The sequence below is a fragment of the Lepidochelys kempii genome, chromosome 10, assembly GCF_965140265.1.
Source record: "Lepidochelys kempii isolate rLepKem1 chromosome 10, rLepKem1.hap2, whole genome shotgun sequence".
NCBI lineage: Eukaryota > Metazoa > Chordata > Testudines > Cheloniidae > Lepidochelys > Lepidochelys kempii.
Window position 1 is genome coordinate 62,623,492 of NC_133265.1, and position 72,089 is coordinate 62,695,580.

A 72,089-nucleotide genomic window follows, 5' to 3' on the forward strand; every position below is an offset into this window, starting at 1 on the left:
AAAGTGTTGCCTATTTGACATGCAATTACAAAAGGGCTAGATGCCTAGCGCCTAACAATTTGTAAAACAATGGCCTCATTTGTGCCATGTTGAGGGTACATCATGCCAGAACTGCAGGTAGGACTAGCTTTCAGGCTGCATACTCTAGTCAATCTAGCCAATTTTGCTGTCTCATGCATGTGGGGCAGACCTGGCTTAATTTCTTCCCTGTGCCTTGTGGCATATTGTGCACCTCAGGGAGAACAGGATAGACACCTCTGGTGATAGGGCAGGACATGAGGGGCCCCTTCCTTCCCCACCACGTGACCTATTTATGTATGTGGAACAGGAGGGCATAATCTGATCCTGTATAAGCAGGGCTCCAAGCAGTGGCCAAAAGAGAAAGGGTACCTTGAAAATTTGCTGGTACTCTTGGAACATTACACACATAACCATGCTGTTTTGCCGCTGTATGCTGCCAATGAAAGCAGTAATGCTTATTTATAAATTAAAGATCTTCACCCACAATAACTGAATTTTCATCAATTGGATTATAGAAGTTACTGCTCACCTGCCTCCAAACATTATAGTCTCAGTACATCACATCTGTGACCTTCATACATTTAATATTACAGGATACTGCTACAGTAGGAGTTCCAGGAATATACCACCTAGGACTTGTTTCCACTACCAAGTTAAGTTTTGTTTTGTATGTGGGCAACACTCAAGTCATCACAGGCTGAGTGTGCAACAGAAACCATTTAAAACTGGGGGCAGGCACACGGGCCACAATATAAATGGTGACATCTACCTAAGTTACAATGCAGCAGGTAATTCTCATTGTACAAGTAGTGAAACAAGAGTCATTTTTTGCTGGCCATGTTTTATTTGTCTTTCTTTAAAGAGGGGAGCCAATAATACAGTATCCCAAAAAAACAAAAACAAAACAAAAAAGAAGGTAAAACAAATTTCCAGAAGACCGAGATGCTACATGCTACATTTAACCTAATTTTATTCATGCTTGTTTTGGGGGTGGGAATTATTCAGTAAAAACATACAGTAAAAGCAAAATGTCTCACCATATATAACTTTTAACCTACAATAATAATGTACCTTAATTATTTCCATGCAGACAACTAACATTACAAAATTTTTTTTAAAATGAACACAATTAAGACTTCTAGGAGCATTTTATGATAAAGCAATTCCTAATTTTTGTAGAGAGATCAAGCACCCCCACATTACAAATTCCTATACACAGTGAGTGCTTTACGTGAAATGAAAACTTTAAAAAAAAAAAATGTATTGGACAGCCTCAGAATAAGCCAATGTTATTATATATTCAGCTATGTAGGCAATAAACCATAGTGCTAAACAAAAACCTTATCTGCCAAGTAACTTCAAAAATTAAGTTGACGTTCTGTAATTACAGAAAACATATTTATTTGTTAAAATAAATAAGTGCCACATATTAACACTTCACTATAAAGAATGCATACCAGAACATTTATAAATATTGAATGATTTTTCAGGAAAAATAGCTACTATAATAATGCTGGCTAAAGAGAAGTGCATATGAGAAGCACTATGGGTGGTTAATGTTTTGCCACATACTGCTGTTACCTTGAGGTAGATAACACATGCGTACCAAATTCTGCATTCATTTTCAGTTGCTGCTGGTATCATGTGTCTAAGAAATGTATACAGTATGAAAAACTAATACACGAATGAAAAAATGTTTCAGGGAAAAAATAGATATTTTCATGCAATTATGTACAGTCTCACTGTGTAAATTTCAAGGCAAGATTCTTTTTTCTGCAAAACATGGACAACTGTTTTACTGACAGAATGTTTTTACTTGGTTTAGTGCATTTTTTTGTTTCCTCCTACATTTTGCATTATTCTGCTCTATTCTTTAATTTTGTGTGCAAACGACATGCCAGTTTAAAAACAAAAAACTAACTCATGTATAGAAAGTAATTCTGGGATTGTAAAAATGATGGTAAACAGAACGCTAATGAAATCCATACCAAAATTACACCATCTGATTCAAGTAAAAAAATTACTTACACTAGTAATAAAAAAAAAGACAAACATCTCATGAAGAATACAAAAAAATGTCTGCTGAGTGTTTTAGTTTAGATGTTTCAGAATGCTGCTGTATGTCTTATGGGGAATTTGGGGAGATGATTTCATAGCAGAAGGTGTTAATGTGGCCTGAATTGATTTAAGTGGTGAACCAACAGGACTGTGAAACTGAGGGATACCTATAGCCTCTAACTGCTTGTTAAAGAGAAACTCCCCACTGTTACTAAGAAAGCTCTCTTCTCTTTCCTTCTCCCCAAGCTTTCCATCTTCTACTGGCTCAGTTTCTAGCATTTCTGTATCTTCTTTCTTACTAAAGAACTTGTCCAAATAACTGGTGTAAGTATTTTCTTTCTCAATTTGTTCATCCTTCCTGACTTCACAACAAAACTGGTCTATGAGGAAGCACTCCTCCCCTCCACTTACAAACTGGCTATCCCAAGAAGTTTGGTACAGAGCTTCCAACTGTGCCAAGTTGGCCATTCCTTTTTCCTGTTTCTCTCTGCTTACTGACTTTGATATTAAGGCTTTCAATTCCAGTTGGGACACTGAGCTATTCAAGTCATTTAATTTATCAACATCAGTAGACTCATGTTGTAAACTAAGTTGAATGGTTCCTGCTATAAATGAATCAAAGTCAAACCCTTGATTCTTCTCCCTTTCTTTTTCAACAAGCTGCTGTGATGCTTCCTCAAGAGCTATCTGAGCTTTCACCAATCCATTCCTTTCACATTTTGACTTGCCTTTCTTATCAGACTTCTCTTTACTCTGCTCCTTCCAGTTAGAAAGATCTATAATAAGCTTGGGCTCATAGTAATGGTTAACTTCACTATCTCGCCAAACTAAGTTATCTAGGTATGAAGATGACCTCATTTTGTAATTACAAGTGTGGCTACATTCCAGATCACAGTACTTGTTTTCATGGTGATCAGGATATTGCCAGCAAGGCTCAGTAGAGAAGTGCGTGTCAAAAGCAGGATCCTCCAGATACTTTTCACGATCTCCATCCAAATATTTGCGAGGATCTACTTGCACTTCTTCCTCATCAGTGACATCAGAAAGAGCCCTTGGATCACGCTGAACTTCATCAGCTTCAAAGTTATTATGAATAGGCCAGTCATGATCTGAAAACTGACTTTCATGGTATCTGTAATCATTAATTTCCTAGAGTTAGTGAATGAAAATAAACCTTCTTGATTACAAATTATCCCAGACAAAATGAGCAAGGGCTAGGAATACCGCTAGACCATTTACAATTCAACATATGCAAGTTATTTTCTTAACTGAACTGGGCTGTATCTGTATTTTAGATTTTTAAATGCATCCTGAATATGGTAATTTATACATGCATGTCTTTAATCATTTTAAATACCAGAATATAAATCACTAAAATATGAGATTTAACCCAAATTAAGAATCCCCCCCCACCCCCAAAATATTCTTCTATCAGAAATGCTATTTTAAGTAAAGATATTTTTAAATATGACGATTGCAATTCTATGCCTTTACTAGTGTATTTACTGAATGCAGAATATGGAAAATCTGCATTCCTGACCAATTTGTCTTATTGAAGAAAGTTAAAAAAAAATTAATCTTAAAAGCCTAGCAGACTGAAAAATAGACATACATCACCATATCCAAGTCAGTCTTTGTTGTGCTTTGTATTGCAGTGGACAATTATAAAGCGCATAAAGACTAATTACAGAGACAAGCTGTGGGAAAATTCTTATCCTCAAGTTAATTTAGAAAAATCAATTAAAATGCAATTGGGGTTCCTGGGAAGGTGAAGTGGGAAGGAGGAGGAAAAAACTTCTCACCATGGGAATACTTATCCCTGCTTTCTGCAGAGTTCTACTGCTCTTTAAGTGATATGTTCATAGCATCTCAAATATAGCCTCTTACTTTAGATTTAAGGAAGATGTCATGATTCAGAAGCACAAGACAATTCATTAATATCTAAACATCATTTGGAATAAATTTACCTTTCCCAATTATAAATATGGCTATGACTTTCATCCATGAGCAGAATATCATCAACCTCATCTTCAATGTGAAAAGGATGACTTGAAATGGGCTCATCCGTTGGAAAGGAGTAAATGCTCATATAAGGATGGGACAAAGCTTCTTCTGCTGTCAATCGATCCATGGGACTAAATGTCAAAATTTGCTCCAGGAAGTCCAGTGCTGTAGAGAGTAAAACCACAACAGTGATCAGTAATTAGAAGCTGAAAATCTTTATTCCTGAAACAATTACACTTGGGGATTATAAACCCAGTGCTTTATTTTACATGTGTAGGTCTATGTCAAAGACTGCTGAAAACATTGAGACTTAAAGGTACAGAATGATTTTAAGACAAAAGCAACCAGGTGATAAAATCAATCTGGACAAAAATCCATACTGTAACCTAAATCCCCTCAAGGGCTGCACAGGCAGGGAGAGGCACCTCTCCCCCAGCTCCAGTACAGGTCCAGAGCTGCTGTGGCCAGGGAGAGGCATCTCTCGCCTGGCCCCCGCCCCGGAGCTGCCACAGCTGGGGAGAGACGCCTCTCCCTCGGCCTGCTGCTGCAAGAGAGGGCGGGGGAAGTCTGTCCTCTCTCCCCACCGCAGCCCCAGGACAGCCTGCACCCCAACCTCATCATCCCGAGCCCCACCACAGAGCTCACATCCCCAGCACCCCACCTGAGCCATCTCCTGTACCCCAAACCCCTCATCCCCAGACCCACCCAGAGCCCACACCCCCACCGAGAGCCCTCACCCCCCCCCACTCCAACCCTCTGCCCCAGCCCTGAGACCCCTCCCACACGCCAAACCCCTTGGTCCCACCCCCACCACACATCACCTCCATATTGGTGCACATAAAATTCATTCCGCACATAGATGTAAAAAATTAGAGGGAACATTGACTAACTATACATCTGGAAAGGCAGAATACAGCAGTAAATGGTGATTTTAAAAAGAGAATTTCTTATTAGTTGTAAGTTAGTCGAGTTAGCATGGTCTAAACCAAGTTAGCAAGTGCCACTGACCTACTCAGGAATGGTCAAAAAAAGATTCAAAATGTTTTGTTCAAGCAGGAATACTTGAACCAAAAATTTTCAATTTTGACAAAATAGTGCCTCAAATGTTTTCAGAACAATTACTGTATACTCCTGAACCAATTACATCATTCACATGCCTTTAGAAGACTAACATCTCAATAACCCTCTCCCCACCTCTGCATTATTTGAATTGTCACAGAGATGCCCCCTTTCTTCGGCTCCCTGCAAAGAAAGCCATGTAACATTTCTCTAGGACTGACTAAGTGATACAAGATTCTCCATTTCTCACAAGGACTGGAAACAACTGCCTCCATAAAGTTCCTATTCTGGAGAATGACCAAGAGTCAAACATGTGACATCATATATAGTATCAATCCTGCCATCCACGAAAACATGCTTAGTACATAACCAAGTTGGTGCCAAAAACATTCACTGTAAAGTTGTCTGCTATGATTTTTAAAATTTTTAATTTACAGGGACTAAAATTAGATTTTTTTCAGAATCACTTACCTTCAGGACTGATGCCTGGAAGCAGCTGTGTTAAAGGTTTGTGCGGCTCAGTCATATCATTTCTAATGTAAACTGGGATTACACTGAGAAGCTCCTGACGGTCCTCCTCATGCACAACAGGAATTGACTCTAAAATCAGCTGCATCTGTTCAAGTTCATGTGCACCTAAATGTTAAGCAGACAAGACAAAAAGTCAGTTATGTTCCAAACAACTTTCTTTAATTTCTGACAAACACATGAGCTCAAAAGTAGTTTAGTACACTTAGAAGGAATTAGTGTAGTATGGCTAGATGTTAGCATATTATGCCTTACAGGGTCTTAAATTTCTGTACATCGAACTCCAAGAATAGGTCTCACCACTTGTCTTTTGGCTAATATCCTGCCCCCTCCAGCTGTTCCATTTTGCTTACTCAATAGTTCATTCAATATCTGGAGCACTTTAGGTTCCATGCTCCTCTAGAACAGTGACAATTCATCTCACTTTTATTTACTTTAACGTAATTCACAGACCCATCAATTGATCCCTTTGCAGTACAATTCAGATCTGAAATCTTGCAGTAATGTCAGGAATACTATTACAACATATCAATATCAGTTGATTAAAAAAAAGTGTTCCACGTAAAATTTGTACGAATATTGTATTTTATTTTTGAAGTGCAGTATTAACATTTAAAATACTTAATGAAGTGTACTTATGCATATTAAAAAGGCAACCATGCAACACTTCCTTTAAGAAGACTATTCAAAAACCAAGACTATAAATATGGGACAGCAGGCATAAAGAGATGCATTAAACACAAAACACTTACTAAATTAGAAGGGAGCTTTTCCATTGATCAGCTGGCCATGACTGTGAGGACGATGACAATAAGCCCCTAGCAGGAACCATTCAGTGGTGGGGTGGCCTCCCTGCGGCCAGGCCCAGGGACTCATCCTCCTCACGGTCCTGGCCAGGATCTCTGCTCTGCTCTGCCCTGCCAGGACTGACTGTAGCTTCCCTCCTGCCCCTTGCACCTTCATAGTTTGGGTCAGGTGTCAGCAACACCCTGGCTGTGCAGGGAGCCTTCTGTTGTCATGGGAGTGGGCAAGCAGGTCCTAGCAGGACAGATCAGACACTCCCACCCAGGACTGCAAGACCCATGCTGTAAGGGAGGCTGCCCCATTGCTGAATGGCTCCTATGCAGGACAGCCCCCACACACTCCCAGCTGATGAGCGAGCGAGCAGATCTGCAGAGGACACCCTGCACTGATGCAGTGCCGTTGACACCTGATCCCTTTAGGCACAAGACTGCTGACCAGGACTGCAAGGAGGAGGAGAACCCCAACAGGAACCAATCAGCAGCAGGGTGGCCTCCCCTGCTGCAAGGGACTCATCCTAATAATCCCAGTCGGGGACCTCTGTTCTCCCATGAAAGGGCCGCAGCTTTCCCTGCACCTTGCCCCTTCAGGAATTGGGTGTCACTGGCTCTGCAGCAGTGCAGGGTGCTCCCTGCAGCTTTGCTGTGATGGCCTCACTCGTCAACCAGGAGTGTGGCAACGGGAGCTGACCCCAACCAGGAACTGTTCAACAGTGGGGTGGCCTGCCCTGTGGTTGCAGACTTGTCCTCCTCCTTGCAATCTTGGCTAGGGGTCTTGCTGCACTGAAGTGGGATGACTGCAGCAGCCACCCTGCATGTTGTGCCATGATGTCGAGGGTCCCTTGACCATGCAGGGAGCTAGTCCCACTGTCAGTGCTGGGAGGGAGCCCATTGCAGCCCCACTGTTAGAACTGGTCGTAACTGCTGCAGCCTCACCGAGCTGTGGTTACCACAGCAACATCTTCACAAAATGACTCTTGGGCATGATAAGTTCCCATGGTAACAAGGCAGCTTCCTGAAGCACAGTTACCTAAACCAAAATTTGAGCCCCACCCATATTTACGGTTTCTGGCATTGCATTTCACTATAGAGATTGGGGGGAGGGGGAGACTGAAGTGACAGATTTATTTAAATCAAATCACAAGCACTTCTTGTGGAGTTGCGTTAGCTTATTTAAATATATACATGCTTAACTGTCCTTAAATTTGTATATATACAAAAAACGTAGCTTTTGGAAATTAGTTTCTGAATTCTTCGGTTAGGCTGTACTTCACTTGCCTGGGCTGACGAGTAGCAGCTGCTTTAGTTTCTCTCTCTCAGTCTATTTAAGAATCTGCTTAAGAAAATTTAAAATATCTTCTCTTTTCTCATTCAAGATGAACTACTTATTGTTTAAATATTTGCTTGGAAATGTGAATGTGTAACTGCTATTAAAAATATATTACTTCTGTATTTTATACTACTCTTAAAATGCCTTCTAAAAATTCCTTTATAGTTATAATCAACTTTTTTCCCCAAGCCCCAAGTATTCTGAGGTCTACTATTTCCTCTTTCATTGAAGTTGCATTCCAATAAGCAGGATTCTGAGGATAACTTGAAAGCACAGACAGGCAACGAACATTATAAACCTCAAAAGAACAGTGTTCCAATCAGAAAAGTCAATTAATATATGTCTTGATATTAACATGTTAAATACCTCTCTTTTCCCCTCCTCCCACATATCTAAAGACATTAAAAGTTTACCTCTCTCTTATTCAGGAAGCTAAGATGATACTAAATTAGCTTCCCGAGCAAGGATTTAGTAGGAGTTTTTTCTAGTTGCTTCTTTACCTGATATCGCATGTAAACAGACATGCTGAACTTGGGATTTTCCCTATGAGGGCTGAATCACAACTTAAAAGTCTGGATGATGGATAATTAATGTTTCCAGATATACAGGCTTACAACTCTACCTTCTGTGATTTACTCAATTTTTTTTAAACTGACACCACACATGAAGAAAGGATGTACAAGTATCCTACTTGGTGGCAAAACAAGAGACACTCAAATATGCATTTGTATAGCCTGTGGCCACAGGATGCATTAGATACAAGAATCCTACACCTGCTGACAAAACTGCATAGAGTTAGAAAGAAAAGTCTTTACCAAGCAATTAGGGCCAGATTTTCAAGCTCAGCTGCTTCCCCTTCAGACACCTAAATGAAGTGACCAAACTGTCAAAAGTGCTCAGCTGCCAACAATTTTCCGTTGAGAACAATTAGCTCTCAAAAATGTGGCCCCAATTGTGGGTACTAAGCACTTTTGGAAGTTCGTCTTGTAGTGGTTTTAGTTTGGACATTTCTGTATTAGAGAGAGAAAAACTGCATAAGCCCTCACAGCACAAGCAATTTCATAAGATGTACTTTGCAATACTATACAGCACACACTCTTTCCAGCTACAGTGACATTTTGCCATTAGAAGTCATTGGCTTTTCTAGGAAACCACCTTTTAGCAGAGCACAAACAGACAACAGCATTAAGCTCTCCTTAATGCACCGAACTCTGTACATCACCAACATAAGTGCATCCTATATTTTTTTGTTATACCTAGCAAACGTGAAAGAGCTCTGCAAGTACTTCTGTCAAACTCCTATTAAATATGAGCTTCAAAGCATCCTCACGAAGCAAGTCTCCTTATACAACTATCCACACATATCCTTGTCAACAGCCCAGCCTAACTCACTTTCCCTGTAAGATACATTGCTGCAGCTACCATGCCTTTAACACACAAAATTAAGCTGTACTGTAGCATTTAAGAGAGAGAGATTAAAGCTTGGCTGCTTTGTAAGTACTTTTTTTAGCCCACTCTTTTCACATAATAAAATAAACGTCTGGATTAATACTCAATCTTGATATTTAAAATCAAATCAGGCCAAGATAAAGAACAAGTCTCAGTCTATGGGCGTAGCAGAGAATGTAATAGTGAATCTGTCTGTAATGGGAGGGCATGATCTCCAACCCATGTCTAGAGGGCAAAACAGAAGTGAGCAGCTGGAAAACCCCTCTATGAAGGGTAGAGCAGATTGAGCTTGCCAGTCCATAGTGAGATCCTGGAGGAGGAAAGCATGATACAAAAGCCAAAATGCAAGACACTGTCATCTAGCCAAGAGGAGTGGGGAAGAGGTAGGGTGTTCTGAAGCGAAGTAGAGTCGTTTGGCCCATATGCGATGGTCAGTACGTAGAATGTGGATGGAGGCAAGAAGTGGTTTGCGGCCCATAGGGAAGATGTAAATAAGTTAAGGTGGACAGATAAAGTGAAGTGGAGGCCGTTTATAATCCATAGGTGGTAAGTGTTTTGAGGCCAGGTTAAGGCGGAAATTGAAACTACAAATATAGATGGTTTGTCCTTTCATTTTTCAAGAAAAATTGAACAAACAAGATGTAAAATTAAGCTACCATTATGAAAGACATCAAGACAATACACGGCTTTATGCTTTTATTTATGTAATAATTCTGACATAGGAAAGGGCAAGAGCATAATCCTAGGATCAATGTATATTAAAAATGTAATCTAAATGCTAGTGATGTAACATTGCTACTAAAGTATTTTTAGATTACATTTTTAATATAAGGAGATTCTATGTTTGTGCTATATTAGAACTGAATCAATGCACCCATAGCACCAAATTTCAGGACTTTTTGTTACTGACTAGCATTCTTTCCATCAGAGCCATCTAACATTTCTTTCAATCAATCATTCTCAATAAGCTAGCAGCACATTATATTTCTATTTTTAGAGTATTAAACATTTTGATACTAAGAGACACTTCAGTACTCTTCAGTACTAAAAGACACTTCTCAGTGCTCACTGGAAGATTTCATACATCTACTAATTCCAGGACAAACTTCTGGAGAGAGGCAGATCTCTATGTACCTTCAAGTTCCTAGTGATTTTCAAAGATAGGGTACCCAATCAACGGCATTTTAAAGGGCAAAATGCTCTCATCTTAACTTTTATATTGATGCCTGAAGTTAGGAATTTCCTTGCAGCGATTTTTTTTTTTTTTTTAAGTGTATGGAAACAGTGTCGTCACACTCCCAACTCAAAGAACTGAATGGATTTTGCTTCTACTGTTGTGAGACCTGTATTTCATTCATTGTACATGTGTTAGTTATACCGGCAGAAGTTAGTGTAGTTCTCAGGGAAAGTAAAAGTTTACATCCCATGTGATTGAAAACATTAATGGAGGTTACAAATTTTGCTGGGACAACCACAAACTCATAAAGGGACATATCCTACCCTAAACAATGTCCTTTCTGCACCAACGGAGCACCAGAAGTGGGCTATAAATAAGGTTACGTTTTAGTCACGGGTATTATTAGTATAAGTCATGGACAGTAAACAAACATTCACAGCCCATGACCTGTCCATGACTTTTACTACATACCCTTGACTAAAACTTGGGGTGGGGGCAGCTTCGGGGGGCCATACCAGGGGGCACCACAGGTGCTGTGAAGGGGGGACCGTGCGCGCCCGCCACGTGTGCTGGGGCGGGGGGGGAGGGGAGGCGGCGGCCAGTGGCACCACTGGTGCTCGGGGGAAAGGGAGGCAGAAAGAGGGTTGGCGAGGCTGGGGCAGGCTCTCTTCCCCACTCCTGAGCTCCACGTGCTGCCTCCGCTCCGCTCCGCGCCCCAGTTCTGCAGCTCCCATCGGCTAGGAGCTGCGGGGGTGGTGCCTCCCGGCAGAGGCAGCCCGTGGAGCTAGGAGGAGCTGAGAGAGGGGCGTTCCTCTCACCTTTCTGGGGAGCCCCCCCCCAGGTAAGCACCTCCCCACGCCCCAGCCCTGAGCTCTCCCCAAACTCCTGCTGCTGGGGAGTGGGGGGGCGAGAGCCCCAGCAGCAGCCGGTGTGCCTGGGTGAATGACAATCAGTACGCTACCAACCTGCAAAGAGGGTTTTCCCAGTCAGCATTTCAGCAAAGATGCAACCTGCAGCCCACATGTCAATGGCTTTAGTGTAGTTGTTAGGAGAAAGTAAGAGACGGGGTGATCTGTACCATTTAGTAACCAATCCCTCAGAAAGATGGCCCTAAGGAAGAAAAAAGAAAATGCAAGTAAAATTTCCTCAAGACAAAAAATTATTTTAATCCAAGCCTCCAGAGATAAGGACAATATTAGACCATTTGACCACATATATTATCCTACCTGTTACATTTAGTGTACCACACATACCAATACTGTATATTTTATAAGCACACTAAACAAGTTTAAATACTGTTTGCAATGAGCTCCAAGTTTGATCTTGAAAGGGCTATTTTACAGCAATCTTTAAAACAGTTAAGTACAATGGTGATTGTATTTAATCAATCACTTGCAACTTGATTTGCATAAATCAGTATGATATTATTTTATTAGTCAAATTAGGTATAGCTCCTAAAAGTTCCTTATTTCCAAATGTCAAGTTAATAGAGATAACAAATCCCTTCTGAAACATGAAACAACAAACAGGAAGATCACACTACTACTACTAAAGCCCAGTGAGTAGTCACGTTTGTACACTGGGGATGTACAGATATTTTAAAGGTTTCAGAGTAACAGCCGTGTTAGTCTGTATTCGCAAAAAGAAAAGGAGTACTTGTGGCACCTTAGAGACTAACCAATTTATCTGAGTAGCTCATGAAAGCTTATGCTCAAATAAATTGGTTAGTCTCTAAGGTGCCACAAGGACTCCTTTTCTTTTTGAGATATTTTAAAGTCATCTAAAGTTCCTGTAATTCTACATCTATGCGTTGCTCTTAAATCCTAAACTGTGCATTTGTTCATCTAAATACTGCTTTTACAAACACCCAGAGTTAAATTCTCTTCCTGGTTACGTGCATGCAATCTCCCCTTGGAAGCAAACAAATTATCTGAGGGCAGAACAAGCCCCCCAAAATATTAAATTTATAAGGATTTTTTAAAAAGCAGCACTCTCATCCACTGCATTTGCCAAAATTTTAAACACTGCAACCCTAGATTAATTTACTTGTAACTTGCCATGGGAGAGAGAGTTAACTAAAGTAGCAAGCTCAGAACTTTCAAAAGGCCTGATGAGACACAAAGCCATGAGAGGTGAAAATCTCAATGTTTTGGGGCTGAAGGCAAGACATTCATGGTACGCTAGCAGCCATTAATGCCTACCTATGGAGATAATGACATTTTAACTTAGGCTATGTCTACACTAGCACTTTCATCAAAATTTTTGTCACTCAGAGGTGTGAAAAAACCACCCCCCTCAATGACAAAAAAGTTTTAAGGACAATAGCGCCAGCGTGGACAGCGCTTCATCAGTGGAAGCCGCACTCCCGGAGACAAAGCTACCACCCCTTGTTGGAGGTGGCTATATTAAGTCTCTGGGAGACAGCTACACAGAGCGGCTACACAGCACAACTTACAATGGTGCAGCTGCGCTGTTGAAAGGTACGCAGTGTAGACATAGCCTTACTCTGCCAGTGTTCTTAGCCAAACAGCAAATGCTGCAACTTTGTAAAATACTGTGAGGGAAAGTTAGTTACCAATCCAGGATAGGCCTAAGAAACTTTCCACTTTCACCAACCCTGCCATCAAGCACTTATATTATAATGATGAATACTATTAAAGTATCTAGACAAAGAGAGACCATTCTAAGACGGATAGGCTATCAGGATATCACTTTTTAAAAAGTGAATCCATCTCTTCACAAACCTTATGGGAATAATGAGGATCCATGATCCGTGCAAGACCAAAGTCGCCAATCTTCAGCACCAAGTCTTCAGTATTAATGAAAAGATTAGCTGGTTTGAGATCTCTGTGCAGAACATTTGCAGAGTGAATATACTTGAGCCCACGTAGCAGCTGGTACATGAAAAGCCTGGCATGTTCTTCCAGTAAAGGGCCCTGCTCTAACAGGTTAGCCAGATCCGTCTCCATGTACTCTTGAACAATGTAAACACAGTTCAGTTCCGTGAGGGAGCCCACATCATCCGTTAACTGGCTTCCATTGGGACCAAGAATTTCAAATACTTTCACAATGTTATCATGGTCAAGTCTTCTAATAATTTTAATCTCACGTAGAGCATGTTTAACACTCTGAGGATCTGTGAGGACAATTTTCTTGACAGCCACTCTTTTATCACAGTCATTATCGACAGCAGAAAAAACTAAGCCATTTCCACCACAGCCCAGTGGTTTCAAGTCCATATACCGAGAGCCCAGATCAAAACCATGAATGTTCATGAGACTTTCAAACTTTTCTGCCATTTTGAAATTCTTCAAGTTTCTTTTTCCTCTTAAGCTACCAAGCTTCTGTAAATACGTAGACACTCTTTCACTGGTATCTGAAGGAAAGATCTTACAGAAAGGGAGAAGAAAAACTTGGCTTTGACTGCAATATGGTTTTTTGACACTCTCATTGCATTATTAGCCAACCAGGCCTGTTGTGTCCCCTTAAATTTAGAGCCGACAAACGCTATAACTCAAACTGAGCATAAGATAGAAAGATTGCAGCATTCATAGTTCAAGAAAGGTGCAGAATCTCTGCAGACATTAAAGAAAATACTCACAAGAAACTCAAACGAAATGAAATGACATACTATGCACTCAGCTCTACCATGCAACTGGGTAACATTTAACAAAAATGTGAATAAATATGCACGTAATAGACTTCTATTAACATCCTCCTCCTCACAGTGCAGATACATTCAGTGTTGGACTGGTCCTGAGCAGCGTCATTCTATGGTGCTGGTAAGCACTATGTTTTTTCTTCCTTTTCTTCCTCCTTTGTTTACAGTCTAGTTAAACAGGAAACTGGCGGATCTTGATTTACAAAAGACGCCTTCTGTTAATGATCAGGTGGCTCCAGCTCACCACAATCACAATCAAAGCTACCATCCATTTTATTCCGTGACAACCTGGAGGGGAAATTAAAAAAAAAAAAAAAAAAAAAAAAGGAGAGAGAAAGAAAATAGGTCAGCATTTCTATACAAAAAAACCCTTTTAGACTGCTTCAGACAAGTTGTAGGTCATTATTTGAGCACATCACCTGTAACCTCAAAAAAGAAAACCACCGTAATTACAGAACTAGAAATAATGCATACTTTTTATGCTCTTTGAGGATGAAGTGACATTAACCACCAACCTGCTGCCTCTGAATAACTTTCCTCTGTTGCCACTAATATATTAGATATGCAGACAAAGAGAGCTACTGGATTTGAATAACGAAGGAAGCATGGTATAAATCTTGACAATTCTCCGAGATTTCTTTCTGTTGTAGAGAGGTCAGTAGCAAGAATTTCATTATAATATTCTGCTGCTCCTCATTCAAAATGGTGAAAAAAAATCACGTTTGTATACAATTTTTATATATATGGTCTAGCCCAGGGATTCTCAAACTGTGGGTCCCCCATCCTGCGGTCGTGTAGTAATTTTTGTTGTCCAAAGTGGGTCACGGTGCAAGAAAGTTTGAGAACCACTGGTCTAAGCCTAATGTGATTTTTAAAGGAAAGTTTAAGGAAAACCAGTTCAGCCATTCTTGAGTTGAATGAGAGCCTTCGGCTTTTTATAAATAACTTATTTGAAACTTCAAACTTGGCATTCAATGAGGAATGCTTTACAAAGTTTACACAATACACATCTGGCTACAAAGCAACGATACTCAGACTGAGGCTCCCAAGCCTCAAGTCCCATCTCCCCCCCCCACCCCCCCGCTGAGCCCCAAGCACCCAAACTTCCATCCCACTGAGGCCCACCCCCCCAGCATCCAGACTCCCTGCCTATCCCTTACACCTGCATCCTGACCCCCACCCCCGCACCCAGGCCACTCCCTGACAAGCCCCAACCAGCTGCACCCCAGATCCTCATCCCACCAAGCTCCATTTCCCCTAAACCCGGACCGCCACTCCACTGAGCCCCACTTTCCCCCCTCCATCACTGAGCCCCCCAGACCCTACCTGCCGAGTCCCATCCCTCCACACCCAGACCCCTCCTGCTGAGCTCCAACCACCTTCACCTAGACCCCCCTGCAGACTCCCATTCCCCCTGCACCCAGAACCCCACAACGAGCCCCTGTGCATAGATCCCCCCCGCACCCAGACCCCTCACCAAGCCATCCACACTCAGACTGCCCCACACAGAACCCTCTCACCCCATAACTGGATCCCTCCACAAAGACCTTGCGCACTTGGTTCCTGCTGGGCTGAGCTTGCTTGCCCCACATCTGGATCGGGGGCCAGAGCTGGACTTGCGTGTGAGACACTGTCTCTCTTGCTTACTATCTTGGCACACCTAGGGTGGAGGGGCAGGGCCTCAGAGTGTTTCTGGGACATGCCTAGCCCTTGTGGTGTGTCAGGTCAGGTGCAGCCTCACTGCTGAATCTGTGCCTTGGCGTGGGGCAGGCTGCAGGGTGATCTCCCACCTCAGTGCAGCCAGTGGCCTGTGTTCCCCACTGCCATACTGGAACATCCACATTTATTGAGAAATAAAAGATGTAGAATTTTAAAATATCATGCACAGATTTAATTTATTTATTTTGTGCAGAATTCCCTCGGGAGTATCCCTTACTCGTTTGTATCATTTGCCTTTTTGGAATGTGTGATCATTGGATGATATTCATGTTTCTTGCGATCTCATAATGTATCGGATCTCTTACAGCCGTTGAAATTTCTGTTTGACATGATATTCATATATAGAGATATGGTGAACTGGAACGGGGGAGCCAGGGGCCATGGCCGTATCACTTTTTCCTGCTTTAAGGGCGAGTGAAGGGGGGGAGGGAGTGGAGAGGAGCAAGTGGTGGGCACCAGGAGCCTTGGGGAGGAAGAGGCCACAGTCCGGGGATGGTAGCCCCCCCGACTTCTATAGAGCTCCTGGAGCTTGCATAGCCCCCCAAACTAAACTCTCCCATTATGCCTTTGCCTGGCAAGCATAATGGGCCCGGTGTGGACAGCATCATTGGCAACCCAGTACTGAGCATTAAAGGCACTACAACTGCTGAACTGAATGTGTTAGAAGTAGGGCTGTCAATTAATCGCAGTTAACTCCTGTGATTAACTCAAAACAATTATTTGCAATTAATAGCACTGTTAAACAATAGAATACCAACTGAAATTTATTAAATATTTCTGGATGTTTTTCTACATTTTCATATATATTGATTTCAACTACGACACAAAATACAAAGTGTCCAGTGCTCACTTTATATTATTTTATTACAAATATTTGTACTGTAAAAAATGATAAATAGTATTTTTCAATTCACCTCATACAAGTGCTGTAGTGCAATCTCTTTATCATGGAAGTGCAACTTACAAATGTAGATTTTTTTTTGGTTACATAACTACACTCAAAAAACCACAAAACAATGTAAAACTTTACAGCCTACAAGTCCACTCAGTCCTACTTCATGTTCAGCCAATCACTAAGACAAACAAGTTTGTTTACATTTATGGAACATAATGCTGCCCGCTTCTTATTTACAATGTCGCCTGAAAGTGAGAATAGGTATTTGCATAGCACTTTTGTAGCCAGCGTTGCAAGGTATTTACGTGCCAGATATGCTAAACATTCATATGCCCCATAATGATGACACTCATTAAAAAAATGTGATAATTAAATTTCTGACTGAACTTCTTGGGGGAGAATTGTATGTCTCCTGCTCTGTTTTACCCACATTCTGCCATATATTTCATGTTATGGCAGTCTCGGATGATGACCCAGCACATGCTGTTCATTTTAAGAACACTTTCACTGCAAATTTGACAAAATGCAAAGAAGGTACCAATGTAAGATTTCTAAAGATAGCTACAGCACTCGACCCAAAGTTTAAGAATCTGAAGTGCCTTCCAAAATCTGAGAGGGATGAGGTGTGGTGCAAGCTTTCAGAAGACTTAAAAGAGCAACACTCCAATGCAGAAACTACAGACCCCGACTCACCAAAAAAGAAAATCGACCTTCTGCTGGGGTCATCCGATTCAGATGATGAAAATGAATATGCGTCAGTCCACACTGCTTTGGATCGTTATCAAGCAGAACACATTATAGGCATGGACGCATGTCCTCTGGAATGGTGGTTGAAGCATGAAGGGACATATGAATTTTTAGCGCATCTGGCGCGTAAATATCTTGTGATGCCAGCAACAACAGTGCCATGCAAACACCTGTTGTCACTTTCAGGTGACATTGTAAACAAGAAGTGGGCAGCATTAGCTCCTTCTAATGTACCCAAACTTGTTTGAGTGATTGGCTGAACAAAAAGTAGGACTGAGTGGACTTGTAGGCTCTAAAGTTTTACATTGTTTTGTTTTTGAGTGCAGTTATTTTTTTGTACATAATTCAACAAGTTCAACTTTGCACTACATTATTTGTATTAGGTGAATTGCAAAATACTATTTCTTTTGTTTTGTTTTAGTGCAAATATTTGTAATCAAAAATAATATAAACTGAGCACTATACACTTTGTATTCTGTGTGGTAACTGAAATCAATATATTTGAAAACGTAGAAAACACCCAAAAATATTTAAATAAATGATATTCTATTATCTTTTAAATTGCGTGATTAATTTTTTTAATCGCTTGACAGCCCTAGTAAGAAGGTATTTATATACTGATTCAGTTGAATTTTTTGAGGGTGGTAGGCTACTTTTTGATGACATATTGTATGGTGTCTGAGTGTAGCCTTAAAATTATTTTAGGGAGTTCTGAGGAAGCTTATTTGAGCAACCTTAACCATAAGCAGATTAAGTGTTTTTTAGGGGCTCATTATAAATTGAATGGAATACCGAGAAATCATTCAAGCAATATGTATAATCAACTCACTAAATTTGACCTGCCGTATGTAAAATTTCTGAACACTTGTTCTTGTGCCCCAAAGCCCATTTTTAGTTTATAACTGAAGTTATTACCTAAATATATGAGGACCTTTCCTATGGAGAGGACACCTTTTACATGTAGGAAATATGTTACATTCTAGTATTAATTGGCCTAAGGTACAGTCAGCTACCATCAAGCTGTTCCTAACACCTTGATTGTTAATTCAATTTCAATTTACCTTATAGGAATTATTTTATTACTGGCGTACATCCACAGACAGTCATTTGCAACGACAACATCATTTTGTCAACAGGCGATTCATCTACACAATCTAGCAGAAAAATTGCAGTCAGATTACTCCCTGCAAACCAATTGAACCCACTGAGAGTTACCTTTCCTTCAAATATTTCTAAAATTGTTATGGAAGGATCATTTTTGAAACTTTAATTCATTCAAATCTTTCATTAACTCAAGATCATCTACATATGTACTTCTAAAATTTTATTATTTCTATTCTTTAGGGTCTTCTTTTTTCCCCATAAGTAACACCATTGTCATTTCACGGTTCTGATTTTTTCTATGTGCCGGCAATAGACTCTCTCTCAAACTCTGTTTGATACTGCGTCCAGAGTCCATACTTTAATATGTTTCACTGAAAAGGACTGGAATAGGAAAGAAGACACTTGGTCAGTCCTTTAGCTAGGAAATAGAGGTAGCAAGCAAAATCTGCTTATCTTCCCATCATCATTTCAGGGTTTGCACGGAAGTGACAACACTAATGAAAGTCAAAAAGCAGCAAAGACAGCTGTATTAACTTTGTGAAAAGGAAGTTGCAGTCCCCATTCCTTCTCTCCCCAAGTCTCATCCCTAATCCCATTAAAAATGGCTTTTTATTTATTTAATATCAGGTCATGCAATATCCTTCCTCTGCATGACATATTAAGCCAATTTTCATTAGAACTCTGTCAAAATGAAAACAAAAGGAGATATAAGTTGGGCTAGTTAGAAAGGAAGTATGGAAAAACACTAGAGAGTTAAACACTAGTACACCGACTTCCTCTGATCACAGGCAAGTCACTAGACTTTCTAGGCCTCAGTTCCCCATCTGTAAAATGGGAACAGAAGTATTTCCCTACATCATAAAGTACTGGGAGGATAACTGATAAAAGATAAAGATTGCGAGGCATTCAGATACAACAGCAATGGGAGCCACGGAAGCACTTCAGATAAGTAGATATACAAGCATTCAACCATTTGAAAAGTGTCTTGCAGTTAGTGTGCCTTAATACAGTTCTTTTGTAGGAACTAACTCACTGGACTACCATGTTATAACACCACTGCAGATGTAGGACAAAGAGGGTTAACTGCCCATGTCACCTTGAACGGTCTCTTAACAGCATGTTAACTCCTTATGCTAAACAATCTGTTCAACCTTGTATAGAGCTGTGACACCCTGGGTACCTTATCCCGGATGTGAAGAGGAGATTATGTAAACTCAAAAGCAGGTCCGTTTCCCCAACAGCAGCGAGTCCAATGAAAGATATTACCTCACCCATTTTGCCTCTCTAATATCGTGGGACCAATATGGCTACAACAACAGTGTAAAATAGGTTATAAGTCAGTTTATTCACCCTAGTCCACAATGTGAAAAACTATACGGTGGCTTCTAATAATGTGGAGGAGATACTCAAGGTCTCTATTCACCACCTAAACAAAGCTCACACCAATGAGTAAGAGGAAGATGAGCCACAATTCTGACTATAATAAAGTTTTCAGCAAACAAAAATCTAAAAAATTTGCCCTTAATCATTAATTCCCCATTATCTTTTCTCTGTACCTACACATCTTCTACCTAGAAGGTAAATACATTGAGGGCTAGCTTAATAGCTTTTTGAATAGTACAGCACTGCGCTCAAATTCTGTAATGTCCTCACTGCTACCACCTCTTGGATTAGCTCAGGGTAAAAGCTGGTAGTTGCAAGATATTCTCTTTCAGGAATCCAGCTTTCATCATACTTTTGCCTCCTCTAGTGGCTGGTTAAGCAGCAACACTGCATAACAACTGTTTTCCCAGACAAGTTAATAAGTACAGTGTTTATGATTGCTACTAAGACCACAATAGTTTTATTGGACCATAAGAAGTGAAGGGGAGGAAAAAAGATTAAAGTTGGGTTTAAAGTCATTATTGTATGCTCCTGTCAGAATGAAGAGACAAAAAGTTATCTGGAACTTCTTATTAAGCCTTTCCCATGCCAACCTCAAAGTAACCTCACATGACGACGCAAGTTGTTTTTTCTCCGAACTGTAACAAATTTACAGTGTCAATTGTGCCTTTTATGTTTTTACACATAAAGTTGAAGTGTTCAAACTTGCCAAGAATGACATTTATTAAACACAAGACAGTCAACTCTGGATCTTATATACAATACAAGACCTACATTTTGAAGAGCCAGTCCAATTCCCTGTCTTGGGACTCCATATAAAAGGATAAATATAAAAAAAGATTGCTTTTCATGTAGCTATCTGTCGCTACTAATTCTTTTTCAAGTTGTGACACAGATACACTGAACAGATATACATATTAGAGAATGCAGCATGTATAACAGATATCTTCCTGCTAAATATAGTGTAGGATAGTGCACTCCATTTGTAAGTATCACTGATGTAAGAATCAATCGCATATAGTGATCAAAACCACTGGAACAAAATTATTCCTATTCTAACCTATACTCTGCTTGCAAGAATCAACTGCTCATAATAATCAAATCATCCAAGACAGATGTGATTCCTATAAAAGGAGTACATTGTATAAGAGTCTAAGGACCAGATTTTGCCCCATTACATATATTGAATAGTACAGTACTCAGAGTAGCAGCTGTCAGTCTGTATTCGCAAAAAGAAAAAGAGTACTTGTGGCACCTTAGAGACTAACCAATTTATTTGAGCATAAGCTTTCGTGAGCTACAGCTCACTTCATCGGATACACAGTACTGTAGTTTTCAGTTAGACTATTTGTGATACCAGGTACTATTCAAGGTGATCACACTAAGCAGGACTCTTACAACTCCACACCCTCCCCCTGTCGTCCCCCCCTGAATAAATTTCAAATAAATGAACGAAGGGATTACCATCTTTGTACAGCCATGTTTTAAAGGAAGGTCAGTTCTGACCAAACAAAACTGCTCTTTTCATAAGTCACTGCCAGACATCTTCCTTGAAATTGTCAGCCCAGCAAAACATTAACACAAGCAACATCACAAAGCTTAATTCAGTTTGCAAGAGACCTTTCAAATATCACAATTTCTCCCCACCTGCACACTACATCAATCTTTACATTTAAATATAATAAATGCTACAGACAATAAGACACTACTGTAAAGTATTACACTAGACATTTGGGCTTTTTCTCCCCAGGGCTCCCAGTTACTAAAAAAAAAACAGCTAATTTTAATTATGTAATCGTTTAGTTACAGCTAGAGTAGTTACGCATTGGGAAAATACAAGACTAAGTAAGAGACGCTAAAGAAAACTATTACACAACCTGATATGCCCTGTCCCTTAAACTATAAAAGATGCGGTGCACATCTATATTTTTTTTAGATCAGCCACGTTGCAGTCAGTAGGCAGAGTGAGTCATAATGGAATTGCTGTTTTTCTAAACCCTCCTACTTACTCCCTACAGTTTAGGGAACTATATGCTGAGAGTCTGCAGATGTTACTATTAGTTTATTCTCAAAACTAATGGACAGATGAAAAAGAAAAATGCTTTATTTTATTTATTTATTTATTTACACAAACACACACCAATATTTAGAGGCTCCATTATTGTAATTTCATGCAATAGTCAATATTTCACACACAGAAGCTTCATTTGGTAAACTCTGATAACAGCAACTTTGCAAGGTGGCTGTAAATTCATTGCATCACCAGGATATGATTTTCGACCAGAGTCTCAAGAATAAATATAAAAAGACTGATCACAAGAGCATATATTCAGTCAGGCTTCTGGCTGCTAATCTAAATTCCAACTGTAGTTTCCACTATCCTTTTTCAAAAAGTATCAGATTGTATTACTGCTCCCACCTAAAGTCTATTTATATTTCCAATTATCAACCACCACTTTCTGGAATTTATAGCTAGATTAAAAGACTTGTTTCATACAATAAAAATACAATACATTATTTGCTCGTGGTAGCACCTAGCATAAATGTTTGCACTGGCTCGATCACAACCGTTGTTCACAACAGTTAATTTAACCACAACAAAGTTGATCAAAAATAATACTGTATTAACGTAACAAAAAATATTTTCACCATTCACAGTTGCTTTAAACATTACTGTATTTTGCCAGTTTGACCAACTGTGCCCATTTTATTAATAAATTCACAATCATGCAAAATGTGTTCTTTTGTTCTGTAATTTAACTACTTATAAACAAATCAAAAAACTTCTTTCCCCTCACAGGAAGAAAAGGAGTACTTCATCGGATGAAGTGAGCTGTACCTCACGAAAGCTTATGCTCAAATAAATTTGTTAGTCTCTAAGGTGCCACAAGTACTCCTTTTCGCAGATACAGACTAACATAGCTGCTACTCTGAAATCCTTCCCCTCACAGGGTCATCTAAGGTCCCCTGGGAAGATCCATGAACACTTATCTCAAGACTGTACCTGCCATCATCCTAATAACTGGAGAGGACTCCTTTTAAATGAGTGATGGTCAGAGGTACCAGAAGGATTTCCTCAGCTAACAAAAGGTACAAGGCACTGTTAACTTTGGAAGCAGAAGACGGTAGGCAAAATCCTAGTCCCACTGCTGAAACAAATGGACTTACATTGACTTCTCCAGAGCCAGGATTTCACCTCTAGGATGTAATGTCCCAAATGGTAGTACAAAGCACTATGACACAAGTCTGGCCCCTCAAAGTTACCAACTGCAGGCCAAAGCCTCTGTAGTCTATTTTAATTTTAAAAGAAAAGATAAGCCACCAAGAAACTATACATTTTAGTTCACATTTGTTTATTTTTTTATTTACTCAACTGCTCCTTTCAAAGAACATTAACAAGGAAAACTATCATTTCCCTAATGGATTGCATTTTTGTACCTGTTGAACAACCCACCCACTCCGTTTCCATGAGCGGAAGATAAGACTGTGTTAAAAAGAAGACACTATACATAGACGCACAGCATTGCAATCTGGTGGGTCCCCAAAAGGGAGACAATTCCAGCTACCAGTAGCAGTATTTCTGCCCCATTCTATTGGCTCTCTGCCGAGACTGAAACATGTTAAGATAGGTGCCAAAAGTAATGTTCAAAAGACAATTCAGCACTGACCTTATACCCGCCACCTATTACACCTGACTTGATATTTGACAAGCGATCCTGCCAGCGAGCCACCACAGCACAAAAGAGGTATCTACCTTCAAATGTCCTTCGATTCATTTGCAGGCAGAGACAAAGCCCTACCATTACACAGCTTCTTCCATCTCAAGGGCCCCCAAAGCGCACTACGAACTCAGTAGCAACACAGGGCTCCGTCTCTAAGGCAGTCAGCTCCGGGCTGGAGCCCGGCCGCTGTCTAACAGCGCACCCTGGGCTCCGGCCAGGCGGCGGGTGCGGAGCGCCCTGGGGGCTCGGCGCAGCGGGGACAGCCCCGGTTACAGCCCGCCAACTCTTCCCGTAACGGTGCAGTTGTCTCACCCGCTGCCCACATGGAGGGAAGAGCGAGGCGCAGCCTGGAGGAAGAGCCCAGGGCGGGCTGCGGGTGCCCTGTGGCCGGGGTCGCCCCCCAGCCCGCGGGCGGCAGCCGAGCCAGGCTTCCCCCAGCGCTCAGCCGCAGAGGAAAAGCCCCCTCCCGGGGGTGGCAGCCCGGAGCCGAGCAGCCACGCTGCCTCAGCCCGGTGGGGACTGGGCCACGTCTCCCCGCCCCATGGGCGCCGCATAACCCCGCGCGGGGCGCGCCCGCCAGGGGTGAGGGGAGCTGGGCGGCCGCGTCCCCTCCGCACGCGGGGCAGCCCGGGCGGCCTGACCTACGCCAGGGCCGGCTGCAGCCCTGCCCGGGAGGGGCATGTGCCCGCCGCACTGCGGAGGCTCCCGGCCCAGGCCCGCGAGCCCGGCAGCGGGGGAGATCCCGGGCAGCGGGGAGGGAACAAAGCACCTTTGTGCGGCCAGGCCCCGCGCGGCGCGCACTGCGGCCTGGCCTGGCCTGGCCTCGCCCGCCCGCCCGCCGGCCACACTCACGGGGCTGCCCAGGCTCATTGAGGGGCTGCACTACACAGGCTCCTGGACCGCCCGGCCCTAACGGCGGGCTCCGCTCCGGCTCCGGCTCCGGTCCCCGGCTGCCTCGCTACCGCTCCAGCCGCCGCCATGTAACCCGGCTCCAAGGGTAGAGAGGGGCGGGCGCCGGCTGGCCCCGCCTTCGTGGAGCGAGGGGCGGGGCCCAGGCGGCAGCTCCGCCTCGCGGGGAGGGGGCGGAGCCGGCGCGAATTCGGAGCGGGGGGACGTTGCGGGAGCGAGGGAGGGGGCAAGGCCTAGTGAGGGGCTGCAGGAGGGAAGGGCGCGGGCATAGACACGGGGGTGTCCCGTGGGGTAGGAACGGATGGGGGTGAGGGGGTCTTACCCTGGATTATCATGAAATGGCTGGGGCACAAATGTTTGGGAAGTGGGGCATGGATTAGGGTAGCAACAAGGGGGCAGAAGCAGGTTGTGGGGATTATGAGGGACTGGGTGCAGATAAGTGAGGCCACAGCCCCCTAGCTATACAGATAATAATAATAGCGAGGCAGTCTTGCTGGAGCCCACCAGGGAGCCAGGAGAGGGGCTGGACCCGCCCCCCTACAGTAGTGAAGCAGAAGGATAGTGCTGGAATAAACAACAGCAAATCACTTGACCCAGCTGAGATAAATTTCTACTGAACTTTTGACTTTAAGAATAAAGTAAATCAACTGATAAAAACACACAGTCTTTTCGGGAAAATTAGTTGTTGGAGGTGCTGTACATAGCCACAATCTCCCCTTCCCGCCCCCAATAGGCTCCTTCCTATAATAACCCTTAGCAGCACCTCGCTGGACCAATTTACTTTTCTCCAATTGCCTATCAATGGCTGTATTTGAACCTCCTCCCCCAACTCTAGGTACTGGACCAGTTTGGCTGACTACTCCCAAATCATTATCTATACACACACCTTCACCCTCTCCCCCTCCAGCCCTCACACTTCTTCATGTTTATTACTTGAAAAGAATAAGTGTCTCCTTATCACACATTGTGGTGAAGACCAATACAAGGAGATAGGTATCAGCACCATCCTTTGGCCTTGTTTACAGTAGAAAAACATTTTCCCTCCTACCATAGAGGCAGTTATAACAGCCAAAGCCCTTTGGCCAGTATCAGGCTTCTTTATAGCAATATTACTGCATCCACCCTGCACAAGGGGTTGTATCTATACTACAGGGGTGGCCAAACTTACCAGTCTTCCGAGTCACATATGATAGTCTTCAGAAGTTCGAGAGCCTGGGCACACTTGCCAGGGTCTGGGGCTCGGGGCTTCAGCCCCGCAGGAGGTGCCTGAGGGTACTTGGGGCTTCAGTCCCACTCCTGCTGAAGCCACAAGCCCTGGCAGGTGCACCCCACAGGGCTGAAGCCCTGAGAAACCTCCCTCCCCACCAATTACCCCACCACTTTGCTGCAAGGCACAGGTCCCCAGTTCCCCCCGCCCTCAGTCTGGTAAGTGGAGAATGGGGGAGTACAGGAGGGACTTTTTCACAGTAAAAAAGCCACATGTGGCTCATGAGCCACAGTTATATAGCAGGGCTGGCCAAACTCTTTCAGTTTTAAAAAAAAATCATAACCCTACCCAGCCTAGTTATATAAAAACTATGCTATTGTATGTACCAGGGCTTAAAAGTGATCCCTCCTAGTTTCCTTCTTGCATAGTACTGGTCATAGTTTATGCTCCTTTGCAGGGCTCACATTGAATTGGTAGGCAGTGGTCCAGAATACTAGCACCTCCGTGAAGGTGCTCTCTTGCTTGCGGGAAACTGTTTTCCTTTTTTTAACTGAATTTAGACCAGTTTTAGATTAAAAACTTTTTTGGTATAGTAATGGCAATTGGAGGGCTTGCAGAATTTCAGTATTGGTAAACCCTTTTATTGTAGAGGAAGCTCTACCTGCATAAAATTGCTTTTGTGGGTACACTCTATTTTGCTTGGGGCAGTGGTTAGCCAATGGGCATGTTATACATATTGCACACCATATTAATATGTATTATACATTATATATAAATGTTATAAAACTTTAGGCTATTTGAATCATACTTACTTGGAGCCGGGTTACATACTTGAATCATACTTACTCTTGCTACATGTCCCATAACACTCTGCAACACTGAAGTCAGCTTTGGCACTTGAAAATTCAAAATCTGTCAAAATCAAAATACTTTTGTTCTGTGTCCTAGAATAGTTACCTTCACGGGCAGCTGGTTTGGAATGTAGTATCCAAACCAGAGACAAGAAAAGTACAAAACCAAGCAACAAGTTAAGGAAATGTTATGGACTGGTGGGTTGGATTTTAGTGTCCTGTAAGGACTTTTGTAACTTGTAAACATACTATAAATAGCTAAAATGCATATATTTGAAACATATCTTTTGTATAAGGTGAACATGTTGAGAGATAAGAATTGCTCCTCGGGGGATATACATGTCTCCTTTTCATATTGAACTGTTTTGTCTTTAGACAATAAATTTGGCTAAGTGCTTGTGTACACTTGAAATGCTTCAGTATAGACACTGCCTACGATGACAGAAAGCGTTCTCCTGTCAGCCTAGGTAATCCACCTCCCTGAGAGGCAGTAGCTAGATCTCCAGAAGAATTCTTCCATTGACCTAGCATGGTCTACATGTGGACTTAGGTCAGCTTAGCTCATGGGTGTGGATTCCTGAGCAACATAGATGGGCTGCTCTACTTTTCTAGTATAGACCAGCCATAAGTTTGGTTATCTGGTCTCTTGACCATTCTTAAGAACAAACTGCAAGTGTAGTCAAACAGTTGGCTACAGCTTTTAGACAATACAGTGATATAAACTACACCAGCAAAAGCATTCTGATACCAGTAGAAGCTGCATCTACACTAGGAGGGAATTGCAAGGCAAAACTTTTTCTAGTATAGACCTGGGCGTATGATTAAGAAAGCCACAAAAATATGCACGGATTGAGAGAAGGCTGCAGAGAACCTGGAACAGTAGCTTTGAGAGGCGTGAACTACCCCATTCATCTCTGGGCTTGGCGTCACTAATTTGATGATGAACTTGAGGTACAGGGGTCCCCTGTATACATTCAGGTTGCATTCTTGAAAAGATTGATGGATATTAAAACGACATACACCAGGGAATTTTTCCCCACAAGACATAGTGGAATAAAGGGAGGGATGCGTTCACAACTTCACCACACTCACCTATGACAATGCTTTTTGCCTAAACAGTGTACCTAAACAGTGTACCTTTTTAGGATGACAGGTTATACAGTACACATTTTACACATAAAACATTGAATAAAATAATGTAGAACCCTACTAACACCGTTCAAACACAGAACATTTAATATAGTAAATACAGTACAAAAATATAGTATAAAGCAAAAAAAAAGGAGTACTTGTGGCACCTTAGAGACTAACAAATTTATTTGAGCATATGCTTTCGTAAGCTACAGCTCACTTCATCGGATGCATTCAGTGGAAAATACAGTGGGGAGATTTATATACACAGAGAACATGAAACAATGGGTGTTATCGTACACACTGTAAGGAGAGTGATCACTTAAGATGAGCTAATACCACCAGGAGAGCGGGGAGGGGATGGGGGGGAAGAAAACCTTTTGTAGTGATAATCAAGGTGGGCCATTTCCAGCAGTTGACAAGAAAGTCTGAGGAACAGTGGGGGGGGAGGGGGGATAAACATGGGGAAATAGTTTTACTTTGTGTAATGACCCATCCACTCCCAGGCTCTATTCAAGCCTAAATTAATTGTATCCAGTTTGCAAATTAATTCCAATTCAGCAGTCTCTCGTTGGAGTCTGTTTTTGAAGTCTTTTTGTTGTAATATTTCCAATTTTAGGTCTGTAATCAAGTGACCAGAGAGATTGAAGTGTTCTCCGACTGGTTTATGAATGTTATAATTCTTGACGTCTGATTTGTGTCCATTTATTTTTTTACGTAGAGACTGTCCAGTTTGACCAATGTACATGGCAGAGATTCTTTGTTGTCAGACTCCTGGCTTCCTGCCCTACATCATCAATCATCATCATCATCGTCGTCGTCCTTGCTTTCTTCGGATATCCGTTGTTGGTCCAGTTCAAATCAGTTCCTCATTTGTCAGTTGCTCGGCATGAGACTCCAACAACTCCTGTACAGTACATTTTCCTTCTCGAAGCTGACATCCTTCACCAACCTGACAGTTTCTTGCTCGAGAGCAGGAAGGGCATCAAATCCCATGAAGCTGTGGACAGCATCTGGCCATGCACAGTGCCAAATGCTGTTCATATATTGCAAAGTGACCACTTTCCACGACACGTCAGTGTTTTCCATGCAGTTCAAGATCTTGTAGGACTTCCAAAACTCCTTTACACTGGGCTTTCCTTCACCTGCCGTCTCCTTAATCAGCATGGAGAACATCCTCTGTAGGTAATAAGCCTTGAACGTGGCCGGCGGATGCAAGTACGGTACTGTAGAATAAGGGAACATGTTCCAATTAACGTCAGTCCCAATCCGATATGCAGATCAGGACCAACGTAAATCAGAACACGTACCCCTATTGATGAGTGACAATATCCAAAACAATATCCAAAACAATAAACAAAGGGGAGATGTATACCGGGGACCCCCTGTACCTAACATTGTAGAGTCTAGTGTGAGAACTCCCCACACTTTTTGTGCAAAATGTCCTGAATGATGTCTCGGTTTGGTGCCACCAATGGGGGTGGGATTTGAGACACACCATATATTCACTACCTCGCCCACAATTAAGAAAGTGCCAACAAGCCCATAGGCAAATTTATGCCCAAAAGAGGGTAAGCTAGGCTCAAGGAGCCCAGTGAAACGCCGCACAGTATCATATTCTGAACATCCACAGATCCTGTGAATAGCATCTCATCTTGATTATTCATCTGAGGAGAGTTGTTTGTGACTAGAGCTGGGAATAGTAATTCCTCCTTCCCCTCCATTTCAATCCCTGTTCATTTCCTTTTCCTGAAGGAAATTTATTTGGCTCATTTAACCTCTTGAATTTTGTCATTTTGCCATAGTGATTTACCTCTTATGTTCCCACTTCCTTGTTTTGTTGAGGGGTATGCCTGCTTTCTGGGACAGGGAGGATGAAACCAGGAAAGTTGGTCATTATGTCTGTGGGGCTGAGCTCTAGGCACCAAAAAGATAGGAGCTCAGGAAAAAAGGAGTCAGCTGCTGGAAGTGTCGCCAACTCCACATAGCAGGAAGTCACCAGACAAACCCTGAAAAGTTGCTAAATGTAGCTGTTTAAGCACTCAAAAGGAGTCATTGAACAAAATTTCCAGAGAATTCAACAGAGAATTTTTATATATGCGTGTGTGTGCGCTCGCGCATACCCAAGCCAGTATAGTCACAAAATCATTCACAAATAGCTCAGTAGTGATAATAAAATCCATTCCATGTTCTTCTTATTACATTCTGTTGGACACCAAGACAATGTCATTACCTCTCAACTGAGCGTGTCCTTGGAAGGAATTGCATTCCAGGGCTTCTTGGGCTGAGATCACTATAATCTGCAGGCGAGGAAAAGAAGTTTGTGGAAGCTAATTAAATATTTTGCTGAAGCCAGGTGCACTTTGGAGAGAGGAGCACATTAGCCAGGGCTTGTTTTTAGCCGATGTGTTCTTTCTTGCTGCTGCATAGTAGGTGGCACATCCTGTGATGCAGGGAGAGATGGTTAATGAAATGGGCAGGGTGGGGGAGGCAGGTTGTTGGCGAATGTCCTCTTTCCCTGGCTCTGGGCCCTCCCTTTCACTAACCTGTCGGCTCAAACCTAAGCTGGCAGAAAGAAATTAACCAACCCCAGTCGCCCTGGGCTGCAGTTACAGAGCACCCTTCCCAATGAGCAGAGGGCCACTGGCTCACGTACAAACCTTAAGCCTTCTGCTGAATAGGCTTGGAGAGGGGGAGAGCATTTAATCAGGACCATGAGAGGTTCTGCCATTGCAGTCTGGCCCCCTTAAACAGGTGGAAATTGGACTCTCAGACAAACAGCAAAGTCTGTACAGCTGAGCTTTGTAAATCCTTCTTCTCCACATCCCCTCTGGATCAAATAGTTTTAATTAAAAGCACAACAAAACAAACAACCCCATAGTTGCTTTATCAATGAAACACACATCATTAAAGGGGGAATATTCATTAGCCCCAAAGCAGAGAGGGTCCTTCTTATCAATCGGACACATCTGGCAGGTCGTAGCCCCAGAATCTCTGGGCAGTGCTTAATTTGTGCCGGGGCGTGCCAGGACTGAGGGAAGCTGAGCCCTGGCCCCTCTTTCATCACAGATTAAGCACTGGGCATACCTAAACCTGCAAAATATCTTCGTCCCACTGCAGCCCAAATCGGTTGGGGCTGGTTAATTACAGCCTCGCCTTTCTTGCCTGCCTGGATTTGAGCCGACAGGTTAGTGAAAGGGAGGGCCCAGAGCCAGGGGGAGGAGGGCATTTGCCTTACCTGAGCTCAGTGCTGCTGGGAACCAAGAAAGTAGATTTAAAAACAAAAATCCACTAGCCGGACCCCTTTCTCCCCCACTTCCAGGGTTTGATTTCTGAAAACAGATAGGCAGCTAGTCCCAGGCCAAGCCAGGGGAATGAGTAAAGGGGAGCCAAAATCAAGCTAGCTCCACCTTTAATCTTGTAATAAGGGCTTCCTCCCTGGAGGCATGGTGCCTCCTACCCATTGGGGCACATGGCCCTGTCTCATCCCACCCCACCCACCTTCCATCCATGCGCCTCTCCTCACTGGCTAACCTGCCTCCCCCACCCTGCCCACTACATTAGCCATCTTTCACTGCATCGCAGGGTATGCTACCTACGCAGTGAGAAAGAAAACATTTGGCTAAAAACAAGCCCTGGCTAATGTACTTCTCTCTCCATAATGTGCCTGGATTTAGCAATTAGACTCCACAAACTTCTTTTCCTTTCTTGCAGGTTATAGCGATCTCAGCCCAAGAAACTCTGGAATGCGATTCCTACTGATGACAGTTGAGACATAATGACATTGACTTGGTGTGCAAAAGAAAGTAGTAAAAAGAGCATGGAATGGATTTTATTAACACAGTTGAGCTGCTGGTGAATGATTTTGTGACTATACATATTGGTGACTTCTTTCTCTGAATGTCACTGTAATTGGCAGTGAAAATCACTAAATTTGTCACTGGTCACTTTGACACTTCTTTTTTCGCTCGGAAAACCAGAAAGTCACTAAATCTAGTGACAAAGTAGCTAAGTTGGCAACAGTCTTTGCTCCCTGGCTTTTACCACGGAATCACTCCCCTTACTGTCCTCAGCAAGCAGAACAGCCTAGAGCACCAGAGTGACACCAGTGGGGCCTACAAAGAAGAAAATGAAAAAACCTCTTATAACTTTGAAACTATTAGGAGGAAAAACGAGAGTGGTTTTGCATACAAAACCCAGGTATGTGGACTTTTCTTGCAATGTTGTATACAGTCTTAAGGGTGAGGTTTCTAGCAATGTCAAAGGTTACTGTTTTTTTCCTAATGCTTAAAAAATTAGAAACTAACTATAGCATAGCTGTATGGAAGTGTGTTGATGATCATGAGGTTATTGCGGGAATTAATGTACAACCTTCCAGATTAGCCTCTATATTCAGTAACAACATTTAGGTTCTGCATGCAATATTGCATATGTCAACCAAGCCAGCCACAATAATAGCCCACCAACGGAGAGAGCTGGGTCTTGCCCAGAGAGTCTAGTTTCCTTGCAGTTCAGCTCAGCAACATGTAGGGACAGCAATGGTCAGTCTTCTGCAATCATTTTTGACCTGTTTGCTTTCAAGGCTGACAAGCAGCAAACTTTCAAAACTTGCCAGGCGCGGCCCAAGATCTCCATAATGGAAAGGGGCCAAAGAGTCATCTGGGATTTTTAGGCGAAGCCCACAATCTTGAATAGCGGTATGGGAACATCTTGGAAAAATCCCAACCAAAATATTCTGCACCAGTGGAAGCACTACGAGGGGTTCTCAAACTTCATGGCACCGTGACCCCCTTCTGACAACAAAAGTTACTACGTGACCCCAGGAAAGGGGACCGAAGCCTGAACCTGCCTGAGCCCCACTGTCCTGGGTGGAAGGGCCAAAGCCCGAGCCCCACTGCCCTGGGTTGGGCCGGGGGGCCAAAGCTGAAGCCCAAGGGCTTCAGCCCCAGGCAGGGGGCCTGTAACCTGAGCCCCGCTACCCAGGGCTGAAGCCCTCAGGCTTCAACTTCAGCCCTAGGCTGTGGGGCTCAGGCTTCGGCTTTGGCCCCAGGCCCCAGCAAGTCTAAGCCAGCCCTGGCGACCCCATTAAAACCGGGTCACGACCCCCTTTGGGGTCCCAACCCACAGTTTGAGAACCGCTGCACTACACAATAGCTGCTCAGATTTTCCCACTGTGCACCAGTGCGTAGACATTGTTAGGCAGCATCATAGATTTGGATGTGAATGCATGGTTAGCACACAGGTTTGGCAGACAGAGAAAGTGCTATGTGGACTACGTTCAGTAATGCTTGATTTAACTGGTTCAGATCTCTGTCACTGTGTGGTTAAAAAAAAGCCATGATTGGAAACTCGTGCAGACAGGCCTGGAGACAGGCCTTTCTTGTTTAAATAAAAGCAAAAAAAAAACAAACCCCAAACCATCTTCAAACATAGCTACATTGACTCAGATTTCACATCTGCATCATGGTCTGCAGTCTTGATATCACTATTGGCCCCAAGTCCACCTATCACTACCTTCCCCCCCTTGCAGAAATCGTTTTTCATTTCTCTCACCATGACATTGTCTCCCTTCTCACAGAAGCAGCTGAGCAACAAAGAGTCCTCAAAAAAAAAAAAATGAGCAACAACTAATGTTTTTCAAAGATTTCCTCCTGGGGCTTTAGTGGCTCAGAACAATTTATACACAATAAATCATGGGAGAAACAGAAGGAACACTCTGATTTTCACTTGTTCCAGATAGTCAGAGACATATGTAAGTACTGGGTCTACCTGTAACAGGAAGAAATCTGTTTGCTGCTCAGTTTCAGTATAACTCTTCAGGGCAGTGTGGAGTTCCCCCTGTTTTGTTCCACGTGCGAACTCCTTAGCATAACGTGACTAACAAGGTGGAGCCTGTGGGATCCCCCCTGTGTTTTTTTTAAAAAAAAGAAAAGAAAATACTTCCGCCAGTTAAACTAACTGGAACAGAAACCAATATAAGCAAATTTTACACTAGTACTGGCTAAGGGTGTTGTGCTTACATCTGCTCTCATGTTGAGAGTGGAGTCAAATTTAGTTGAACTGGGTCATTGCAGCTAAACTAAATCTTTGACACGTAACTCAAAACAGTCAGTCATATGCGAGCCTCCACTGAATAATTATTTCTTCCCTAACAACTTCTGGAAACTCATCTGAGCAGAATCAAAATCTCCATTTATAAAGCCAAGCATTCATGCTCTAACTTAGCCAGATGTGTTATTAACTCTTCTACAGGCAGAAGCTACAAAATAAAAAGCAATATCTTACACGTAATTCCACTGATGTAATTCTGCTACTCGGTGCCAGCATTTCAAGTACGAAAAACAATGAGCCATATGCTCCCATGGCTTACGTGTTGAACACCGTAGCAACTTATTACAAATGCTACATGCAAGCTAAAACCTACTACTTGGTATGCTGCCACTTTGTACTGACCTGCAGCACAAATATGGTCCCACGCGAAGGGGAAGGGGCAGCATTTGGGGGATGGGAAGTAGAGGAGGTGTGGCAGGAATCGGAGTATTACCCTGAAATATGAGGAGAGATTAATAAGACTGAAGACTTTTCAGCTTGGGAAAGAAATGACTAAGGGGGGATATGATAGAGGTCTATAAAATCATGACTGGTGTGGAGAAAGTAAATAAGGAAGTGTTATTTACTCTTCCTCATAACACAAAGAACTAGGGGCCATCAAATGAAATTAATAGGCAGCAGGTTTAAAACAAACAAAAGGAAGTATTTTTTTTACACAACGCACAGTCATCCTGTGGAACTCCTTGTCAGAGGATGTTGTGAAGGCCAAAACTATAATAGGGTTCAAAAAAGAATTAGATAAGTTCGTGGAGGATAGGTCCATCAATGGCGATCAGCCAGGACGGGCAGGGATGGTGTCCCTAGCCTTGGTTTGCCAGAAGCTGGGAATGGGCGACAGGGGATGGATCACTTGGTGATTACCTGTTGTGTTCATTCCCTCTGGGGCACCTGGCATTGGCCACTGTCGGAAGATAGGATACTGGGTTAGATGGACCTGTGGTTTGACCCAGTATTGCCATTCTTATCTTCTTATGAAATAGCAAAAGTAAGTTGCAGCAGGGAAAAAAATCCATTCCTCAGCACTGGAAATTATAAATGCTTCTGTGGCTTAAGAGCACAACAGGCATGATCTGCACATGGAGAGGGATTGTGGACTTTGTATATCAGACTGCCAGAGGCTTGGAAATTTGCTGCGTGTATCTATGTGTGGCTCTGGCCCCTTATTACAGATTTTTTTTTTAAATACGATCTGCATCCCCACAATCACATCATCAACTGGTATTTTATCGCTTTAAATAGGTGTTTCTAGCCATGCTCTACTCTACATTAGTTACTAAAAACTTCTCCTCCCACCCACTCAGAACTAGATGGCAGGAATAGCGTTGACACACACAGATCAGTTTTGTGGGAAGTGTCGGGATAGCCCAGTGCATCTTTTCTGCACGTGTGCAGAAGGGAACCTCTGCAGTGCCTCTCTCCTCTTCCAGATCTCTGTCCCTTTCTTGCCCCAGAACCCCAACAATATCCCTCCATGGGTGCTCAGTGCAAAAAGAGCTTTGCTGATTTATTATTTTTGGAGAATTGCTGATTTGCCCTCCAGCCAAAGTTATTCTAGATGTACTGTACAGCACAATTGTCTGCCAACCAGGTGGGTTTCTGTGTAGAAAGCCAATTAGGAGTCATGTTCCATGTTCTGCTAACTCTCCCCCCAAGTCCACTGAACGTGCCTGTTGCTCAGCATCCCAAGTGACCTAACCAACAACCACATCAAGAGCCTTGCTACTAAGGCAGTAGAGGGGCTGTTATCCCTGCAGAAGGCACCTGCCTATTCAATGCTGGGGTATCCTTCCTTGTGAAACACCATGATCCATGGCATCAGGAGGCCTGCCTCTGTCCCTGCTCTACAGCCCCAGAAACCTTTCCCCTTGAGGGGACACTGTACAGGAAATACAGAGGGGACTTTGTGGATGCTTCCCCCAACTGCTACACCCTCCTGTGGGCCTCGTGGGGATGGAAGAACAAGCAATCTTGGAAATTCCTAAACCTTTTTACTACAGCATGGAGCCTATGACCCAAAATGCATATGGAATCCATCAGTCAACCAGTCATATTTTATATTAAAGGTTCCATTAATAAATTATAATTGATGTTGTAAGCATGTTCCAGACATGAGCAGTATGGGTTATAGGTATGAACACAACAGTAGGTGTTATAAATGGTTATAACCAATCTATTGCCCCGTGGCACTAAGAATGGATTCAAACACTGAACCCTTTATCAAATGGAATCTTAACATAAACCATGACCAGTGAACTACCTCAGCCCCCAAGTTATTAGAAGGAGAAAGGGAAAAATCCCTGACTGATTCACATGCATAAACAAACAGATTATTCTTGTCCATCCCCAATCCCTCCCCCAGTATGGGTGCATGCACTTGGAAGGGCATAGGAGATAAGGAGCAGAATAATTGCAGTTCTTATGCCTAACTGAGCACAACGACTTTGCAGCAATCATGGCACTAGCCATCCCAAGTAGGCTGAGGCCTATATTTAAGTACAACCCCCAAAAATGCAGAATTTAGATATTTTAAAGACAGCAACACTGCAAAACAAATGGGGTGGTTGTGGCTTCCTGCATTTGAGAGAGATTTGGGGCCCAAAGGTAGGAGAAGCAATGTTATTTCTAAAAGCCAGAGTGACTTTCATTATATTATATGAATCCTCCCACCTACACAGTCATTATGATATTGCAGACGTGGACTGAAAGGAACTAAGGACAAGAGCAAAATGTTCCTCATCTATAGCAATAGAAAGGAGAGCAAGATCTTACAGCCTTACGACAGTCCCTATACAGCCTTCCACAGCAGTGTGTGTAGAGTGGCTCCATACCCACATTTGCCATTTGAAGCGGGTGGAAAGATCAAATGACTGACACTTGCTCTGTGCTAATACCAGACCAGATTATAAATGCAGTTTGGTGAACATCGCTGTCCATAAAGGGATGGTGGTAGGGATTATTTACCCTGTGCAGCATGTTCCTAGTCAAGTCACATGGCAATTTCCCATGTAAATTAGTGCTGCTTGTTGCACCATCAATTCCCCCTCAGTTCCTTTAACTAACCTCAGATGGGGAGGTAGCTTGTGCATTTCCATAGGGGACCAATGACAGCATTGCACCTGAGCCAAACACACTTCTAGTTTTGTTGTGTGGGTTTGGGAGGGTCAGAGAGGCAGGATCTCCAAAGGGCTGAAGGGAGTATTTCCCATGGATCCTTAGACACCAGAGATAAGCATGGTATAAATGCATACATAGGCGGGGCTGTGCATGACTAGATGGCAACATCCTATTTATTCTGTGAAAATGCCAATTTTCCCCTATCTTCCAAGAGCATAATGCATCAGGTTTTCTTCATGTCCTCTTAGCACACAAGGTATGTGGTACAGGTGCATCTCTTTCACAGAGTTCTCTGTGGACAGGATGATAGGGGCCGGGCGGGGGAATCATACAAGAGGACCTGACGCAGAAATATTATTCTCATGCCTTTCTTCAACATCCTTATATCCAATTTAGCAATTCACATGTATGTGGATGACTAACTGTCATCTGTAACCTATCATTTAAATCAGCTTCTGTACCAAATGACTGGAGGATAGCTAATGTGATGCCAATTTTTCAAAAGAGCTGCAGGGGAGACTCTGGCAATTACAGGGCCAGGAAGCCGGACTTCAGTACCTGGCAAACTGGTTGAAACTATAGTAGAGAACAAAATTGTCAGACACATAGATGAACATAATTTGTTGGGGAATAGTCAACATGGTTTTTGTAAAGGGAAATCGTGCCTCATCAATCTACTAGAATTCTTTGAGGGGGTCAACAAGCATGTGGACAAGGGGGATCCAGTGGATATAGTGTATTTAGATTTTCAGAAAGCTTTTGACAAGGTACCTCACCAAAGGCTCTTAAGCAAAGTAAGCAGTCATGCGATAAGAGGGAAGGTTCTCATATGGATTGGTAACTGGTTAAAAAATAGGAAACAAAGGGTAGGAATAAATGGTCAGTTTTCAGAATGGAGAGCGGTAAATAGTGATGTCTCCTAGGGGTCTGTACTGGGCCTCGTCCTATTTAATATATTCATAAATGATCTGGAAAAAGGGGTAAACAGTGAGGTGGCAAAATTTCCAGATGAAACAAAACAACTCAAGATAATTAAGTCCCAGGCAGACTGCAAAAAGCTACAAAGGGATCTCTCAAAACTGGGTGATTGGGCAACAAAATGGCAGATGAAATTCAATACTTTGTTGATAAATGCAAAGTGATGCACATTAGAAAACATAATCCCAACTATACATATAAAATGATGCAGTCTAAATTAGCTGTTACCATTCAGGAAAGAGATCTTGCAGTCATTGTGGATAGTTCTCTGAAAACATCCACTCATTGTGCAGCGGCAGTCAAAAAAGCGAACAGAATGCTGGGAATCATTAAGAAAGATATAGATAATAAGACAGAAAATATTATAGTGCCTCTATATAAATCTATGGTATGCCCACATCTTAAATACTGCGAGAAGATGTGGTCGCCCTGTCTTAAAAAAGATATATTAGACTTGGAAAAGATTTAGAAAAGGGCAACAAAAATGATGAGGGGTATGGAACGGCTGTCATATGAAGAGAGATTTAAAAAAGACTGGGGCTTTTCAGCTTGGAAAAGAGATTACTAAGGGGGGATATAACTGAGGTCTATAAAATGATGACTGGTGTGGAGAAAGTAAATAAGGAAGTGTGATTTACTCCTTCTCATAACACAAGAACCAGGGGTCACCAAATGAAATTAATAGGCAGCAGGTTTAAAACAAACAAAAGGAAGTATTTTTTTACACAACGTACAGTCAACCTGTGGAACTCCTTGTCAGAGGATGTTGTGAAGGCCAAAACTATAACAGGGTTCAAAAAATAATTAGATAAGTTCGTGGAGAATAGGTCCATCAATGGCGATCAGCCAGGACGGGCAGGGATGGTGTCCCTAGCCTTGGTTTGCCAGAAGCTGGGAATGGGCGACAGGGGATGGATCACTTGGTGATTACCTGTTGTGTTCATTCCCTCTGGGGCACCTGGCATTGGCCACTGTCGGAAGACAGGATACTGGGTTAGATGGACCTGTGGTCTGACCCAATATTGCCATTCTTATCTTCTTATGAAATAGCAAAAGTAAGTTGCAGCAGGGAAAAAAATCCATTCCTCAGCACTGGAAATTATAAATGCTTCTGTGGCTAAGAGCACAACAGGTATGATCTGCACATGGAGAGGGATTGTGGACTTTGTATATCAGACTGCCAGAGGCTTGGAAATTTGCTGCGTGTATCTATGTGTGGCTCTGGCCCCTTATTACAGATTTTTTTTTTTTAAATACAATCTGCATCCCCACAATCACATCGTCAACTGGTATTTTATCGCTTTGGTCTGACCCAGTATGGCTGTTCTTATGATGCTCCTTCAGGATGCCTCAAATTGGGCACCCAAAAATCACCAGTTACTTTTGCAAATGCTGGCCTATATCTCCACTCAACAGTTCAGTGTGAAGTTATTACAGGCAAGAAGAAAATAGCTGTTGTGCACATTACATAGGGGGTGTATCAGACATTTAAAAGATGCAGCACACAGAAGATAGGAAGCATTCCATAGCTCCATACAACAGAGGTGATTGTGTCTCCAAGATTAGCGTGTTAAAGAGAAGATCCACATATGCTCTCTCCCCTGCAAGCTGGAAGGGGTGCTCAGCTACCAGTATGGTGACATCTCCTCTTCCTTCAGACCATACAGGATGTGCTCAGTGGGAGGGAACAGGGACTAGATGGAGACACACTTCATCCAACCTCCTGCCCCGCAGAGATTCTGAAGTAAGACAGTCCCAGGTTATTCATCCCACAGAACTCCATCTGTAGTGAGGGTCCCTCTTTCGGAAAGGTGGGGCAAGGAAGTCTGGAATCATGTGCTACCAGGGGTACACATGTTTGTGGAGGGGATGTGGGTGTGGGCATAGAGTTGCTGGGGAAGCATAAACCCCCCTCGTCCATGGACTTGGCCTCCTGTAGATCGCCTACAATCCATTAAGATCCGACCCGGGGGATGGGCAGGATTTCTAGGCAGTCCCTGTGACACATTCTGCACTGGGAACAAGGCCTGGGGAGACAAATCCCACCCAGTTAAAGTAGTAGGGAGAAACTCTCCAAGGACAGACAGAGTCCTTCCGCCCTCAGCCTCTGCCCCTTACCCCTGATTTGTCCCATGGGTGAGGTCAATTTGAGCCCCTGCCATATGGATCGGGTTTACTGGCCCAGCTCCAGAGAGCTATCTGGCAGTTTGGTTGGGTATCGTCTAACTGTTGCTTTTTCCTTTTTGTCCGGTTATACACATGTTCCTAACACAGCCCAATTAAAAGCCAATTGCTGTTTCAGTATGCAGCTTCTCAGGGCTAACACTCAGCATCCACGGCAGGTAGAATGGTGTTTAACTGAGAATCCTGCAGCTTAGAATCATAGAATCATAGAATATCAGGGTTGGAAGGGACCCCAGAAGGTCATCTAGTCCAACCCCCTGCTCGAAGCAGGACCAATTCCCAGTTAAATCATCCCAGCCAGGGCTTTGTCAAGCCTGACCTTAAAAACCTCTAAGGAAGGAGATTCTACCACCTCCCTAGGTAACGCATTCCAGTGTTTCACCACCCTCTTAGTGAAAAAGTTTTTCCTAATATCCAATCTAAACCTCCCCCACTGCAACTTGAGACCATTACTCCTCGTTCTGTCATCTGCTACCATTGAGAACAGTCTAGAGCCATCCTCTTTGGAACCCCCTTTCAGGTAGTTGAAAGCAGCTATCAAATCCCCCCTCATTCTTCTCTTCTGCAGGCTAAACAATCCCAGCTCCCCCAGCCTCTCCTCATAACTCATGTGTTCCAGTCCCCTAATCATTTTTGTTGCCCTTCGCTGGACTCTCTCCAATTTATCCACATCCTTCTTGTAGTGTGGGGCCCAAAACTGGACACAGTACTCCAGATGAGGCCTCACCAATGTCGAATAGAGGGGAACGATCACGTCCCTCGATCTGCTCGCTATGCCCCTACTTATACATCCCAAAATGCCATTGGCCTTCTTGGCAACAAGGGCACACTGCTGACTCATATCCAGCTTCTCGTCCACTGTCACCCCTAGGTCCTTTTCTGCAGAACTGCTGCCTAGCCATTCGGTCCCTAGTCTGTAGCTGTGCATTGGGTTCTTCCGTCCTAAGTGCAGGACCCTGCACTTATCCTTGTTGAACCTCATCAGATTTCTTTTGGCCCAATCCTCCAATTTGTCTAGGTCCTTCTGTATCCTATCCCTCCCCTCCAGCGTATCTACCACTCCTCCCAGTTTAGTATCATCCGCAAATTTGCTGAGAGTGCAATCCACACCATCCTCCAGATCATTTATGAAGATATTGAACAAAACCGGCCCCAGGACCGACCCTTGGGGTACTCCACTTGATACCGGCTGCCAACTAGACATGGAGCCATTGATCACTACCCGTTGAGCCCGACAATCTAGCCAGCTTTCTACCCACCTTATAGTGCATTCATCCAGCCCATACTTCCTTAACTTGCTGACAAGAATACTGTGGGAGACCGTGTCAAAAGCTTTGCTAAAGTCAAGAAACAATACATCCACTGCTTTCCCTTCATCCACAGAACCAGTAATCTCATCATAAAAGGCGATTAGATTAGTCAGGCATGACCTTCCCTTGGTGAATCCATGCTGGCTGTTCCTGATCACTTTCCTCTCATGCAAGTGCTTCAGGATTGATTCTTTGAGGATCTGCTCCATGATTTTTCCAGGGACTGAGGTGAGGCTGACTAGCCTGTAGTTCCCAGGATCCTCCTTCTTCCCTTTTTTAAAGATTGGCACTACATTAGCCTTTTTCCAGTCATCCGGGACTTCCCCGGTTCGCCACGAGTTTTCAAAGATAATGGCCAATGGCTCTGCAATCACAGCCGCCAATTCCTTCAGCACTCTCGGATGCAACTCGTCCGGCCTCATGGACTTGTGCACGTCCAGCTTTTCTAAATAGTCCCTAACCACCTCTATCTCCACAGAGGGCTGGCCATCTCTTCCCCATTTTGTGATGCCCAGCGCAGCAGTCTGGGAGCTGACCTCGTTAGTGAAAACAGAGGCAAAAAAAGCATTGAGTACATTAGCTTTTTCCACATCCTCTGTCACTAGGTTGCCTCCCTCATTCAGTAAGGGGCCCACACATTCCTTGGCTTTCTTCTTGTTGCCAACATACCTGAAGAAACCCTTCTTGTTACTCTTGACATCTCTGGCTAGCTGCAGCTCCAGGTGTGATTTGGCCCTCCTGATATCATTCCTACATGCCCGAGCAATATTTTTATACTCTTCCCTGGTCATATGTCCAACCTTCCACTTCTTGTAAGCTTCTTTTTTATGTTTAAGATCCGCTAGGATTTCACCATTAAGCCAAGCTGGTCGCCTGCCATATTTACTATTCTTTTGACTCATTGGGATGGTTTGTCCCTGTAACCTCAACAGGGATTCCTTGAAATACAGCCAGCTCTCCTGGACTCCTTTCCCCTTCAAGTTAGTCCCCCAGGGGATCCTGGCCATCCGTTCCCTGAGGGAGTCGAAGTCTGCTTTCCTGAAGTCCAGGGTCCGTATCCTGCTGCTTACCTTTCTTCGCTGCGTCAGGATCCTGAACTCAACCAACTCATGGTCACTGCCTCCCAGATTCCCATCCACTTTTGCTTCCCCCATTAATTCTACCCGGTTTGTGAGCAGCAGGTCAAGAAAAGCGCCCCCCCCAGTTGGCTCCTCTAGCACTTGCGCCAGGAAATTGTCCCCTACGCTTTCCAAAAACTTCCTGGATTGTCTATGCACCGCTGTATTGCTCTCCCAGCAGATATCAGGAAAATTAAAGTCACCCATGAGAATCAGGGCATGCGATCTAGTAGCTTCCGTGAGCTGCCGGAAGAAAGCCTCATCTACCTCATCCCCCTGGTCCGATGGTCTATAGCAGACTCCCACCACTACATCACTCTTGTTGCACACACTTCTAAACTTAATCCAGAGACACTCAGGTTTTTCTGCAGTTTCGTACCGGAGCTCTGAGCAGTCATACTGCTCCCTTACATACAGTGCTACTCCCCCACCTTTTCTGCCCTGCCTGTCCTTCCTGAACAGTTTATAACCATCCATGACAGTACTCCAGTCATGTGAGTTATCCCACCAAGTCTCTGTTATTCCGATCACGTCATAGTTCCTTGACATCACCAGGACCTCCAGTTCTCCCTGCTTGTTTCCAAGGCTTTGTGCATTTGTATATAAGCACTTGAGATAACCTGTTGATCGCCCCTCATTCCCAGTATGAGGCAGGAGCCCTCCCCTCACAGAGGGGCTTGGCTGATCTCACCTGTAAGGCAGGGCTGCTGGAACTGGGGGTGTGGCAGCACTCCCGGGCTTGAAGTGGTTTCTATCATATACAGGATTTGCAGTTTTGTTCAGTGGCTTTCAACACCCCCACTAAACAATTGTTCCAATGTCACTGCTGCAAAGTACTATTTTGCAATGTATTTCTGCTTGGTGGAACAAGTTATTCTAAAGACACATTTATTAGTCATACAAATAGGGGTTTGAACCCAAATGTGCACTTCCCAAATTACAGCTCTCTGAATTCTTCATACTTACATAGTTTTTCCCTAGAAAGTTTTAAAAGAACATTTTATGTAAGGATTAGTAGTGATAGAAAAGCTCCATTTATCAAAGCAAGTGAGTTTTATTCTGTTTTAAATTGTATACAGGGGGCAATTCAGTCAAAATCCTTTTTAGTTTTGTATAGTCTGAGGGCTGTCTTTTCTGTACTGGGCTACCACTGAAACAAGTGGGGATGATGCAAAACTTGATGGCCAAGCAAACAATTAAGAAGAAGCACTGTATTATCTCCTCATTTGATGGAATTAAGCATAAAGAAGGATAGTAGTACTTCCATCTTCAGTATCCATCTGCATTCTGATCAGGAAAAAGGATTTGGGAGATTATTGAAACCACAGCAAAATAGTAGGAAGAATAGGAGAGCTCAAACTGTATTAGCAAAGTGATGAATACAGAGAAAAAACAGAATTCATAAATGCAATTTAAAGTGAAATAGTAAAAACTGTGTAATATCAAAAATCATTAACAGAAAATGTTTAGTTCTCAAGTTACAAAATCAATGCATTTTAGAAGTAAATGCACTCTTCTCTGTGAGACCTGAGAGATATGGGGTTTGTGTTTCTACACCAAAAATGTAATGTCATTAAACACCTAAAGCAGAACAGCTCATTCCTCTCCCACAATAGTATTCAACCTTTATATAAAGTTATTGGGACAGCCAGCGTGACAACAGGTGCTGAAATGCCACTTGGGTGCAGGCCACATCCAGCTCAACATCTCCTTTATGTCAAAGATATGGGACACCATCTCCCAGCTTTCTCACTGCCTGATCAAAATGAGCACCTGGGGGAAGAGCAGCTGGCTAAAGCAGAACCCAGGCAAGACCAGTAAAAGATTGAAATACTTAGATGAACTTACCTCCCTCTAATACTGTGATATATACTAGCTCCCAATTACTTAAGGTGGGATCCACCAAGGTACTTAGGTGCCTATGTCCCATTTTCAGGCACCACTGCAATCCACAACACTGCTGCTTGGCTGCCACCTAACCCGTTAGGTGCCTAAACTCACTCAGCACCTACCTTTTTTCCTTTGGGCATGCACACGGCAGCCTCCCTCTAGATTACCAGGCACTTATCCGCTGCCTGAGCATGCACACTATTGCCTCATGATAGGCATCCAGATGCCTCTCTCCCACGTAAGCCCCAGAGTGATTCTCAAACTGGGAAAGATAGGTCTGGAGCTGCCCAAGTTACATGTCGGGGAGGGGTCATAGAATCATAGAATATCAGGGTTGGAAGGGACCTCAGGAGGTCATCTAGTCCAACCCCCTGCTCAAAAGCAGGACCCATACCCAATTAAATCATCCCAGCCAGGGCTTTGTCAAGCCTGACCTTAAAAACTTCTAAGGAAGGAAAGTCCACCACCTCCCTAGGCAACGCATTCCAGTGTTTCACCACCCTCCTAGTGAAAAAGTTTTTCCTAATATCCAACCTAAACCTCCCCCACTGCAACTTGAGACCATTACTCCTTGTCCTGTCCTCTTCCACCACTGAGAATAGTCTAGAACCATCCTCTCTGGAACTAACTCTCAGGTAGTTGAAAGCAGCTATCAAATCCCCCCTCATTCTTCTCTTCTGCAGGCTAAACAATCCCAGTTCCCTCAGCCTCTCCTCATAAGTCATGTGTTCCAGACCCCTAATCATTTTTGTTGCCCTTCGCTGGACTCTCTCCAATTTATCCACATCCTTCTTGTAGTGTGGGGCCCAAAACTGGACACAGTACTCCAGATGAGGCCTCACCAATGTCGAATAGAGGGGAACGATCACGTCCCTCTATCTGCTCGCTATGCCCCTACTTATACATCCCAAAATGCCATTGGCCTTCTTGGCAACAAGGGCACACTGCTGGCTCATAACCAGCTTCTCGTCCACTGTCACCCCTAGGTCCTTTTCTGCAGAACTGCTGCCTAGCCATTCGGTCCCTAGTCTGTAGCTGTGCATTGGGTTCTTCCGTCCTAAGTGCAGGACCCTGCACTTATCCTTATTGAACCTCATCAGATTTCTTTTGGCCCAATCCTCCAATTTGTCTAGGTCCCTCTGTATCCTATCCCTGCCCTCCAGCGTATCTACCACTCCTCCCAGTTTAGTATCATCCGCAAATTTGCTGAGAGTGCAATCCACACCATCCTCCAGATTGTTTATGAAGATATTGAACAAAACCGGCCCCAGGACCGACCCCTGGGGCACTCCACTTGACACCGGCTGCCAACTAGACATGGAGCCATTGATCACTACCCGTTGAGCCCGACAATCTAGCCAGCTTTCTACCCACCTTATAGTGCATTCATCCAGCCCATACTTCTTTAACTTGCTGACAAGAATACTGTGGGTCCTGATCCAGTAGGCAGTCTCTGAGCACACATATGTGATCGGGCCCTCAGGCTAGTTCACACAAAACGGGAAGCAGGTGGCCCTCCCTCATGGTCTTTAGCTTAGTGGATAGGGTACTCACCCAGCACTTGGGAGAACCCTGGTTCAAGTCCTCCTGTGGGGGGAAAAGGGATTTGAACAAGGGATCAGCCACCTCTCGAAGAGGTGGATTTACTAGAGTGATGGAAAAAACCCTTCCATTGCTGTAGTAAATGTCTACAGTACAGTGGCATAGCTGCAGCTGTGATGCTGTAGCAGTTGTAATGTAGACATACCGAGGCCTGGTCTAGACTAGGAAATTAGATCGGCTTAACTACACTGCTCAGGGGTATGGATTTTTCACACTGCTGAGCAATGTAGTTAAACAGACTTCATTGTCTACCATAGACCAGCAACTGTTTTAGGCAAAGGGTAGTAAACGTATAGAATAATTTACCAAGGAAAGCTACTTAACAAAACAAAAACAAAAAAAAGATGGAGATAAACACCAGGGAGTGAGTTTTAAAAGGTGACTAGTATCAAAATTCTCAAGATGAGTGCCCTAAATGGTATGGGTCCCTCTGCACTCCTCTTGAAATTCAGAGGAGGAGTAAGTGCTCAGTCCTTCGGGGCAGGGGGAGGGAACCGGACTTTTTAGGGTGCCTCAGTGAAGGCATCTACACTGAAAAATGGTGCTTGCGTTTATTTCTGGAGAAGGAGAGGAAGAGGATTAAGAGTCTTGTGAAAAAGCAGGAAGGTGGGATTAAGTGAAAAAACAAACAAACAAAAAAACCAAGGGATGGGATGTTTGGCCTAATAGGTTTTCCTGTTCATTTTATGTTCTCTCGCACTGATGCACATTTTGGGTTGCCGTGTTACACTGCACTAGGTGAAGCTTGCTCTCTCTGTTTTCAAAAAAACTTTGAAGTGATGTAGATAAGAGAACATGACACTTTGCTTGCTGAGGTGATACTGGAGTAGTTGTTTAAGACACCCTTCTCGAGTTATAGTTGTGAAGGCGCTTCACCTACAGTTGCAAAGCCATTATAATACTGTTTTAGACATTATTTATGTTGGCACGCCTTAGGCAAATATTTGAATGCAGTGGTGCTCACATGGCAAAGTGCTGTTAGTGATAAATGTAGTTGATTGTAGCGAATTACTGAAATGTTTCAGTTTGAGAATAATTGTAGGGTCTGTTGTTAAGGTTTATATATTTACAGTATAAATACCTTTATTTTTCTAGAGGAATAAATAACCTTCCTTCTATGGAACAGATGCAGCATTGCTCAGCACAGCTGCATTTTCATTGCATTACACAGAGGAAACATTTGCTGCTCACCTGTAAATAAAACTCACGTTGCAGTGGTTATCACATACAGAGAAAAGCCTTGTTTTTGGCCAAAGGACATTTTCATCAACATTAGAGCCCCCTGGAAATAAGTTTATAGTGGTAAAGCTCAATATAAATATCCACGAGCAGCAAATATACTTCTTCTGCAGTCTGAGGCTGCAGAATGGTTACATAATTTTAACTGCTATTTGTTATCTAAAGAGTTAAACAATTGGCGATGGTGGGGGGAAGGAGGTAGGAGGAACGGAATCAATCAAAAAGCCACTGCAGTAACTGTTTATGTAAATCAGCATATACCCCGGAATAAATCTTGCTTTTTGCCGCAGATTGAGATCTGCTACTGCCAGAACAAATCAGGGGAGCAGAAAGTCCATGCTAATTTGCTATATTGTAATGGTCTCAAACATAGTATTACTTAGGAGATTTGTAACAGATTGCAGAAGCCTCCTTTACTGGCACTCTGGTTCAAATCCAGCCCTGGCCAGCTATGGCTTAAAGTCATTACTGTCTATGTAAAGGCTGTTTGAGGGCCTGTGTGTCATGGGTTGGTAATTTTGCTATTTATCACAGAAACCACCACCATCATTAGATTAGAAGCTCTTTGAGGCAGAGGCATATCTGTACAGCACCTAGCACAATAGGGCCCTGGACCATGACTGGGGCCCTTAGGCGCTACCTCATTACTGTTTATATTTGTATCCTGGTTGGCCAGGTCATTTTCCCGTGTTTCACATTGTCACCAATTAATGGATATAAGGAAGGCAGAAGTACATCTTCCTGGAGCCTCATCCATTTGTTTTAGCCAGGCCATATTCAGCTCTTTGTGCTGCATGGCTTTTAAAATCCTCAGAAGCTAAAAGGCAGAAGTTTCAAAACAGCTCTACTTTTAGCAACTGAGCAGCAGTGACACAATCTCCTTATGATGTTTCTCAGTGTATACTACGCAACCTATTTCTCAAGACTTTCACTTCATATAGGAAAGTATCTTCCTTCCTCCCCCCATTACATCTCACAAAAATTCATTAATATTTTCTAGGTTATTTCATGATTTTTCAACAATATCATTAAGTATTTCCTAACTACTTCTTCCCCTCGCTGACATGGTCCCTTGCAATTGGTCTATATACCACAATCAGTAGTCACTATGGGCTGGCCATTTGATGGCCTATGAGAAATGAGTTTGAGGTCTCAATCCGTTTCATAGTTGGCACTTACCTATTTTGCCCAAGAAAAAGGAATACTCATGCCGCTTGCCCCATATAGTATTACATGCATTTCCCCTAAGTCCCTTACACTAGAGTAACCTCTTTGATTTCAGGGGAGTCACTCTTGTTATCAGAATCAGACAATGGCTTTTTAGGAATTCACCTCTGCCTGTTCGTTTTCTTCTGCCTTTATCATATAGGATTGGGAAGCTCTTGGCATACAATCATGTTTCTTTAGGAATATAAGTTTGCTGATTTGTCTTGAAATAATAGCAATAGCTGGATTATAGGTAAACTCCTGGTTCCATTGAAGCCCATGGCAAGACTTCCATGGACTTCAAAGTAGGGCCAGCATTTCATTCTAGGTACTGAAGACACTTCCTCACAATAACTCCAACCTCATTGCAGGTGGTTTCTCTTCACAGTAGCAATAAACACCTCCCTTCCCTGCCTATTCTGCAGCTTCTACTGGGCACTATGGGGGCTTATATATTATTGACCCTGGTGGGGTTTCACAAAGGGACTTCAATGTTGCAATGTGGAGCATCACACTGTCTAATTTTTAGGTGCCTAGAAAATCCAGAAACCACAAAGCCAAGGTAGGTGCCTAGATTCCTATGCAACGAATGGGGCAGACAGGCACCTCAGAATACGATCCACAAAACACCGCAGGGTAGGTGGGGAGCCACCTAAACTAGACAACAGGAGATGCCGACAATATGGGTGTGTCCTAAATCCTTCCCCTTTCTCACACATAGGCATCTAAATCCAGACTATAGGGAGGCACCTACATCAGATTAGCTATGCTTGAAGAGACACCTGCGGCCTGGAGTCAAACGCCTTAGGCACCTCTTGCAGGAATGAGATAGGAGCCTGTCGCTCCCGACACAAAACGATAGAGGAGTCACTGCTGCCTGTGGTGCCCACCTTATAACATTTAGCCTAGTGGTCTGAACCCTCACCTGGGATGTGGGAGACCCAGATTCAATTGCCCCCTCCCTGCCAAAGGAGGATAAATGATTTGAACAGGGTCTCTGCGCCCCTCAGAAGAGTTCTCTACCCTCTGAACCATGGGATATTCCCATGTGGGGCTCCCTCAGTCTCTCCAGTTGATGCTGTTCACTCTGGATAAACAACAAAAGAGTAATTAGACTGGGGGACTGGATCCAGGGTCTGCCAACTCTGGGAACCGTAACCAGTGGGCTACAGGCATTCCCTCGCTCTCTAGCCCAATGTCAGTGAGCACCTACCGGATCAGGCCCCACAGATGACTTAGGAGGCTGAATGTCTGTTTCCCCCCACTCTGTGGTTTGCTCCCTGGCATAGGCAGGAATTAATTGACCAGAGGCCTAGAGGGAGGCAGCAGGGCGCATGCCCAGAGGCAGAAACATAGGCTCCTAGGGAATTTTTATCCTGAAAAACTTAGGCACTGAGTGAGTTTAGATGCCTGCAGGGTCTGGTGGGAGTTTTGTGGATTGCTGTAGAACCAAAAAATGTACTCAGGCACCTAAGTACTTTCATGGAGCCGATCCCTGTGATTTCCTGGAAAAGGGGTCTTGAAGGCATTCTGACCAGTATTCTTCAATGTGCAACACACAAGTTTCTAGCTGCTGATGTACAGTTTATTTCCTGTTTGCAATACACACTGCGTGTAGCTGCCAGCCCCCAGAGCAACAAAACTCTAAAGTTCTGAATGCTCACGGGTTCTAATTAACTGTGATACAGAAGTTAGGTTCTGAGGCCAGCTTGTTATATCATGAGAGCCATTCTTCCTCCTTCACCCATATTATATAGATATATAGATAATAAATGCAATTAAATAAGATGGGTGAAGGAGGAAGATTGGCTTTCATGATATATTTCAGAATAGCAACCATGTTAGTCTGTATCCACAAAAAGAAAAGGAGTACTTGTGGCACCTTAGAGACTAACAAATTTATTTGAGCATAAGCTTTCGTGAGCTACAGCTCACTTCATCGGATGCATTCAATGGAAAATACAGTGGGGAGATTTATATACACAGAGAACATGAAACAATGGGTGTTACCATACACACTGTAAGGAGAGTGATCATTTAAGATGAGCTAATACCAGCAGGAGAGCCGGGGGGGGGAAGGGGGAGGGGGAGAAGAAAATCTTTTGTAGTGATAATCAAGGTGGGCCATTTCCAGCAGTTGACAAGAACGTCTGAGGAACAGTGGGGGGGGGGAATAAACATGGGGAAATAGTTTTACTTTGTGTAATGACCCATCCACTCCCAGTCTCTATTCAAGCCTAAATTAATTGTATCCAGTTTGCAAATTAATTCCAATTCAGCAGTCTCTCATTGGAGTCTGTTTTTGAAGTCTTTTTGTTGTAATATTGCCAATTTTAGGTCTGTAATCGAGTGACGAGAGAGATTGAAGTGTTCTCCGACTGGTTTTTGAATGTTATAATTCTTGACGTCTGATTTGTGTCCATTTATTCTTTTACGTAGAGACTGTCCAGTTTGACCAATGTACGTGGCAGAGGGGCATTGCTGGCACATGATGACATCTATCACATTGGTAGATGTGCAGGTAAACGAGCCTCTGATAGAGTGGCTGATGTGATGTGACCTAAAAGTGGCAATTCTTCAACAAAGAAAAACTTCAAAAACAGACTCCAATGAGAGACTGCTGAATTGGAATTAATTTGCAAACTGGATACAACTAACTTAGGCTTGAATAAAGACTGGGAGTGGATGGGTCATTACACAAAGTAAAACTATTTCCCCATGTTTATTTCCGCCCCCCCCCCTCTCCCCCCACCGCTCTTCCTCAAACGTTCTCGTCAACTGCTGGAAACAGCCCACCTTGATTATCACTACAAAAGGTTTCCCTCCCCTCCCCCTGCTCTCCTGCTGGTAATAGCTCACCTTACCTGATCACTTTCCTTACAGTGTGTATGGTAACACCCATTGTTTCATATTCTCTGTGTATATAAATCTCCCCACTGTATTTTTCCACTGAACGCATCCGATGAAGTGAGCTATAGCTCACGAAAGCTTATGCTCAAATAAATTTGTTAGTCTCTAAGGTGCCACAAGTCCTCCTTTTCTTCTCATGATATAACATCACATCATCATCACAACAACCCAGCCATCATACTCTGCCTCCTGCTACATGAGGGACACTAGTTGTAGGCCATGGTATGATATTTTATTTTAACAAAGGATTCTATATTTGGTCTCCTTTATTACTGTACCTTGGAGTCCCTCCACTTCTTTCAGAAGTTTACCAATTCCTTCCAATCATTTATAAATGAGCTATTCTTATAACAGCGGGAACAGCTCAGGACAAGCATTTCCTGCTTGTGGAGTGAATATGTTATATAGGACATAACTGTTAGAGTCTTTGTACTGAGTAATCATGTGGGTTTAAAGGTGGTCTAAATGAATACAATTCAACAATACTCAACAAAATGTTTAAAATTAAATGCAGAAGATTGTTTGAACTTGTTATTTTGTAACTGTAGGATTTACCATATCCTGTGCCAAGACCAATGCGATGACCACTGTTGGAAGCTGGGTAATTCCTGAAGCTTCTCAGAAAAGGCACTACAGATAAATAAGAGACATAAAACATCTATCCACTCCCACGATTTTAATGAGACAGGATTAGGCTCATGTTGTGCATTGTGTGTGTGTGTGTGTGTGTGTGTGTGTAGGAAGGGGGAGTTTGAAGGCAGGAGAAAGCTAGAGGCTTCTTGCTTAACCCCCGTGGAGTTTAGTATAAGCCCTTAATTTGCATAGATATTAAAAATAGGTGATTAATGACCATGTATATTTAAAAGCCAGGCAAGTTTTTGCCAAGCACAGGAAGTACATTCAAATAATATACTTGTTGCCACTTTAAACTATAATGAAAGCCATCTTAAGTGCCTACTCATAGAATCACAGACATATTCAAGGGATTTACAAATAAATTGCTTAATGGACATTCTCTCCTAATAAAGGTACAACAGAATTGTTCTGCTTGGACTGAATTCCTCTCTGGTTTAACTCCATCATCAAATGTAATTATTCTCTATCATATTGCGGATATGATGTGTTTTGGATGACTTCTCAGGACAGAAAGTTGTCTAATAAGGGTAGTTATTAATACAAAGTTCCACCGTCTGTTCATAGCTGGAGATTCTTATCGAAGATCTTGATCTAAGAGTCCATACTTCATTTGCTAGGGGGCAGGGATTTTAAGTTCAACGTTGTTAAAAGTTGTCATCTACAAGTAAGAGATTCATGTTTTTGTACAACTCTGTAGTATGATTATTCCACTACACTGAAAGGTTTGCTAGTTTTAAACTCCAAGAAATCCTTAAAAGCTTGCAACGACAACTGATTTTCTAGGTTTTGAAGAGAACGTTTAATATATTATTTTGTTTTTTTAGGAAAACAACGTTTTTCAAAGCAGTCTCGTTGACATTTTTGTTTTTTGTGAAACACTTTAGTGCCTTTTTGATTTTTAAAAGAATATTTTTTCTTGATAAAGTTATTGAAAATCCAGATTTTAGTAAACAAAAAAATTCAATAACCATTTTGATAAAAAGAGATTAAACATGATATTGCTCAAGAAAAACAAACAAACCAGGTTCATTCCAAACACTCCCATAATAAAAACAACTTTAAGATTATTCACAAAGGTAGCTTTTCAATTTTTGGAACAAGTCTACTTAGAAATCTTTAATTCCAAGCTTGCTGCCATTTGCCAGCTGGCCTCATGGTCACTGTAGATTTAATATATTGTCCTCAACCTACTTGTAGATTGGTTGTTGATGGAATGGCAGCTACATGGTGTACTGAGTACAATACATGGGCTTGTAATTGAATGCCTAGTTTGTGTGCAGTTACTTTGATTGCATGTACAAAATCAGTTGATTGTGCATGCAAATAAATGTAATTAGCCATATGCATGCATAATCATGGAAGTTAGATGTGTAATTCCGTTCATTAATAAACAACAACAACAACAACAAAAGTGTTCCTTTCCAAGCCAATAGCGAAAGAAAACTTAATTTGCTGAAAATACCAGTGTGGCAGGATAGTGTGTTTTTCCACTCACACAAATTCTCTCATCATGGAAAAGTTAATCATCAGTAAAAAGGGAGAACAAGAGAGGACCTCAGGTGCTCAAGAGTTTACCAGTGGGATTAGGAACCTTTCACCTCTAGATAGCTCGTTCAAATCTAGCCCAGGTCAGTAGAAACCAAAAGTGGTTAACAATTAATATATGGTGGGCCTCGTCCAGTTATCAGTACATACTTGTTCATTATTACAACTGCACCAGTACAGTTGGTTCTAAGTAGCTCAGATGCCAAGGACAGAATGGGTATAGAGACTCACCCCCTCTATCATCCAGCTATACCACAGTGCTGAAGAGCCTTCTATTACCACTGCCTGATCTCTACCTGCTTGAAGGATAAAATAAGGAGTTTAATTGTCCAATGAATTGACACTGTTAGCAATTACTGCCCCTGGAATTCAAGAGAAGAGAACAGTCCAACAGAAGATGCAACTATCTAGTAAATCATTCTTTCCTAACCCTACCAAGATGTGTGAGATAGTACCCATTTTTTCCCCCGGAGACCAGTTAAGCTGGCACTTCCACAGCTGCAAGGACTGTTAAAATTCTTTCTAGCAGTACAGAGGAGATGAGATGATGATGGTTGGAGATAACAGGCAATTCATTTGCTTGTGGTAAAACAATTCAAGGACTGAGAATGTACAATCAGATCAAAGTTCTATACTGTACTTTGGGTTTATAATCCTAGGTCCAATAGTATTTGTTGGTAAACAATAAAAATGTAATCATTATAAGCCAACTATAAATCAGTGGCAAGGTTTAAATTTTGCGACACAACAAGGAAGGTTCAAACTAGGAACCTAGGAATCACTGCTGTGATTATATAAGACAGCAAGAGGGACATGGAATTTTTTAAAAGTCTTCTTACGGACACAAGCAAGAGAACATCAACCTGTTGATTGCTCTAATGTTTCACATAGCAGGAGAGCACAGGAATAAGTGAACTAGTATATTTGCCCATCTCTTTTCTATAGAACTATTAAGAGACTGAATTTGCAATAATCAGCATATCTCGCACCATATGTCAAACAAAATGGATTAAAACCCATAATTAAGGAATATACATCTCAATCTCCCTCTCTCACTCCCACCACCACCACCACCACACACACACACGACATTAAAAAAAAGTCAAGGCTGCAAAGCCAAGCACTCAGAGGTTAGGAAATGCCAGAATTAATTTGCCTGTGCACCTTAATTTGGTCCTTTTGTGAATATGCATTATGATACAGTCTTTAATCACTTTGTTCCCCCACACAGGACCCTTGCCTCATTCCATGCACCAGATGGACAGCGCTCGCTTAATGAGCAGCTACTCAATATTTTGTTTTCTCCTCGTTGTCCAACGTGTGGCCCTGTTCCTTGTTTACTGCATGCTATTTAAACCCAGTTATTAATTTCCAGATGAGTTTTTCTATGGTGCTCGTCGCGAACTGATAGCAGTAGTAAGTTGTTATCCTCTCTCGACCAGCACTAGACACTGGGTTTCACAGATATATGCTGACAGCAGAGGAGTTTTGAGACTCAGAGATCTTGAATTCCATTCCAGGCTCTAGAGGGGAGTTTGCTCTACTGAGCACAGACTCTTCTGCCCATTTCCTTTCAAGCATGGCCGCTTTGTGCCCAGACCCAGTCCTGTCTCTTTCCCACCCCTGGCATCTCATCCCATTCCTGTTCTCCTCACTTAAACGACTGCAATCTTCATTCCTCAGGCTTCTTATCCCAGCCCCAGCCTCTTTGTCTTGCAAGTCCTAATGTCAATTCTCTGGACTCCCCGTCCCAGTTTTCTTGCCCAGCCAGTCCTGTTCCCCCACATTGCATGGCTCATCATCCAAGCCATCTCTCCCCCATCCTGGCTTCCAGTCACCCCAGCCTCTGTTTCACCCCCACAAGGGTGTGGAGGGAGGGAGGGTAGGGTGCACACTCTGACCCAGCAGAAGTTAGTCCAGGCGTGGGTCTGTATTACCTTTTCTAGGTAGTTCACTTCCTGCCCTCCTGGGGTTCTTAAAAACCATCTAAATCTACTCAAAGATTCAGAGAGTCTTCTCTTTTTGATACACTGCCATAAGAGATTATACTTTTAGACAGGATGACACTGTTCACTTTAACAGTGCAACAATTTAAGAACCCCTGCAGGCTGTTCCTGTGCCTTAGTGATCAATCCAGATCACATGCAGTTCATGAATGAGATGCGATAACATTCCTCGTTTCTTTGTGATCCTCAGATGTGGATCCAAGTACAGACTTGATGATGGCGCTTTCCCTCCGCCATCGCACATTTATTCAAATAGCTCTCTTGCAAGACGAGAGTGGAAAAAGTGGGTCATGCACTTTGCCATAGTGAGCTGGCATCTGTAAATGTCTCTTAAAAGGATCAGTGAGAGGTGGAGGACTTGTGGTCCCATCTAATGTTGTAAAGCTGCCTGTGACAGGGCGCAGGGGTTCTCTCAGTTCAGCCCCTTGTGTACTGGGTCCTAACTCTAGCTTCTCCTTCCCTCTGTACAGAGGATGGGATGTGACACAGGGTGCTGGACAGACAGGAGGAGGATGGCTGGAAGAAGGCAGGCCCATTCTCCAGGCTGCAGTTCTTTGTTAGTGACTTCAGTTATCTTGTTTTGATTTGCACGTAAAACAGACGCTCTCCAGCTGTACATACCTATTGCGGTTTGGCCTCTGCTCAGACATCCCACTTGCACGGCACTTTAATAGGAGGTTTTTTACTTTGAAGATTCAGATTACATCGTCACCTCAGCTGTTGGCTGTTCCTACTGGCTTGCAGAACTGGCATGAACTGTCAGGGCCCAGGAATACTTCATCATCACGTGCAATGTGTTGTTTTTAAATTGATCATTTTGTTTTACATGGCCAGTTGCTGTTGGCCGAGGTAGGGGTTTATGTGAAACACACCAATCCCACACTGCAATGATTAGAGCTAGCGTCATTTCTTTTTACTTGCTTCCATTTCCATACTAGCCTGGGTGGAAAACTGCCTGGACTGCAAAACCTCAGAGCAGCAGGTCAGGGACAGGTTCTTCTTTCCTCCAGCATCCCGGAAGCATCCTTTTATGGAGCTCAGCTATTCATAATGCTGGGCCCCAGAGATTATATTTGACATTTTATGGGTTTATTTGGCTGATGTAAGCGGATCACTTTAACACTGAAGCACAATAAAGTAAGTCACTGATCAACAGAAGGGGAAGGCTCAATGATCTGATCATCTTCCTTGGATTATGCAGGCTTCCTGGAATCAAAGGTTCCAATCCTAGTCAGAGGCCACTCCAGCTATAGGCAAACAAAGTAGCTGCCTAGGTCGTCAGATTTCTGGGCAACTGCCTCTGGTGGCAGATATGGTCCAGCAGCCGTACCCTGACAAAGAGGTGGCTGGGCCAAACTTGAGAGGCACTGCAGCCCCGTCCACCAGGTTGCAACACTACTCGCTCACATTTGGCTTAGCTGCCCCTCCATCATGACAGAAACGTGGCTGGGCCAAATCTGCTGCTCTAGGCCTAGGAGGAAGGCCCACTAAAGTTTTGTCTAGAATAGCAGATTGTTTTGAGTGGCCTCTGGTCCTAGCTGGGTTGATTCAGCTCTTTGTCAGATGGATAGATTGGGTGCCACAAAGTTCACGGTGTGATGGTCCTTCAGAAGAAATCTCTACTCACACTACTACCTTATTGCCTAAATAGGTCCATTCGTTTCATTAGGACTACTCAACAGGAGTCATAGCAGTCCAAAATGAGGTCCTGTATATCCTGCAGGGATATTAATGATCCCATGACACAATGCCCTTAGCCAGAATTCCTCCCTCCCCCTTCCCAGGTACACTGCTGTGTGAGCTGGGCACCTGTTGGCTGCATTTTAGTTATGCTACTTGCATAGAGTATGAGCAGTGCTTTGAGATCCATAAAAAAAATGTGAAAAAAAATCACACCAACAAAATGCAAACTACTGTTACCAATGGCTTGCAGAACTGGCATGAACTGTCAGGGCCCAGGAATACTTCATCGTCACGTGCAATGTGCTGTTTTTAAATTGATCATTTTGTTTACATTGCCAGTGGTGGCAAAAAGCAGCCGTGATTCCCAGTTTGTTACTACTTCTTCCCAGGTGTAGATATGAAATTTTAGACACCTCCCTCTCCCCTTTGCAGAGCAAACACAGCATTTGTAGGGATAAAGCTCTGCTTATGTACGATTCTGAGGAATGCCAACTTGAAAATCTGGCAGAGGAAAACTTTAAAAGCTAATTTTTATCTTTCCTAGGGATCTAATCTATATTTTGAGTGTTCAGAAACTTCAGAATGTATTTTCATCCCACATGTTAATTACGGTACAACAATCCTCTTAGCACTGGAACATTTTGTTAGAGCTTTAAATTGGGTTATGTACATTATTTGTAGTTCTGGCAGTGAGTTTCTCTTCTGCCCAGAAGGACAGTTGTTGCAAGATGGTAACAATCAGTGCAGATAATCAACTGAAGGGATTGTTTGAAATGTTATTTTACCTCAGGGATGCACTACAAGTTTAACAAGATATTACAGCATTTTGAAAACACCGTTGTTTTCAATTGTTCTGGGATACCAAAACTTTCATTTTACTTTTTAAAGAAAAAAAAAAACCTTGAGACAAACAGTGAATTTAAAAGATGGGAGCCCTTTCCTATGACTCAATCCAACTCCCATGGACTTCAGCAAGAACTTGATTCAGAGGAACCATCCTTTGCTATCTCCAGGTTAGACCCTGACAGCTACTGAGCATCTGTAACTCCCATTGCCTGCCGTGGGAGCAGCAGGTTCTCAACATTTCATTCTGTATACCCAGTTATGTTTGTCTCAGGAAAAGCACTAAAGGGAAAGAGATACACAAGACAGTGTCATGAAAACACGAGTGCTGCCTTTAATACTGTAATAAAGAGCTCAGTAACTCTGAGCTGTAGACACAAGAAAAGCAACATTTTCATGTCTAATCAGAAACATGGACCGAACTCCCTTTTAAGAAGCCAAAATTGATTAAAAGTCATAATTCCATGCCGATTTCAGAGGGGAAATCTGCTTAAACAAACCAAACCAAAACCCTGTAGTACAATACGATCCTTAGAATTTAAGAGGCAGGTGTGCAAACAAGACTGCCTCCAAAATATTACTGCTGATATTAAGCTCCGTGCCACAACTGCATTGAAGCCCAGCGCAAAGTCACTTGTTCTGTAGTATGCAATACATAAAACACATTTTAAAGAGGCATGCAAATAAGTTACGTTTCAAAAAAATCTTGCAGTTACAGGTTCACACAGCATAGAACTCTAAGCCTTCTCTACGTTTCATATTTTTAAAGTCTTGATGTGACTTGCAAAACTTTCTAGTAAGAACAAATATTTTACATTCGTAGTTCTCTCCATATCTGGGCAATTCACCATATTGAAATGAAATCTGTGCTGCTTGGATTTTTCATCCCTACTTTTTTCACAATGGAAAGGCTCACTAGTCATCCTCATATTTTTGCCCATGCATCATTCCAGAAAATACAACCTATCTAAAGAGATTACACAGTGCATCCATTCTTCTTGGTGCAATGTGAAAACACACACCAATCCAGACCAAACCCAAAACAAAATAACCCAATACATAGCTTATATAAAAGCATTAAAGTATTCTATATAACCAGGACCCCAGTCAGCATATTCCTGTTTCATTTTTCATTTTAAAATGAGCGCACGCACACACCCACTTTTTTGTTGTTGTTTAATGTTAGACTAGTAAGGTAGTTAGAGCCCAAATTCTAGTTCTTCACACTATCCCCTTTAAACTAATGAACACCTCATTGGAGAGAGCACACACACACACACACACTTAACTTACCATTTTTTAAGCTGTCTTGTCTCTTCAGCATCATTGTATCTGGTGTCTTGTTTTAAGCAGAGAGAATAGATATAAATGACACTAAAGACAATATCCCTGAGGATCTACCAACCAACATAATTAAAAAAAAATCATCCACAGCAAATGAAAAGGTCGACCAGAAGATTTCTAGTCAGAAATAGAAGTGATCTGATGAGAAGGGGAAGGTTATGTTGCTGAGATATGAGTACTGTGTACAGCTGTTACTCTAGTAATAATTCATCATATAAATATGTAAATCAGAGGAGGAGGAGGAGGGTGTGAGATTGCTGCTTAAATCACGTACAGTCACTCCTTGCCCTTAGGCAGAAAAATAGATCATCCCTACAGAAAGTGTTTCAGAAAATACAGAGTTCAAGTTCTTGCAATTCATAAAAAATGAAGTCATTTAAATATTTCTTCAACACAGAGCGGGCAAATTCACCCCTGGTGTAACTCCATTGATCTAAATGGAATTACACCAGGGATTAATAGAATATAGGTTTCTTTCGGTGTTAAAAAGTGAGGATAAAAAGAGACCAGACACAGCTGATCAATTTGACCAGGATATTAGTGTTGAAACACGTATGCATTGACTTTGCACTTCCAAGTACATTCCCACAAGACTTATACAAAAAGGTGGTTTAATGAACTCTGGCTGCCCCTGTTAAATCCTGGCACTGCTACTGTAACTTGCCAGGAATACTAAATAAATGTCTAAATAATAAATAAACTGAGTAATCAGTTCTTGCAATAGATGTATACTTGCTTCCATACCTGGTTCATCATCCTTAGTTTGCTGAAGGTCAGTATGGTTTGGTGGAGCTTCAGAAGGTCCACAAAATTAGGAGAGGCAGAAAGGAGAGAGTCTGTAGGGGAAAGGGTTGATGGAGTAATGCAGATGGCCAACAGAGAGGAGCTCCATAGATTAGTACAGCATCACCCAAGGATACAAGGATCAGCAGGAGACAGGGAGCTGGGGAAACGGCTAATGCTGAAGTACAGCTGACAAATTTGGGTGGCATCCCAGATGAAGCAAGGAAACCTGGCTATGTTTGGTTGCTTTCATGATTGCATAATTGCATCCAGTGATTCTGTATAAATACCACCTATCACATGTTCGTTTTTGACATAATTCCTCTATTTGTTAGGGGAGAGACTGTTACCAAGACAGCCTGGCTGACCCACTTGTGCTTGGTTTTACGAACAGTTGTTTGTTACCTTTTATATTTAAATGTGAAAAGTAAGACACACACCTCAGAAGTAGCCACAAAATGCAGAATAGTTACTATAGGAAACAATTCCATTGAAAATATTCAGATCAACATACAGCTTGAAAAGCCAATAGTGTATACTAAGTACAAATCCTAATAGCTAGGTAATATGCTAACGTTGTGACATCAGCTCCCACTGCATGAAGACAAATTCCATATCCAGGGTATTCTCTCTCAAACACATAGACAACTACCCCCTCCGTCTTGTTCATGAGAAGTCCCAATTGATTTTATTTTTGGTGCCTCACATAGTGTGCATAAATTATAGCTGCTGTATCAGTTTGCATTATCAAAGGACATCTCTCTTCAGAACCTCTCCTTTTCCACTGTTATACTGTCCCCCATTTCAATGCATCTTCATAATAAACAGCTGAAACAAGCAATTAAAATGTGTGTGTTGAATGCCAGGACTGAGTGCTGGGCATGTGAAAGCCAAGAGAGGCAGAGAATATTGAACCACATCTCCCATGAGATGGGATGAAGGAAGTCTCCATGGGGATCCCTCACCACCAGTACCACATTAATCATTGTAAGGAGTGTGGGGTTTGTCCCCCCATAACAGAAAAGGTCACAGGGTCCACCCCCAAACCTAGGACAACAGTCCTCCATACCCAGCTTCCTAGCCACAGCTGCAGAGGGTGGGTGCAGTACAGAAGTGATAGATACAGCCCCAGAGTGTATCATCTTTTCTGTCAGACAGTTTTCATTCCCTAAACCCCACCCCAGCCTCATACTACCAGCCCAGTCTCTGGAGCACCCAACCCTCCATCAGCATGGACGGTGGTCTGCATGGACAGGTCTCTGCGGGGTCCAGAAGCAAAGTCGAGGGGGGTAGAAGGAAAAGGTCACAGAAGCAGCAGAGTCTCTTTCCACATACAGAACTAGGGGACAGTGGCTGGTCCAGTTTGATTAGACAGCAGTGCAAGGGATTTGCTGCTTATGATACTATTAGGACCAAAGATGATTTAAGATAACAAGAATTAGGTGTAAGTTTGATTATAAATCTTCATCATCTACTATATATTACGTGCATGCACACGCACATTGTATTTCAGGGCCAACCCCTGTTTACCATATTGCAGCAAATAGCAATACAGATTTCAAAGTATTCATTTACATAATTACTAGGGTAATCTGCAGAACATTTTCAGATCGTCTCACTGATCTCTTCCCATACCCCACAAAAGTTAGGAAGCAAAAATAGTGTTGGCTTCAGTTCCCTTCCGCCCATTCTGCCTCCCCTCTTTTAAAAAAGGTATTAAGAAATGAATAAGCATTGGCAAAGAGATGCGAAGCCTAACAAAATTCCATATAAAAAACATGGCGTGTAAGGGTTAAATAGCCTCTGCAGTCATTGAATGGGTAGTTAAAAGGTGAATGCCTGACAAGAGATAAAGAACATTTGCAGGTACAGATTGGGTCAGGTGACAGTTATTATAACCCCAGTAAAGTGCCAACATTGCAGAAGTTTTTATATAATCATTTTCAAGGGCACGCATTGTTTCAAACTGGGCTAGGTGGCACGGGGGATTAGTGTACTAGCTCCGATAATTTCTGGAAGCCTGGGCTCAGATTTTGTTTCGGCTACAAATGCAAAAGAAGTTGCTAATTTAGTCCAAATCTGAAGACTCTGCTCAGAAGAGGCCTAGGATTAGATAATATCCCCTTTAAGGTCAAAGTGGTTCGGATATTGCTTTCCAGTGCCTTCCTGCATGATGCCTTGCTCTTGCCAATGCGGTTAGTCTGACTGCAGTGAAAAGCAAATTCACTCACAGAAGTGATGTGGCAGCACAGGTGTTTGAGAGGTGGGACAGAATTCAGGGGAATGTTCTCTAGCGGCGAGACCCAGGAACTGAACACAGGTATTATGGTTCTATTCTTGGCTGCATGGCCTTCCTGTGTGGCCACTTTAACCTGCCTGCACCTTGAGTTCCTCCTCTGTAAAACCAGGCTAGTGCCCACTTGTGTGACGTGTTGAGGCTCTTAATGGTGATGCCTGCCAATATAAAGAGGGGAAAGCACTACATATTCAATTCCAGCATTCCCCCGTTTGCCAGTGCTGGTAGTGGCTGAATGGCTATGCTGCACAGCATTGGGCCAGAAGAAGGAAGCGTGCATTCATTTTCAACACCCCAAAGCAGTGCTTTTTTGAAACGATTACTGGGCAATTTAGTAACCCAGCATTAACTCCCAGAGCACAGTAGCTTGCTGGAATGAACAGCGCTGCAGTTGCTGCAACATCCACCTAACCCTCCAGAGGGATTAAGATTACATTTGAACTCTTTGTAAAGAGCCCCATTTACAGCTGGCCCACAAAAACCCTTGACAAGTTTGAAACCTAAATTAACCGGCACTAGGTTAACTAGTGGCACTAGGATTTAAACTCATGACAGTCAGATGCAGATTGCTGGGCACCTTGCCCAGCTCCAGATGAGATCTGTACATACAGACTTTTCCCACACAAGCAGGTCCTGTTTGCTTGGCCATTTTAGATGGAAACAGATGAAAACAAGCAGTCAGGCTCAGCTGAAGGTCAGCTGAAGGTCATGCAAGCAGAGTTACTCCACTTTGGGCACAGTTAACCTTTGAACATTATGGGCGACGGGCTGTTTGGCTAGTTAACCAACGCTCTTCTCAGAAACACAGGGCCTTTTTGCTTAGGTCTCAGTGTGCCCAGTTTAGGTTTTGAGTTACACAACACTGCAACTCTTACTACTGCTTATCAGTCAGAAAAGGCTAGTAGTTATTTATAGCACCAACTATATAAAGCAATAAAGCCTATGAGTCGTCTAACATATCATTTATCTAGAGGTATAAAAAGGGACAGTCATTAAAACAGAACAGGCTGTTTTATCTCATATTGCTATTCAAAACCTAATTTAACACCCTCAGAGCCATCGTACTGTTCAGATGACTAAAAGGCTGCTCAAGACTTTGGGGAGAGGGCGGGCACGGCAGGAAGGGGAGGGAATGCAACAACAACATTTTTTAAAAAAAGGAAAGGCCAGATTTTGGGAACTCCCAAATGGTTCTTTACCATGATGAGGACCGAGCATTCAATCTATTTGTGCTTAGTATTTCTCAGGATTCATTCCATGACAACACAGGGCCAGAGCCTTCTCTGCTTGATTTCAGTGGCAGACTTCGATTGACTTTTAAGCTGTTGGTCCTGCCAGCAGCTTTTTGGGCAGGATTCTCCCTCTCTCTCCCCCTGCCCCCTCTCTCCCCCCCCAAGTTATAAAAGTTCTGTTGTTTGAAGAGCCTGTGATATAGTCCTTAATTGAAAGCCCACTCTTGTCCTCTTTATTCAAACAAAAATTCCACTGGCTTCCTAGAATTTTCCCTGAACAAGGATTCAAGATTATCCCCTTAAATTAGGAAATAGTTTGTATTAAATACAATATCAACAGCATGTGCAAGACAGAGTGCCCTGTGGCAGATAATTATCTGCTGAAACATTAGCTTTTTTGTCCCATACATGGCAGATTCCATATTTTCCTGCTTGCAATCCATGAGTGACCTTTTTATGGACTTGTTCATTTTCATTGCACACTCATGAAGTTTAGTATTAAGTTACTGTGACAGAGAGACCCTTTGGCAAAGGGTCCCCTGTTCCTTGCAAACAACTTGTTTCAGATTTGACAAACTCGCTACACCAAACACATATCCTGCAGGGTATTTATCCATAAGGGGTAAAATGGGAGGTATCTGTACAGCTCGTAACTTATCAAGACTCATACCCACTGCAAAATGTATGTATGGGTAATATTTAAGGAATAATGCAACTATATTTAAAGTCTGTGTTATGGTCTTAGACCAGAGTAAAAGTTAATCACCAAAGCCCATTCAAGCAGGAGGGAACTGTCCCCTCCCTGGTTAGCATAGTGTGAGGTTCAATTGTCTAGCTTTGCTCTATCCCAAGACTATCAATGGAAGATCATCAGACTTCAAACAATCAAACCCACTTGGCGGTAAAAAAAAAAAGGAGCATAACAACAGATAAGGGGTCACCTTGGCTATGAATAAAGACAAAAGACTGTTTCAGTATTACAGAGGAGGAGAGAAACCCCTTTGCATCCTTTCACTGAGGAGACATCTTGGGGAACAGAGATGTTCTCATGGAAAAATAATTGGCTCCTCTGAAGCCAGCCAGCTCCGCAACAGACTGAACTTTGGTGGGAAAGCTTATTTCATTTGATAGGAAAGGTAACAATAGTAAATAAATGCCCTAATTCACATTTCATGATTTTATTTTGTATTTTAACCATTTGTTTCCATCACACTGTTTCTAGTTGAATTTCTGTTCTTTCCTAAATAACCCTTCTCTTGTTTTATTACCATTGCTGTGTGATATACAGGAGCAGGGGTGTAGGGTAAAATTAGTAAACTAGGGCACACTGCTCCTTTGGGGGCAGAGGATCTGGGATTTCTGTGAGTGGCCAGTGTTAGGGGCTGGTTCTCACAGGAGAACAGTTCAAGGGGACTCTTGTTTACCTGTGAGGCAAAGACAGGCTGGCATAATCCAGAGAAGAGTTCTTGAGTGGCTGACAGGCTGGTGGTCTTACATAGCCAGCAGCTAGCCACTGTGGGCAAAGCTACCTTTCGCTAGAGGCAGGGGGTTACAAGTGACTAACAGCCCTGGGTACCCCAAGAACCATCAGTCACACAGCAGCTGTATATAATGGAGCAGATGGGAAAGTGACCTCTCTCTTCCTTGTGAGTGCACTAAGAGAAATGGGGGGCTACTGGTACCATCTCTCCTTCCTTCCAGGATGCTTTCGTCCCCTCCCCCCACCTCATTATCTCAATTTTGGCCATGTTAGTCACTTACGCTCATGTCATGCCCTGTGACAGGTTCAGCAACAGCAGGAAGAGGAACTGCCCCCTGCAGGAGGTACACAGGGTTTGTTTTGTTACTAACAAAACAATACAATCGTGGAGGTAATACAACATTTGCCACCATCACATTATTCACTCTGCTTGTGTGTTCAAATCTCTCCCCGCCTCCCCACCCACTCTATGGTCTGATTTATTTAGACTGTGATCTCTTCAGGGAGGGGAGCCACTGCTATTCTGTGTTTGTACAGCACCTAACACAATGGGGCCCCAGACTTGGCTGGCCCTTAGACCGGGGTGGGCAAACTACAGCCCGAGGGCCACATCAAGCCCTTTAGACATTTTAATCCGGCCCTTGAGCTCTCACCAGGGAATGGGGTCCGGGGCTTGCCCTTCTCTGCGCGTCTCCCGGAAGCAGCGGCATGTCCCTCCTCTGGCTCCTACACATAGGGGCTGCCAGGGGGCTCCAAACGCTGCCCCCGCTCCAAGCGCCGCCCATGCAGCTCTCATTGGCCAGTTCCTGGCCAATGGGAGCTGCAGGGGCAGCACCTGCCAATAGGGCAGTGTGCAGAGCCTCCTGGCCATGCCTCCATGTAGGAGTCAGAGTGGGGACATGCTTCTGCTTCCGGGAGCTGCTTGAGGTAAGCACTGCCCCAAGATGCACTTCTGACCCCCTCCTGTGCACCAACCCCCTGCCCTAGCCCTGATCCCCCTTCTGCCCTCTGAGCCCCTCGGTCCCATCCAGAACACCCTCCTGCTCCCCCAACTCCTCATCCCCAGCTCCACCCCAGAGCCTGCACCCCCAGCTGGAGCCCTCACCCACTCCCTGCACCCCAAACCCCTGTCCCAGCCCAGAGCCTCCTCCCACATCCTGAAGTCCCTGGCCCCACCCCAAAGCCCTCAGCCCCTCCCACACCCCAACCCCCAATTTTGTGAGCATTCATGGCCTGCCATACAATTTCCATACTCAGATGTGGCCCTTGGGCCAAAAGGTTTGCCCGCCCCTGCCTTAGACACTACCCTAATAAACATGATTAATACCAAAATTGTATCAATGGGGGTTTAGTTTCCAGGGTCAGGGACTAGGGACTTCAGCTTCACCACAGTGGACTTCTCAATCCCAAAACTTCTGTTGGACTGGCGTGTAACAAGTCAGGGTAGCTTCCACTGTGACTGGAGCTCTCATCCTGCCTGGGCAGTTGTGGGTGAACTGCACCTTTTAGTCCCTCTCAAGTGCACCAGGTCTCAGGTGCCAGGCCTGGCTTCCTGAACCTCACTCTGGGCAGAACCACTTGGCCCTATGTCTCTTAGATGGCTCTCTGGGCTGCAGCTCCTATTTACCCACCACGTTAACTCAACAGACCCAACTGGTTTTGGCACCTGTAAGCTCTTTTCCTCCAGGAGCCTGTGACAGCAGCTGATTAAAGTGACTCAAAAAATGGCTTATTCAAGACAAAATAATTTATTCATTCATTCACCCCAACAGTATATAGTATGCAGAGACAAGGGTTAAAACCATAACCCTACAGGCAAACCAATAGATACCTATAAGGATATTTCCCATTACTTAATCCTTAACCTTTCCTTGCAAGCTTTGGTAAATTCCATTCAACCCAGGAACCTTTCATCTTTGGACTAGGCAAAACAAACTACCCTGCTGCATTCTCAGCGTCTGTCAGAGACATCTCCAGTGGCTGCTGACAACCCACTTTCAGACCCTTCCTTTCTAGATCCAGGGTCCTTTAATAATTTAGTATCTCTTTTGATCCTAGGCTCATGCCTGGCAAGAATGTGCCTACTAGGCTGGTTGTAACCAGCCAGAGCCATTTCTCAAATTAATAGTTCCCCCCCTGTTTCCTTAAGGAGCATTATCTTATGTCTATCATTGCTTCATTTCCCATTTGTTCATTCCGCCACCAGCCATCTTTGGGTAACTTCTGTGCAGTCAGGCATAATAATATCAAAACAGGTAAACTGAGGTGCATTGATATTTATAAAAAAACTCCAAATAACTTCCTCAGGCACTGTTCTTTTTAAGGCACAAAGCTTGTGTTTAACATTTATTTTTGTATAAACATTACTGAAACACACACATCAGCAGAGCCTGGTGTTGACTGAAGCCTGCAGCATCCTGTAGCCCCACCTTTCCTCCAAAATGGAGGATGATATCTAGTCTCTGCCATCACACCCACATTCTTATGCAACAGCGACATCCACTCCACACACTAGTGGTCTAGCACAGCAATGTCAAGTTTATTTTACCACAGAGGTGCAGCCTTACGTTCTGCAGCATTGCTACTGGCCCCAGCCCAACTCAGGTCCACTAGTCGTTGGAGCGATACCCCAGCCAATCACGATCATAGCGTGCAGCCATCCATGCTGGCTGCTCAATCTGGTCTCAACAGATGGTACCAAAACTCTCTCCACCACCTTGCTGCAGTCACTTTGCCATTACTTGTAAACACTCCAGCAGGAACTTCTCTGACTAAGCAGGAAGCCACTGCAGAGCATTCACCCTTATAAAAGTTATAAGGATATAAAAGTTAAGAGGAGTTACCACTCCAAGAGACTGCCAGGTGTTTCCCCAGACACTTGTTGGAAAAGAGGTCTGTCATAAACATACAGCTAAGGATAGCATAAAATCCCTCCTTCACCTGTAAGGGGTTAAGAAGCTCAAATAACCTGGTTGGCACCTGGCCAAAAGGACCAATAAGGGAAGAAGATCCTTTCAAATCTGTGGGGGGAGGTTTTGTTTTGTGCTCTCTTTGTTGTTCTCTCTTGGACAGAGAAGGACCAGGGTAGGAAAAACCATCTTCTAAAACCCTACCTGAAATAAGCATCCAAAATTACAAAAATTGTAAGTAATAGCAAGGAAATGCATTAGCTTATCTTTTGTTTTAGCTTGTGAATTTTCCCTATGCTAAGAGGGAGGTTTATTCCTGCTTTTTTTGTAACTTTAAAGTTTTGCCTAGAGGGGAATCCTCTGTGTTTTAAATCTTATTACCCTGTAACATTACCTTCCATCCTGATTTTACAGAGGTGCTTCTTTTACTTTTTTCTTTATAATAAAGTTCTGTTTTTAAGAATCGGATTGGTTTTTAGTGTCCTAAAAACCCAAGGGTCTGGTCTGTGCTCACCTTGTCTACCTATTTGGTTGGTATATGATTCTCAAGCCTCCCCAGGAAAGGGGGTGAAGGGGCTTGGGGGGATATTTTGGGGAAACAGGAACTCCAAGTGGTCCTTTTCCTGAATCTTTGTCTAGCTCATTTGATGGTGGTAGCAGTACCATCCAAGGACAAGGAAGGATTTGTGCCTTGGGGAAGTTTTTAACGTAAGCTGGTAGAAATAAGCTTAGGGGGTCTTTCATGCGGATCCCCACATCTGTACCCCAGAGTTCAGAGTGGGGAGGGAACCCTGACACGGTCAAACTCCCAAAATTCCCTGGACATCCCAGCAGCCACTCCTTCAGGGAGTGGTACTGAAACTGTAGGATAGGTGGTACCCAGAAGATATTATTACTGCAATGGTGTACATCAGCTCAGTATGGAAATGGGACAGAATTGCAATAGTCTTGAACCCCTAATGTCATGAGTATGGGCACGCTGTGCTGCTGGTGCTATCCCAACAGTTCAGTCCTCCAGAGAATCCAATGATTAAGAGGTTACACATTAAAACATTTTCCTTCAAATCTCTGGAAAAGTGAATATTTACATGGTAATAATCCCAGAGAGTTCCTGCTGCAGCTGATTGTAACAAGACATTCCTTACTGACCTATATCATGATGGCTGATCACTAAATATTAAACTCACCTGCAATATAGCTAATACAGCAGATAAGGTGGCAAACAACACACATACTGAATAGACAGACATTTCCTTTTCTCTAATTTTTAATGTTTCCTTCAATGTAAAGTCTCCTGCTTTTCTTGTGATAAGGAAGAATGTAATTAGGTGTTCTCTGATGGCCTTCTTGGCACAAGATAATTCATCATTTTGAATGCTTTTATTTAACTTCCTTGTAAATCAAGTCATCTCATTTGTAGCACTTCATTGCCTCCAGTCATTTTTGCTCTCTTCCTTTTCTAAAGCCTTTAAAAACAAAAGAAATTTGGAGTGTTTAATATGGAATGCAACATTGGAGGCAAAGAAACACTAGAGAGGAGTCTGGGCTACAGAGTTCTATTCCGGACCTCAAACGCTCCAGTGTTTGGGCTTATGTCAGAAGTTTTGATTCAGTCCTATATCTAGGACATGTTCTAAAAGTGGATATGATAACATTGCCTGCATATGTTCTTCAGTCTCTTTTTAGTACATCCTAACATTTCCTTTTGACTCATCACTTTGCATTGAGAAGTCATCTTAATTGACTGTCCACGATGATCCTTATAACTTCTCCCTTCCCTAACCTTAAGATTTTACAGCCAGTTCAGAACTCATCGTTGTGCAGAAGTAGTTTATATTCTGCTTTCCAGCGTTCATTACAATTACAATCAATTTTTCTACAATGAACATGGTCTACCATTCTGTCACCCAGTTACCTAAATTTGTTGGGTCCTTCTGGAGTGCCTCACAAGCATAACCAATGAACACAAAGGGAAAAAACAAAACCATGCAAATCTCTGCATAGACTGCATTGTATTCCAGAATCAGGCAGCTTAAAATGCCACAAGACGCTTTATAGAAAATAAATGGAAAGCCAGTTTTTGTAGAAGTGGATTAAAATAGCTGGAAGCTTCTGACGACATTATGTCTTACTGTTTCCAGTGACTAGCTGAATATAGTTACAAAACGCTGTAATGATCAGTTTTTCATATTGTGTCTGCTGAGGTGACATTGGTGTGGACGTATGGGTACAGTACACTACACTCCTTAGATCATCTTGTCAAGTTCAAATGGAAGCTGTCTAAAGTCTATTCATACATCAAAGTTTTATAAGATGTTAGTCAATAAATACTCAGTTGTCATGCTGAGATAGGGGAGGGAATTTAATAAAGCCATTGGTTGTGAATCAAAACAAGTGTGTTTAATTCACTATCTTCCTTCTCTATGGAAAATAGAGTTTAGTTGTCCCTCTGCCAAGTCTTCCCCAGATAATCCAGTTAGTTAGTTATGGCCTTGCTCTCATGATGCTGAGTAGAATACTGCATGTTCCCAAACAGTTTCTATTGTCTCACTTCCCCATTCATTCAGTTTTATGTTTGCTATGAGCCGTTCTATTTGGTACCGCATTTCCTGTTTTATTACCCTTGCTTCTACCACAAACAGTGGCCATAATGGGCCTGAAGTCCTGCCTTGCTGATGCAGGACAAGCTCCTATTGACTGCAAAGATAAATGGGACTTGTCTCCTGGTTACTTCTCTTGGGACAAAGGCATACTTAATAAAGCCACAAGTTACATATAGACCAGATACTCTCCCAGAGCCCTACAGGTCTACCTGTTCCGAGACGATTCCTGACGTCTGGGTGAATTCCACAGAGTGCCTGTTAAAAAAACCCAATCACTAAACATTCTGTTCTTACAGGACAGGTTCAATAGCAAGTAACCAGAACCACACCTTATTGGGCCCCTACTTGTCTCTGAGGCATATTGGGAATGTAGAGCTAGTGCTTCAACCCCAAACAGTGATGCTCATCTGGCTGGTCATTACTAGTCAAGTGTCAGCAGTGTTTACAACTATATGGAAGACGAACTAGGTCCCTGCACCCATGAACTTAAAAACAGAGTCTGATCTAGACATTTCAGCTTAGACATCAGCAAGTCCTGGCTCCTGCACACAGCCGAAGTATACTGGAGCAGGATATGCCACGTCATATGTGCGGAGCTATTGCCTTCCAGACCCTGCATTCATGTACCTGAGGTGTGTATGTTAAGAAGGAAGAAGGAAAAGAACTCACCTGCAGTATCACACATTCAGATTTTAATATAGACATCCTCAAGTTCAGGGGAGTTAAGATTCAGTGTTTGTTTCAGCCTCTTATAAATACAGGAGCCAAGAGGAAACAAAAATTTAGACCCAGATCCAGAAGCCACCTTTGCCCCCGACCCAAAGAGGAAGAGCAAAGTTCTACAGTTTTTGTTTGATTTAGTTTTTCTTTATTTACAGAGTTCAGCCTAGACATTCCAAAGAGCCCAGAAGCAGTTGCCTGGGTGTACAGGCAGGTTACACCAGCTTTAAGCCCAGAATTTAACAGCGGTGCAACACACAAAAATGCCACACTAGAACTGGGCCTGTATGTTCAGCATACATTACCATGAAGGACTAAAATGTTTACACATTAAGAACATACAAGGCTCCAGCATCAAGCCCGCATCATGCCCCATATTGCCCTTTCTACGTACGCCTCACGGAGATAAGCCCAAAGACACAGATGAGAATTCAAACACCTCCAAAGTTAATGTATATTTAGATCCATTTAGATATTTATGGTTTTGTTCCAACATATTGGAGATGGGACTCAAGTGCAAAATTCAGGTTATGACTCCTCAAATGTCAGGGGATGTTTTGATCTAGGGTTTCAGCTTGGGTTCATTCCCCTG

General features: G+C 43.0%; 1 protein-coding gene across 3 annotated transcripts; it reads right to left on the bottom strand.

Annotated features, from left to right (window-relative positions):
• Positions 1 to 842: 842 nt before the first annotated feature.
• MAPK6 (mitogen-activated protein kinase 6) lies at positions 843 to 24,672 on the bottom strand. Of its 3 annotated transcripts, XM_073303857.1 has the most exons (7): positions 24,510 to 24,672; positions 14,153 to 14,375; positions 13,171 to 13,815; positions 11,392 to 11,536; positions 5,614 to 5,778; positions 4,047 to 4,248; positions 843 to 3,211 (listed from the first exon to the last, which is right to left on the bottom strand). In XM_073303857.1, the coding sequence occupies exons 3-7, from the start codon at positions 13,723 to 13,725 to the stop codon at positions 2,113 to 2,115; spliced, it is 2,166 nt and encodes a 721-aa protein (XP_073159958.1). In that variant the 5' UTR covers positions 13,726 to 13,815; positions 14,153 to 14,375; positions 24,510 to 24,672; the 3' UTR covers positions 843 to 2,112. The 3 variants fall into 3 exon arrangements, with proteins under 3 accessions (XP_073159958.1, XP_073159957.1, XP_073159959.1); XM_073303856.1 differs by having other exon boundaries at positions 13,171 to 14,375; XM_073303858.1 differs by lacking the exon at positions 24,510 to 24,672 and adding an exon at positions 23,604 to 24,150 and having other exon boundaries at positions 13,171 to 14,375.
• Positions 24,673 to 72,089: the final 47,417 nt, after the last annotated feature.

Bases quoted from the DNA above. Each gene is read 5' to 3' on its own strand.
- MAPK6 (XM_073303857.1), bottom strand. From the start codon at position 13,725: ATGGCAGAAAAGTTTGAAAGTCTCATGAACATTCATGGTTTTGATCTG. The intron at 5,779-11,391 runs GTTGGTAGCGTA...CTTAACATTTAG, and splicing joins TGGGAAAACCCTCTTTGCAG to GTGCACATGAACTTGAACAG. The intron at 3,212-4,046 runs GTAAATTTATTC...TAATGATTACAG, and splicing joins CATATTTATAATTGGGAAAG to ATACCATGAAAGTCAGTTTT.